Genomic DNA, 72,089 nt, shown 5'->3' with positions numbered 1-72,089 from the left:
CAAGTAATAAAGTTAGAAGCATTAATAGTATGGCAAGCATAATACAACTAACTACATAACAACTTTCTAGAAGTGGAAAGCTAAACAATAGATAGAAAAAGATTAAGAAAGAGAAACAGAGATTTAAAGAAAAAATTTTGGTAGTTATTGGCTAAAAAATTGGTTATTAAATCTTACTCCTTTTTTCTTTTGGTGTCGAAATCTTTTCTCTCTCACGTTATAATGATCAACTTAATTGGTGAAGTCACGCATTTCAACAAGGAAATGTAACATGTTACCATGAAATAATTTTTTCATGTGTCTCCTTCCATACTTGCTCAATAAATTCAATAAAGTATACAGAACTTTAATTATATTATAGTTGTAAATATTTGTGTCACCATTAAAATTTGTTGATGATAAAATACCCTCAAAATATATTAAAAAATAACAAGTGTTTAATAGTTAAATATGTATTTTTAAAATAAATTTTAAAGATCAAATTTTGATATAGTTTTTTTCTAGCATAATAGAAAAATGAGACAATATATATATAATTTTGAAATTATTTTAAAATATTTTTTTGTTAATGTCCTGTTGAGTTAGAAAAAATAAATAACACATTGATGATGACAAACATGATTAAGTTGGGTTAAAAACTCAAGTGATTTTTGATGAATTGATTCAAGTGTGAATGCCTAAAGTTGTTGCAGCCCAAACTAATGAAACAAAGTTATCACAATGCAGCTGAATGCAAGTTGAACTCTAAACCAAGCCCAATGTCAATCAAGCAAAAGAGAAGTTACCCTAAGCTAAGCTTCAAAAATTCACTTTAGGCATGGTTCTGAAAATCGAACCGGACCGGCCGATCCGACCGGTTTAACTGTGAACCGATGATTTTTACGGTTTGGTTTAACATAAAAAACTGCCATAATCAAAATCGTTTTCAAATTGTTGAACTGGCTAAGAATCGGTCGGTCGGATCGAACCGAGACCTAGCCAATTTTCTTATTTTGCCCAAAAATGCCAAAACGCAACTGTTTAGCATTCAGTAAAACACCCCAACCCTACCAACCCTAACTCCTTCCAACTCTCCAACAGTGCAGCACACAATCCCTCTCTCGTCCCTCTCATCACCCTCGAGCTGGCCGTTCCTCCCAACACCGGCGAGCTCAATCCCTCCCTTTCGTTCAGCCGCCAGACTGCTTTTGACGCCGTCTCCGGTTGGAGCTTCGAAGCTCAGTCAGTCCCTCACTCAGCTAACGTCTCAGACTCTCAGCAGTGGAAGCATAGTCATCGGGCTCGCCTCTTACCTCCGTCATGTAGCTCTGTTCCTCCGTCGCCAGTTCTGTTCATGCCTCCGTCGCCAGCTCTGTTCTTCTAGGTATTTTACTATTTTTTTTAACAATAATTGTTGAATAATCTCTGAACTTGTTATGGTCTTATTGTTTGAATAATTGTTAATTAATCTATGAATTCCTAGGTTGAATAATAGGTTGAATAATGGTTGAATATTATTAATTAATAATTTTGAATTTGTGATTTACTAATTTTTCATTTTTCTTCTTCAATTATTGTTGTCTGTGGTTTAGGATTGATAATTTGTAGTTCTATTGTCTTTAATTTCTATTTTGAATTTTAGTGTTTACATTCATTGACTGATTTTGTTTGATTCTGTTATGGTTCTGCTTCTGTATACCTGTTGCTGTCCTTGAGAGTTGAGAACTTGAGATTATTGAGTTGTTGTATTTGGATATTTGGATACTGTAAAGTGCATTTGCGCATATTCCAGATGAATTAGAAGAGAAGCTGGTGAATAAAGTTTTAAATTGTGAAATCATGTGTTTTTGCTTGAATTTTAGAAGAAAGAGCAATGTAATGTATTCCTATTTATGATTCCATAAGACCAAGGTTAAATTAACAATTCAGGTAGAGTTGAGTTTTGTTCATGAGTAATTAAATGCACAAAACAAGAATAGGATTGCTAATTAAATTTGAAATTTCTAATTAGTGACTTGTTAAGTTACTGTTGTTGTTGTGCTGCTGTTTTGTTATGGCACTGTTGTTATTATGCTCCTGTTTTGTAATGGTTGTTGTTGAATGCTAAAAATGGAAATCAAATCAAATGCTGGTTGTTGCTGAATGAGTAAGGTAGCTACCTGCCAATGCCATATATAAATAAACTGATGAATGATGATGACGGTAGTGGAAGGAGAGTCAAAGTGTATAGGTAGTTGGTGATATGTTATGCTTTCTTATTCAATGACTACTTGTTATGTTGATACCTCAACTTAGAAACAACACTAGATCCCGTTTATGGCTTGCTCAACAAGAAGAATCTGTTGCTAAGAGAGCTCTCTTACAACAGATGAACGCAACGCTGCCTAAGATTAAACCGAAAAGGTCATCTTGCAAGGTTCAGGTTCATGTTCAGTTAGCATAATACCACAGAATGATCAACATTTTCTAACTGAACTAGCTAAACATTCTTTTGAAATTGATAATCCTTTGTCTCCTGACATTTCTAAATTAGAATCTAAGGTGTTAAGTGATCCTGCTAACCCTCAAAGTCAAAATTTAATATTTAAATATTTCTTTTTACTATTTAACTTTTGAGTTTGTATTTTGATAAGATCATATGAATTTGGTTGATTATTTTTTGTGTAGTGTTTTAAATTTAGAAGATATTTTAGGATGTTTATTTATTATTTTATTCTAAAATAGTTTTTTCAGTTGAACCATCGGTTGGACTAGTAAACTAGTGAACCAGTGACGAGCTATTTGATGACCGGTCTGGTTTTCAGAACCTTGACTTCAGGTAAACACCAGAGAGAGAAAGCTTTACTTTCAAAGTCAAACACCAAAGAAGAAGGAAAGAGAAAGCAAATCAAGAAAGTTAATGTCAAATCAAGTTAATTAAAAGCATGTTAAGCAAGTTCAAAGGTTAAAGGTAATTTATTTTCTTTTGCATGTAAGTTAATTGCTTCACATCTTTTCTTACACTCTGCAACAACATTTTGGAAAAAATGAAGAAAGTAGTGGTTGAACATCTCTACTGAGAATCAATGGTTGAAAGTGTTTCTTGGAGCCAAAACACAAATCTAATGGTTTGGATTTTGCTAAGCTTATTGAAAAAGTTGAATGGTGCTACTGCTGTGTCTGCTACGGTGCTAAGGCCTAATTCAAAATCCCTAATTTTTTGGGATGATTGAAGAAAGAGAAGGAATGATCTCAGTTAGCCCAAGGACCGAGAAGTTGACTTTGAAAAAACTCTAACAATGGCTCAGAGAAAGATACAAAAGAAAAAATGAATCTCATTGGAGACCAAGGAGAGAGAACTCAAGAAAGAGAAAAGTGAAAACCTCACAACAGAGTTTGAAGTTTTGAAAACATTGCACCTATACTAAAAGGAGCACCCCGCCAAGATGAAGAACAAGGTTTTGAGTTCAGATATTGGGTTCTGCATATAGAATTAAGGCTGCGAATCATCATCTCCTTCATGTTTTACTGTTTATATTTCTTTTTCAATGTATATCTTTCTTTGTTTCATTTTGAAGTAAAAGGCAAAAGAGAGAGACATTGATAAAAACCATTGAGAGAAAAGGTTGAGTGATACACTTGAGAGAAAAGTCAAAAGTTATTTTAGATTTTTTTTGGTTGTATTTCTATTTTGTATCAAGTACCTGAGAGATATCCCTTACTAAGTTGGATAAGCACTTAGTGTGTCTGGTTTATGTATGTACATAACCAAATCAAGTTTATGTTGAAGTTTGATGTGCCTCAGATAGGATTATGTTGAGTCCTAAAAAATTTGTGCATGTAATACTTAAAAGATAGTGAAAACTCTACCAACGTTGTAGTGGAGACTGAATGTAGGTTGCATTGCACAAGGCAATTAAACCAAGATATATGGCTGTGTCACCTTCTTCTTCTTCTCTGCATTAATTCTATTTTTTGGTTTTATGAGACAAAACAGAATTGTCTCCTACATAATCTACTGCGTAGACTAAATAGAAGCCCAATTATAATTTCTGATTTTAGGGCTTAATTAATCAAAATTAAAGAAGACCATAAATTCAACATCTCCCTTCTCTAAGCCTTCTAGAATCTTCCTGTCGCAAAAATATTTTTAAAATGAAAAGAATCTAAAGACCTAATTTTAGTTTTTTTATATAAATAATTATTTAAATATTTATATAAAATACTTTGAATTAAATCTAGAAACAATTTGTCATATTTTAAAATAATTTAGTATCTTCTTATTGTTATCATGTTTTAAAATAATTTAAGGGTATTTGTTAACAAATTTAAGGGCAATTTACATAAATAAAATGAACGAAAGAAACTGTTATGCAAATACAACATTCTGAAAAACTAGAGTCAAATGCAACAAACCCAATTGTATGTAATCTGCGATACCCTAACGCGGAACCTAAATACACGTAATCCGCTACACTCTGTCGCAGATTACGTTGAGAAGTTAAATACTCATAAACCGCTACACCCTTTAGCGGATTATGAAGAGAGTGGAAGCAAAGAAGATGCCTATATATACCCAACAAGTTGTGTAGAGTGTCATTTTCTTTCATTCATAACTTGAAGAATGGAGAGTGAAGAAAGCTTTTTGGTGTTAGTGCACTCTTTTGGAAAAATAAAAAAGAGTAAGAGGCACGGTGTGAAGTTTACAGATAGAGAACCACTGAGTGTTTTCATGAGGTCGTCTAATACACTGTTGGATCTAAAGACCAGTATATTGCAGAAGTTGGGCGCGGGTGGCACAAAGTGGGTGAAGAAGCTGTTTTACAAGATTCCTATTGTGGTTGTGTCAACCGGCGTGCAATATGAAACATTCGTGTTACGATCAGATAAAGATATCCTGGTGTTGTTTCATTGTAGTCGGAGTTTAACAGAAGTGAGGATACATGAGTTGTTTGCGAAGCTGGAACATGGGATCGATAGTTCTGGGGCATCCGCGCCAAACCCTCAGTCCACCACGATGGAGGGTGCCTCTACCTCGATGCCCGTCGTTGCACCTAAGTGTTTGTTGGAGTATCGGCCAGCTGGTCCAGTTGGGGTATTCACTTCAACTCATCCATCTCCAAATGTAGGACGTGAGGGGGAACCGGATCGGGTTGAAAATGCGATGCTAGAGGATGATTCTGACGAAGAGCCTGCTGATATTGGAGGGGACAGCGATGATGAAATTCCGACAAACCCAGCAACATGTTAACCATGGAGGAAGACGTGGTTGGCAAAATAGAAAGTAGTAGCACAGATACTGGGAAGAGTCCTATGCCGAGCTACCTCGTTGGATCCTTGGTGTGTAGTCTACCATGGAGGGGACGGTTGCCTTGTTGAAGACGTCTCCGGTTCAAGTCGGTGATGACGTTGACGACTCAACCGTGTACTTTCATCGTCTTTTCTAGACGTTTCCTCCTTGTGTTGAAGCTTTCCGATATTGCAAGCCATTGGTCAGAATAGACGGTACTCATCTGTATGGCAAGTATTGCGGGACTTTGCTCCTGGCCATCGCCCAAGATGGGAACTCCAACATCTTGCCTATTGCTTTCAGTCTCGTGGAGGGGAAAAATGCCGAGTCGTGGTCTTTCTTCCTGACCAACCTGCGCCAACATGTGACTCCACAATAGGGGATAGAATAGAATTAACACACTCATATAGGCACAACGGCATCAAGGCTGCACTAGAGAACCCTAACAGTGGGTGGTTACCCCCTCATGCGTATCGAGCATTTTGTATTCGGCATGTTGCAGCTAACTTCGCACTCAGTTTCAAGGGCACGGATACAAAGCGTTTTCTTGTGAACGCTGCTTATGCGAAGACTGAGGCAGAGTTTCACTATTGGTTTGATATAATGTGGACTAAGAATCCGACAATGTGTGATTGGGCGAATAGAATAGAATACGATAAGTGGCCTCAGCACCAGGATGGTGGCAGACAATTTGATCACATGAAGACCAAATATCTGAGTGTGTTAATTCTGTTCTGAAGGGTACGCGGAATCTTCCGGTTACTGCCCTGGTGAAGTCCACATATGGTCGGCTAGCGGAGTTGTTTGTGATTCGTAGTCAGACGGCAGAGGCTCAGTTGGCCAACGATGCCAAGTTTTTCCAGTCTTTTATGAAGGCAATGGAGCGCAATTTGAAAGACTCCAAGTGCTTCACTGTCACCCTATTTGATAGACACCAGTCTGAGTATATCGTTGCCAAGACAACACCGACCGGGTTCTTTTCACTAGGGACGTACCGAGTTTCCCTTCAGGATCGTACATGTGACTGTGGATACTTTCAGGCTTTCCATTATCCATGTTGCCATGCAATTGCATGTTGTGCCCAGTCACGGCTTGACTGGTCTATCTATGTCGACGAAGTCTACACCATGCAGAAGGTGTTTAGGGTGTACCAGATGGGTTTTGTGCCGCCAATACCAGAGGAACTTTGTCCACCTTATGATGGTCCGACCGTTATTCCGGATCCTAGCTTGAGGTGTTGTCGTGATGGGCGACCGAGGTCTACCAGAATCCGGAACAACATGGATGAGGCCGACCCTAACCGACCGAAGTGATGCGGGCTTTGGGCGTAGATCTTGCCCCCGGAGAGGCTCCACCGTTGCTGGTAGTTCGTAGGACTTGTAGTGTTTGTGCTTCTAGTTTTTTAATTTTATTTTCTCATGTAGCGATTTAAGTTTTTGGGTGTTAGTGTTAGTGCCTTTGGTGTGTTAGTGTTAGTGTTACTTCCGACCTATTTGTATGACTTATGACATTTTTATTTCCTTTAAGTGTTAATCGTTTGTGACTATTACATTTGTATAACTTATGTAGTAATTTATTCTATATTAGTGCTAATGCCTGGTGGCTATTATATTTCTACGGCTTATTGCTTATGACGAGTATATTTGTATAACTTTGTACATCTTGCATCACCAGTTGTTACTATTAGACTGGTATTCATGAATATGTCACCAAGCATCCACTCTCTTCATAATCCGCTAGAGGGTGTTGCGGAATAGGCTTCGGGACCATATGATCATAAACCGCTACAGGTGTAGCGATTTATGAGTATTTAACTTCTCAACGTAATCTGCGACAGGGTATAGCGGATTACGTATATTTAGATTCCGCGTTAAAGTGTTGTAAATTACATACAATTATGTTTATTGCACTTACGGCTGATTTTTCAGAATGTTATATTTGTATAACAGTTTCTTTCATTGATTTTATTTGTGTAAATTGCCCCAAATTTAATAATTTTTTTAAACACAATTTAATAGTTCATAATTATTTTTGTAATTTATCCTAAAAGTTTTCAAATAAAATTATATACTATTATTTTATCATGTTCTCGGTTTTATTGTACGAGTAAAGTAGTATATATATAATCCCAATTTACTAGAGTAACGTTAGAAAAATAATAATTAAAATTATTTTATTTAATTGAACACTTATAATTTTATATATTTAATATTGATAATTATATATTTATCAAATCTAAAATTATTTATTTATTTTAACAATAATTAAAAAGAAAAATAAGGATTATTGGATGGTTGATTTTTATAAAGTGGAAACTCAGGTGCAGTCGACTTCACTCGAAGTTGATAGCTGAGAGCCGTTAAATAAAAATTTAGTCAAATAAGTCAAACCATTTAACAGTTCTCAACTATCAACTTTACGTGAAGTCGGCTGCACCTTGTCACCTTTTTATAATTTAATGGTCTCTCAAATATTTTCCATATTTATATATAAGAAGGGACGAAAAAAAAGGAAACGGACCTGCATGTTATATCATTGCAGCCATCTGTCTTCTCAACGTAGCGCTTGCAATTAGGGCACTGTTTCCACTTCCTTCTCTTGGCTAAATCCAGCATCAGATCATTGCTTTTGTTATTCTTTTTCTGAAATTTCTCACAGCTCAATTCTGTATGCCAAGGTGCCTGACACTTGACACAAATGCTTCTCTTGCAATGAGGACAATCCGATCCCAGCATCCTACTTTTTCCATCATCATTGTTGTTGATTAACAAGGCAGAGCAATCACTGAAAGGACAATAGAATTTGACATTTTCAGGGATCGCCGATTCGCTTAGAACGCGCTCCCACCATTCGAAAACATTGCTCGGTAGAATTGATTTGCAGTGGTTAGGGTTCAAGATTCCAGAGCATGTTGGCTCAGGGCACACGACATTGAACACATTGTCTTTGAGCTTCGCCACGATGTATTGGGCTACGCATCTTGTGCAGTAGAAGTGCGTGCAACCCTCCAAGTCGAAGGACTGGTTTAGAGGCTTCGATTCAAAGCAGATTTGGCAAAGAAAAGATGGGACGTCAAGATGAATAGGAGTTTGTTCTTCAATGGCGTCCAGAAAATTTTCAAGGCTCAAATCACTGATGGAAGGAAAATTAGCAGCAACTCTTGTTTCCTTTCTTTTCATTCTTTTTATGGGAATGCACACGCATGGCGTTCCAACCTTGTTGCCCATTTTACTACTTGTTCTACAAACACCATTAAGTGTGGAAAGAAGGTTGATTTGTATATATTTTGTAACCAGTAGTAGTGTAGTGACTAACTAGCCTATAGGATCAGAAAAGCGAATCTCATGGTAGACTGGTATATACACATTTGAAGTGGCATAAATTGTGGAGTTACAAGAGAACTAGCTAATCAATTAAATAGTTATATTAATTAAGCTGTTCATAATAATAGAATTTGGGATATAAAATAAATATATACACACCCTACAAATATTTGGTGCACAACTTTTTTTTCTTAAAATATTTTTATTTTATTTAATTCTTAAAATAATATGTTTTGTTATTTCTTATATATAGTGTAAATAATAAAATATTTAGACCTGGTTTGGTAAAATTTTTTGAAAAAATATTTGTGTTTTTCATCTTGTTTGTATTTAGTAAATTAAAAAGTTCATATGCTTGTACTTATAGCTTTTTAAAAGTTAGGAGTATTTTTAAAAACACCTAATAAAGAGCTTTTTAAAATTGGTTTGTACTTTTTAAAATTCAAAAGTCTAACATAACCTCATATATTAATTAATATCCAAATTTAATTCTTATATTAATGTCTATTATAGTATTTTTACCAAACACACTTATTGTTACTTGTGTTTATTAAAGAGAATGTGAACCTGAGAGAGCTAGAGAGTTGTTGCCGTCCTCCAGTCGCAAGTCGTCCGTCGTCTAGCCGCAATCTTTAGGCCGTCGTCTAGTCCATGCCGTCATCCAGTCCACGCCGTCGCAGCAAAGCCTAAACTTAGTCATTCTTCTCTGTCACCGAGCAGCAATCACTGTCGCCGAGCAACAACCTTAGTCCGAGCCCTCTCCTGCAACTCACGATGTCTTCTTCTGAGGTGAGTAACTTGGTATATTCACAATTTGTTGCAAGTTATTAGATGTTGTTGCTGGTCTGTTGGAAGGAAAGTATAGTCACAACTTGTTTATTTTGTTTCATAAACTATGTTGTTATTGCTTTAAGGGTTAAGTATGATTTTGGTCCCAACGTAGTGGTCGAAAATCGATTTCGTCTCCAATTTTTTTTTGTTACAAAATGATCCCCAAAATTTCAGTTTATTTTAAAATCATCATTTTTACCAATTTTATTTTTTTATTACTAAATTACCCCTCATTAAAAAATTATAAAATAAAATAAATAAATAAATAAAAAGAAAAAAGAAAGGGATACAGAATGGGGCGAGAAAAGGGGGGAGGAGGGGGGAGAGAAGGGGGACCGCCATATCGCTGCACCATCGCACCATCGCACCGCTGCTCTGCCGCCTTGCTGCCCTGCCGTCCTACCGGACCGCACCGCACCACCACCAGCTTCTTCTTCTTCTTCTTCTTCTTCTTCTTCTTCTTCTTCTTCTTCTTCTTCTTCTTCTTCTTCTTCGCCGCCCTGCCGCCCTATCGTCCTGCCGCACTGCACCGCACCACCACCAGCTTCTATGAATTGAATTTTTTGTGAATTTTTTATTTTTTTGTGAAATTTGTTGTGGAATATTGTTGTTGCTGAAATTTGAATTTGGAATATTGTTGTTGCTGAATTTGTTGATTATTGTTCAAAGTGCATGTTGCTTGAATTTTCTGATGATGATGATGATGATGACCATGATGATAATGGTGGTGGTGGTGGGTTCTTGTTCAGCTTGGACTTCTGGTTGATTTTGGTTGATTTTGGAGAAAGTTCTGATGAAGATGATGATGATCATGATGATACTGGCGGTGGTGGTGGTGGTTCTGGTTGGGCGTAGGCTTCTGTTCTGGTGGGGGTAGTGGTGGTGGTTGATTTTGGGGTGAAGGAAGAAGGGTATTTTCGTCCGAAGGACAATTTTAAAACAAGCTGAAATTTTGGAGACCATTTTGTAGCAAAAAAAAAAGTTAGGGATGAAATCGATTTTCGACCTCTACGTTGGAACCAAAATCATACTTAACCCTTGCTTTAATAACTTAGTATGTTTTATAAACTATGTTGCTGTTGCTGGATTAATTTGCTGTTACTGTTGCTTTATTATTAGGTGAATTATTATGATTTTGAGTTCTTGTTTGGTACTGATAACGACTAGCTGGGGCGAGCCTCTGTGGCTCTATCATGCGAGCCTGAAAGGAAATTTTCCTATTGTGTATAAGTTTGATCTTTATATGGCTCTATCTATGACTTGTTTACCGTCATGAACTTCCTCTTCCTTATGAGGACTTGACCTCTCCTTTGTCATCGTTTGGGAGAGGGAAAAAAAGAAGAAAAAAAGACAAGAAAAATAGTAATCAAGAAACATTGGTGGGTGACTTATAATAGTTTCGTTTATACTGTCGTAATGGATTATTTTTATGTCATTTATGATAGCAACAAGCACTTGAATTTTATTTAATTTCAACATAAATTTAAGACTGTTGGCTCCCAAGAGTATTATTATTAAGTGATTAGTGATTGCCTTTAATTGCTTGCAAAATATTTGTTACAATACCTGATAAGTCTATTCTGTTAGTTTCACCTAATGCTTGTTTGAACTGACTCAATGGAGATTAGTTACGAAGTGAAGAGCTAGTACTTTTGGATTAATGTTTCAATTGTGTGTAGGTCTTTACTAAAATGCTCTAAAGTTGATTAGTTTTTTACTTTTTCGTTCTCTTTGGGTCAAGACTTTTTCATTTTAAGATTTTATAGCTATCTTTATTTTCAAAGATCCTCAATTTTATTATGGTTTAATACTTTGTTATTTTATTATGGCTTAATAATTTATTATAATTTATAATCTATATTATGTTTATGTTTATAATCTATATTGATTTCTTTATTTTATTTTTCTAGAAATTGCACCAACCCGAAAAATATGATGATGAATTTGGTGTGGATTCAGATTAAGTATGGTCGCACTTTTGGTATTTATTTGGTTTAAAGTGGCTGTTTCGGTTTTTAGTATGTTTTAAAGTGTGTTTGTTTTTGTTGTTTGCTAGACATTTTTAATTGTCTTTGTTTTTATATTTAATTGTTGGGACAAGTTGAAATTGTATTGAATTTAGATGTGATATACTCTTATTATTCTAGTTTATTGACGATTTTAAACTTCATTTTATGGTAATTTAAATTTTGATTATTAGGTTTAAAAAAACCAAAAAAATCGACTGAACCAAACTGCTGTTGGTTCAATTCGGTTGTCCAGAAAGCAACAAACTGAACGGTTGGCATCACTGTAGAACTGAACGGATCGGTTCGGTTGGTTTTTGGTCTAAAACCGAACCGATTACATCCCTAGAAGAGAAGGTGGGGTTGAGGGTGAGTGAGGCACGAGTTGAATGAGAGTGAAAGGGATGGGGTTCTTCACCGGGTATACAAGCAGGGGCTGGGCATGCATTCATGTTTGATGCATGGCATGCAATACGCAAATCAGACGGTCCGATTTGTGTACTTGCGATGCCTGTAATCGGACCGTCCGATTACTCTCCTCCCAATCGGATCGTCCGATTTGTTAATCACAGCCGTCACACCCTAGTAAAACACCCTGGACTCCCATAACCGCGCTACACACCACTCCTATCCTAATATCAAAATTAAAAAATGCCGGATCAATTGGTTTGGGAGAAAAAATTCAATAAATATCACTTATGATATTTTTTGGCTATTTGAGTGCCAAAATAAAACGACGTCGTTTTACAGATTCTAACGTGGTATCTGGCTATCCACGTCAGCATTCTGTTAACGTTTGTGCGTTAAAAATTATTTCAGTGACTAACATAAGTTATATTCGCAAAGTTTAAAGACTAAATAGAAGCAACTGAAACTTCAGAAACTAAATTAAGACTCGTGTAAGTAGAGGAACCAAGCTGAATATTATTTCTTGTTTATTTTCTTTTAATTTAGGTGATTTGTTATGCCTTTTGGTGTCTAGATTCGATGACAGAGATTTTCATATTTATTTTGAAAACTCATAATCTATTTTTAATTTTACAGTACTTATTCAATTGGTCATAAATATTGAAAGTATTCGGGCATAGAGTAAAGCTGTAAATCACAGTAGTTGCAAAATCCATCACACACAATCAACAAGTATGGACAAACAAAAGTAAAGATAGAGGTAGAACCATGAACTAAGAAATAATACAGGAAAAGATAGAGACGATAGCTCAAATCAAAATTAAATCTTCCTCGACCACGAAAAACACCTTCACAATGCTAACAAAATTCATGATTGCTTATAAGAACTTCTGACAAGAAAGACAAAAAGAACTTGAAAATAAAAAAGAATGTAAAGTATTTGATGGAACTCTGATTGAAAGTTTCATTTGATGGAGTTCTTAAAAATGTTTATAGAATTATCCCAATTTTTTTCTCTATTTATTAATGCATAACCATATTTTAAAAATTAATTTTAAACCCCAATCTAATTGAATCGTTTAATCGAAACTTTTAATAGAAACCTTTATCAAATCTGCCTCAAATTAACAAAGAAAAATAGTTCACTGTCTCCACCGCCATCGTTAGTGGCAACAATATAATGGCATTGATAGTATAAAGTTCTAATAGGATTAATGTTCAAGTTCTAAGTATTCTCTTGTTTCTGTGTCTTTTTTGTTCAAGTTGTGGAGCTTGGTTTTGATGAAGTTTTATTTTTGGGGGGGTGTCAAACAGAGCAACACACTGCAACCTGTCAATTCAAACAGAAGTAGTGCTCAATTACGCACACACACACACACACACTCTCTCTCTCTCTCTCTCTCTCTCTCTCTCTCTCTCTCTCTCTCTCTCTCTCTCTCTCTCTCTCTCTAGCGATCTTGCAGCCGAGTTGAACAAAGCCTTCATAACCTTTGACTGCGGTTGTGATTCTCCATAACCTTCATACCTACAAGAGTTTACCCGACCCAGCACTCACCCAAACCCATCTACAGCATCTCTGATCCCCCTACGACCTATCCTAAGTCAGGATCCCCCAACATCCTCGTCTGCTCATCATTACGGAACGGAAGTGCGTGCTCTACCCCTCCCGTTGGTAGCAACTCCAACCTTCTTTCTGTCCATCTGCCTCGGTCGCTGATGCTCAATCTCTTGCTGCAACACGACAATCTCTTATTGCGTGCTCAACCGTCCCACTTCTACACTCGTGCTCTTCTTACTGATAGTTCAACCATCACCGATTATGAAGAGCCGAGAATTCCTTCATCCTTGCCATGGTATGTTCTTCATTCACTTGTCTGCATCGTTTTTGGTGCAGTTGGCATGAAGCTTCTTGGGTGTAATATGGCAATGCTAGATTTTTGTCTCAACCCTGCCTCTACGATTGATTGATTCAGAGGTTCTCTTTGTTTTCAAATGGGGCTAATGGAAAGCATGTGAACTATTTCTTTCTGTATACCAACTGCACAGGCTTTGATTTGGTTTGTGTTTAGATTTTCATCATTACAATGCAAGCTCAAGGTTTCCCAGAAGTTTTTTTTATGTTGTGATTCAAAGTAAAATTAAATGACATTTAATTGGATTTAGAATTTAAAACTGATCTCCAAAATTATTGTTGCTTTTTAGTAAATAAAACAAAATAAACATTAGCAACTTTTATAAATATTTTTTTACAGCAAAATATAGGTAAACAACTTTTAAGTTCTAACCAGTCAATTTTAAACAACTGCAATTAATAATCACTAATTTTGTATTTAAAAAAATAAATTTTAAATAATCACTAATTGATGATAATTGATTAATATGAAATACAGTTTAAAAATATTTATTGACTTGGTGTTGGTTAGATCCTTGTTGGTTATCTAGCAGGATTGATATCCAAATTGATTGATAATTTTGAGATATTAATTAATCTTATTTCTATTGATGCTTATAAGAACCGTAATTAACTAACCACTTAATTAAAATAATTTAATTACCCGAAATAGGTTCAAAAATTTAAAATATTTTTTAAAAAATTTAAATATGATATTTGGACTCAATAGATTTTTCTGAGTTGGAAAATATAATTTTTTGTAGAAAATTGCGTAAAACGCGTACTGGTAAATTAGCCGGCAGTACCGGCTTAAGTCTGTCTGACACTATGTGAAAATGATAAAAAACAGTAGAAAAAACTTAGGAAGACTTTTAGAACTGAAAACCAGTCACTAATTCTACAGGTTTGGCCCAAAATTGGGCCAAACGGACCAAAAATACTAACAGGTTAGACCAGACCCAAATTGGACCTGATCCCAATATATATAATACACATTAATGAACCCTTTCAGCCACAAACACACACACACACATTAGGATTTGAGTGGCTGAAGTGAGTTAAGAGAAGAAAGGGAAAGTTATTATTCACAATCACATTAATTGATCATAACTTGAGTTACGATGCTCCGATTCGCGTCTCGTTTGCGACTACGTGAAGCTCTCACCGAGCCCGTTAGTTCTATCTAACTTGTTGGCAAGATTTCAAAACTTCCTCCCTATTCTGCTGCTCTATAAATTTTGAAAATTAAGGTTTGAGTTTTAAGTAAATATTTGTGTTTTGGTTGTTTAGGTACTAAGCATTTGTGAGAAATTGTTGGGTTTCATCCCCAATTTTAATGGATAAGGTAAAGTTTCTTAAAAACCCTTGTAATTTGGTATATTATAAATATTAGGTATTGATTTTTATTAAATATATTATATTAGTTTGAGCATTGGTGCTTATTAGAGTTGTCTTGACTATTTGAAAGCTTTTGGATTGTGTGTGGTAACTTGTTGAACTTGAAAACTTGTGAAAGCTTGGTTGAGGTCAAATTTTAGTATTTGGTACATATTAAAAATTGGCTAAGGTATGATTTTGGTTTTCTCTATGTAATATGTAATGTTTCTAGACACTTAGGCTAGTTGACCATAGGATAGGATTGAATTGGTTGTTGATAATTGTTGAATTGATAATGCATGATGGTATTGATGATTGTGATTAATTATGATATTGATTTTGATGATGGGGTTGGATTGTGGTAACTATGGTTTATGATGAGGTATGGTGAATGATGCTTGTGAATAATGAGAATGTGCCAAATTGCTAATGTTGGAATCTTGATGTAGAAATTGTGGAGTTTGTTGAATTATAGTGAATTGAATGATAAATTAGGTGTAGAAATGATAGAGAAAATAGAATGGTAAGTGATGAAATATAAGGATGTGAATGTGGGTGTTGAATGGTAAATTTTGACATGATGTAGAATGTATAGAACTGGTTTGGTTTTGGGAGTTTTAGAAACTAGAGAATTTGCAAAACTTTGTTTTTACTGAAATTTGACAGATCATAACTTGAGTCTTGAACCTTGAAATTGAGTGATCTTTGTTTTAAATTAAAGATTCTTTCAAGAGCTTTAAAATGATATAAAGTTTGAGGAAAATGAATTTATGTAAAGGAAGTTATGAACGTTTGAAGTTTGGTGCAAAAATCTAAATTCTGCAGCTTTTAAATTTTTCTAAGTCTGGTGAGGTTTGCGTACGCAACATAGTGCACGTGACGCGGGCATTCTTCACTTCCTGGGAGTCTCACGTACGCGAACAAGGAGCTTGCGTACGTGAGACCCCTATTTTGATGAAAAATGCCTTTTCTTCACTTTTTAAGGCTTCTTTAGTCTTCCAAACTCCTTTAACTACTGTTTAAGACTGTTAACTAGTAATTGATACTTGAGAGCTAATGAGAAAGAGTTAGAGGGCTTAAATTAGATAAAGTTAGTTAAATCTTAGAAGACGGAGACTTAGGCGTACTATGAATTGCAGATGAATTAGTCTGAGTGAGTTGGTGGGGAGTTCTTTGATATTGAATGGGGGACACATGATGTGATGATGACCTTATTTTGAGATTGAGAACATTGAGGCATAAATGCCGAGCATGATGAGACTCTGAATGAGCTGAGAGATTTTACTATGAATCATTAAACTGTTTTTGAATAATATCAATGAAATGTAGGCTTAAGGGCAATGGTTCGTCCTGCTTATGCTGAGTTGTAGGCATAGGGCGTGGGATTCGTTCCACTTACGCTGAGGTGTAAGGGCTGTGGTAGAAGTCCTGCTCACATACTTTCGGTCATAAGAGTGGCCAAGTATTATATCTCAAGAAAAGTGAGGCAGACACTATATCCCAGGAGGTTTTCATTTATAAACGTGACTGAAAGCGACATTCCCATGGGAATGTGTCGAGTTGGCAGTTGAACCGACAATGTGACACAGCCAATAGGACAGGCATTCATCATGTGCATTTTCTATATGTTTGCTTGCTTTGTCTACTTGCATTGTTTTGCCTAATTGTATAACATGTTTATATGCTTCCTGAATATCTTGTTGTATATGTCATATTACTTGTGAATTATTTATTTGTATCTATTTGTGTTTGTCACTGAGGTTGAGGAGGTTTGGTAGGTGGTGGCGATAGGGTCGTGTAGAGGTTACGCTGGCTAGAGCTGTGGGACAGCGGTGTTAGTTTAGTTAGAAATTCCTTAAGTTAGATTTTCCTTGTTTCATTATGGTTTTAAGTTATGATTCTTAACTTTAACGTTGCTTTAATCTTGAATCTTAATTTTGATGTGAAGTTCTAGGATTGTATTTGGCGTTCCGAAACCTTATATCTTACATATTAGGCACTGTTACCATACTAAGAACCTCTGGTTCTCATACCATATTTTGTTATCATTTTTCAGATGTAGGTCATGACCCACCTCAGTGAGTTGTGAGATGGTGATAGAGCGGAAGATCTAGTGACATCTCTTTTGTATATTTTGAATATTTTGTTGTAGTTCTCTCTATCTTTTGTATTTTAGTTGCCTTAGAGGCTAAACTTGAGAGGCAGGTTGTTTATGTTTGTGCCTTTATAAAAACTCTGTCATGTCTGTATATAAGTAGTCGGCCTAAACTCCGCGGGTTGCGGCTAGTACTATATGACTATTGTGCTTATATATCTACATATGCTTTATTATCTTGTGCCTTTACACTTTTAGTTATCATGTGAATGCTTCGCGCTTTTCTGATTCTGTTTTGGGCTGTATCTTTTCATCGGGCTTCTAGAATATTATTTCATTCTATACATACATATATATATATATATATTATCGTATAAGCCTTAAAAATTGTCGTGGCACTTATTTATCATTTGCTTTACGGCATGAGGTAAGGCTTAGGGTGTTACAATGCTAACCTTTTATTTAAGTTCAACTAGTAAGTTAGTTAGAACTTGTGGATTAGGTTTAATTAAGCTTAATTGATTTTTTTTCTCAATTCGTAGTGATTGACGAATTGGGTTTACTATTTATAATTATCATGTAGTGGTTAGTGACAAGAATAGTGATCTTTAACCCTCAATCCTTACCAAGATCTTTTTAGCATTTTAATTTACTTTCTTTTTACTAGTTAATTGCCTTAATTGCTCTTAGTTTAAATTTTCTTGATATTTATTATTTGTCTTCTCTTTTAATTTCTTGCTATTTAAATTCTCGTCAATTGTAAATAAATCTCCGATCTCTCATAACCAATGATCATACACAATATTGTGATTTCTAGGAAGCACGATCTAGGCCTAAACTCTCGATTATTGATTTTTGAATTTGTGACATTTTTAACTAAACTTTGAGAATATTAATTGTCGATTTATCGCTACAACAAATCTTAAACTTTTAAATTTGTGAATTTCTAAATCGATATTTAACAATCATCAATAAAATACTCAAAAATTTTCATCACGCTCCCTCACCGTGCCTCACGCTCCCGTGGCTTTCATTGCGCTTCCTCTGCTATGCTCATAGTAAATGGAGGTTGGTTTTTGGAAATATAGCCAATTTAGTTCCTGAATATGATTATGAACTTCTAGTACCTGCTTAACAATGTGCGATAATTTGAGGACTAAATTATAAGCAATGTTAATTTTTAGTGACTAAAGTTGTTTTTTATGTAATCTTACTTGACTCTTTTCTATGGTAGGGTTACATTGTCCTTAATAGGCCAGGGGCATTTGTGCAATGGCTACAGCAAGCAGATATCAAAGAAGAGTATAGAATTATTTTCAACTTCAAATTTCTAACTGCTATACTTTGATGGCTTTTTTTAAATAAATATTTAAAAATTATTAATTCTCAAAATACGAATAATTGAAAAGGAAGACAAAAATACACATGACCATCTTAATAGTACCGGCTGTGAAATGAAATTCACCTTCAATTCAGCCTAGGCGCCCAAGAAATAGAGGCGAAAGTGTTAAGACCAACTCAGCTGCATCATACGCAAAATGGAAGCCCAATTCAACTGTATCCCCCGCGAAATAGAGAACGTACAGGTCTGCATGAATGTTGTTTCTAGTGCCTACGAAATGAGCGTATTTTTCAACTTCTGCTTTGGATTTTTCTCTTGAAATTCATATTAGCTGGATATGAAAAAATAATTTTTTCTTGTATTCCTAGTTCAAGAAATATTTTTATTTTTCAACTTTTTTCTGCTGAATTTGTGTTTAACTCTATATTTTACAGCCAGTAAAGAAAAAGAGTCCATGCTTTTAGTGAAGATCAAGAAACTCAAATTAGAGTTTTATATGAACAGTAAATGCACTATTAGAAGATTACATTTGAACTATATTATCTTTGTGTTCTAAATGCTGAATGGATAATTAAATAAGAATGTTCTGATTTTGTTAATTTTCTAATCTTATTCTGCATATTTTGATAAGTAAAAATAATTACTTTTGATTTTGCTCATAGGATTTAGACTTTTTTATTGTTGCAGATGTAAAGATCACAGAAGATGTAGTATCATGATTTTGTTCATGTTTGTATTATAATTTTGCTCATATTTGTATCATATATCTAGTTTTAGCTATTCATTCTTCTGGGACATGCCTCTATGTGCTCTGACTTGAAAATAGGATTGACTTGTCTCACATGTCTAAAATTTATTCTGTTATGAATTAATGAATTATTGTTTAAGAAAAAAAATGAAGATTAGTCAGGAATCAAATGTTAAGTTTCACGAAAATATGTTAAGATACATTGTCAAGAGACGATCTTGATAATGAAATGCTCAGCCATGGTCCATTTCGTGGATGCCACCCAGAGATGCTCCATTTCGCTGGTGCAACCCATAAATTGCCCCAATTCGCAAGCGCCTCATCGATGATTGGGCGTGCCGGCTTCAACTCGCAGGCGACCGCGGAGTTAAAGGGGAAACCCATTTCACAACCGGTACCAGTGAAATGACCATACGTATTTCTGTTTCCCTTTTCAACCGTGCACATTTTGGAAATTAGTAATTTTTAGATATTTATTTAAATAAAAAAATCATACTTTGATCATTATTTTGTTAAAGAAATTTTGAATTTTGACTTTTGTTAGTACCATTTGTACCGCATATTTTCAATTATATATTAATTCAGAACCAGATCATATAATTGTTAAGCATATACTAAAGTTAGCTAGAGATGATCTTAGAGCTACATTCTCTTTCTTTTTTATTGGGCCAAAAAAATATGAAAAGGTGTTAAGGAAGTACTTTTTTGAGGAGAAAGGACCAATAACTAATATCGACCTAAATGACAATTTATCTATTATTATTATTGCTAAGGTACCTTTCAACTAAATATCTTTTAGGTTGTGTTTGATAAATGTATAGAAATAGATTAGAAAGATAAAACAAAAATGTATTGAGATAAGAAAGAAAAATTGTGTTGAATACAATTTATATTTTCTTTTTAAATTTTAATAAAAAATAAAAAAAACATTCTTAGATGAAAATAATAGTACTTATGGATAGTCTCTTGATTTTAAACCCCCTTTAACTATATATGTAATATATGTCTAGAATCCTGAACAAAATTGCTTCCATTTAGAGGAATGTTTCCCTTTAATGGATTTTCCCCGTCATATGTCATGAATTAATAAAGTTCCTCTAGTAATAATACCTAATCTCTCAATAATGAATAAATATATATATATATATATATATATATATATATATATATAGTTTTTAGATTTCAAATTTCAATAACATAAAGTATATAATCTTGTGATTTTTGATAGTGTACCATGATATAATAAAAGACACAAATTATATTTTATAAATCTACACAAATATAAAATATTATATGATCATAATAAATATTTAAATGATGTAAATTGATTTTTATATATACTTATTACTATTATTTCTGTTTCATTTTATTCTTTTTTTATGTTCTTAAAATAAGATATTTTAAAAGTAAAAAAAAAGAAAATATTTTTGGTATAATTTGTATATAAATAAACAAAAGAATAATAGTGACAAAATAAAAGGGATTATAGGAATATCTTTCATGTCGTAGAATCATTGAATAGGGATTATAGGAATATCTTTCATTGAATATTTATAGCTATTGAGCCTAGTTTGATTTTGGGTTAAGTTATGATGACAAACATTGTTTTGGGTGGAAAGCCCAATATAGTTTAATGTGAGTGTTTAGTGATGCAGGCCCATATGTCCAAGTCCAACAAGTGCTTCAGCAATGTAAAAGAGCCAAAACTCATTCTTGTTGCACCGTTCAGCAAGAATAAAATGGTATACATTTGGCAAAAAGAAAAGAAAGAAAAGGACATCTGTCAACATCAAGGATAGCTGGGGCTCTAGCAAAGCAACAAGACACAAGGACTCTCACCTCTCCAAGGACAAATAGTAAAGCAAACTTCAGCAAAGAAAAAGCAAAACACAAACTTGCCAAACAGCAGAGGTAGTGGGTGAAGCTTCTCGTATGGCAGAGATCATGGAGCAGGAAGAAAAAGGAGAGCATGCCAAGGAAGAAAAACAAAGCCAAGGACCACAGAGGTGGTGAACGAACTCCTCCAGCAGCAGGAGTCGTGGAGCAGGATGAAGAAGGACAGCTTGCTAGCTGTGCCAGCTCCAACGGGCAGCAAGGACAAGCAAAAGGATGAAGCTACAATGAAGCCAAGATGAAGATATATAGCAAGCTTCACTCCAACATTTGAAAAAAAAAGAGAGATCACACACTCAGAGCACCATCTCTAACATAGAGCTGGAATCTCTTTCTTCTACTCAAGCTTAATTCTGATTTTATATTATGGCTGTCTTGCGTTATTTTCTGTTTTGAAAAAGGTAATTATGTGAGGTTCAAAAGCCAAGAGAGAAAAGGCAAGAGTGATGTAAAATAGCCACTGATTTCTGATGTAATTTGGGTGTATGAACTAGGATTAGTTCCCCTTGCCAAGTTGGGTTAGCACTTAGTGAGAATTGAATCTGTGTAGATTCCCCTTCCAAGTTGGGATAGCACTTTGGGGTTGCTAAGCTTTAGTGGAGAGAGCTTAGGGGAGATACTAGTTGGATTAGGAATTAATTCAATAGTATTGGTGTATGTAATCTGAGAATTATAATGAAAATTCCACCATGGTTTGTGGTGGAGACTGGATGTAGGATTCATGGCACTGAAAATTCGAACCAGGATACATGCTGGCCTCATTCTCCTCTTTTCTCCTCTTTTAATGTTCTGCGTATGAGACTATTTCAAATAATCTCCTGCAACTCGAGCAACAGTAAAACAGAGTTTGAAACTTTAAGTTTTAAACCAACTTGATTCAACCCCCCTTCTCAAGTTCAACTAGAACCATCAATTGGTATCAAGAGCAAGGTCTCAAGAAGGCAAGCTTCACAGCTTGGAGTAAAGATCCATGGCCAACAACATGAATCCCAACATCGTGGCTTTCACTCTCACTGAAGGGCAGTCCAATAATAGACCTCCCTACTTCAATGACAGCAACTACTCTTACTAGAAAGAGAGAATGAGAATCTTCGTGCAGTCGATCGACTACAACATCTGGAAGATCATTCTCAACGGCCTAGACGTTCCTACCAAACAGAATGCTGATGGAAAAGTTGTGGCAAAGGAGGACAACGAATGGACAGATGAAGAAAAGAAGAAGGTTGAACTCAATGCTAAGGCAATCAACCTGATGCACTGTGCAATCAGCTTTGAAGAGTTCAGAAAAGTGTCAAGGTGTAAAACAACGAAAGAAATCTGGGATAAGCTCAGACTCACTCATGAAGGCACTAAGCAAGTGAGGGAGACCAGAATTGACATGCTGATGAAGGAGTATGAAATATTCAGTATGAAAGAAGATGAGAGCATTGATCAAATGTTCGAAAGGTTCTCAATAATCATCAACAATCTGGACGCCATAGGAAGAAGCTACTCTGAAGAAACCTTAGTAAGAAAGATTCTGAGGAGTCTTACTAAGAAATGGGAAGTAAAAAGCACAGCCATCTCTGAAAGGAATGATTTGATCAAAATCACCTATGATGAGCTGAGAGGCAAGCTACTGGCTTATGAAACCACTCACATGTCTCAAGACAAAGATGACAAAAAGAAAAGTATAGCACTAAAATCAAGAATGACAACCCAAGGAGAAGAATCTGATGACAGTTTCTCAGATGAAGAAATGGTGCTCTTTGCAAGAAAAATGAGAAGACTACTGAGATACAAAAACAAAGGCAAAGGAAGCTCTTCATCCAAAGATGTCAAGAAAGATCAAGTTAAGTTCACATGCCATCACTGCAAGGAACCTGGTCACTTCAAGTCAGATTGCCCTCAACTTAAGAAAGGTGAAAAATCCAAGAAAGACAAAAAGAAGGTGATGATGGCAACATGGGAAGACTTGGAGAACGGCACCAGCTCAGAAAGCTCAGATCAAGAAGCTCAACTATGTCTAATGGCAGATCATAATGATGAAGATGAGGTAGATCTCTCTGACTTATCTATTGATGAACTGCACTACATTATCAAAGACATTTCTGTGAACTCTAAGAAACTTTTGGATAAGTATGGTAAATGTAAGAAAGAAAATGAGGCTTTGAGGACAAAAAATGATCTTCTTTTGAAAAAGGTTAAGGTAAATGAAACTAATAATGAAAAGTTTTTAAAAGAAGAAAACATTGCCTTGCGAACTGAATTAGAAAAATTCAAACTCAAGCATGAAGTTACTGCCTCCACTGATTTGATTTCTGAAAACAAAAAGCTGAATGAACAAATAAAAAGTTTAAATGAAGTCTTAGCAAAGTTTGTTCAAGGTTCTCAAAATCTGAACAAACTGCTTGCTTGTCAAAGGTTTGGGTCTGAAAAATATGGACTTGGTTTCATAGAGGGAAATAAATCAGTTTTCAAATCAAACTTTCAAAAATCTGAATCTTCCTCTTCCAAGCTATTCAAACCAAAAGGATTCAGCAAACCCCAGAAATCAGTGGGCAAAAGTCAGTGCTACAAGTGCAATAGAAATGGTCATGATCCTCCTCAATGTTTCATCTTTCTTAGGTCTTTTGGTAATGATAGTAAGTTATATAAATTTGTTCATGATTTTAATGCTCTTGGGCAACCAAGAAGATTTCACATCAAAGGATCCAAATGGATTTGGATACCTAAGGTTAGTTGAAGAACATGCAGGTTTGCCTTACATCCAAAAAGAAAAGGGACATGTGGTATCTTGATAGTGGATGTTCAAGGCATATGACCAGAAGGGATGCTTTCTTCATTAAACTCAACAAGTATGATGGAGGATTTGTCACTTTTGGAGATAATGGTAAAGGTAAAATAATTGCCATTGGTAAGATTGGTAAAGATTTTTCAACTTGCATAGATAGTGTCTTTTAAGTTGATGGGTTAAAGCATAATCTATTGAGCATAAGTCAATTGTGTGACCTTGGATATGTTGTAACCTTTAGGAAATCTGATTGTAGAGTCATAAATGAGAAAACAGAGGCTGTTTTATTTGTTGCCAAAAGAAGTGATAATGTTTATGGTATCACTCTAGATGATCTAAAAGTTCAAAATGTAACCTGTTTCTCTTCAATGGAATCTGAAAAATGGATGTGGCATAAGAGGTTAGGACATGCTAGCATGTTCTAAATCTCCAAGCTTGTAAAGAGAGGCTTAGTTAGAGGTCTTCCTAATATAAAGTTTGATAAGGACATCATTTGTGATGCTTGTCAAATGGGTAAACAAATTAAAACCTCTTTTAAACCCAAGGAAGATGTCTCTACTAAGAAACCATTGGAGTTGTTGCATCTTGATCTGTTTGGACCAACTAGGACTCAAAGTCTTGGAGGAAAGAGTTATGGCATGGTAATTGTGGATGACTATACTAGATTCGGCTGGGTGTTCTTTCTTGCTCATAAATATGAGGCCTTTTCTGTTTTTGAAAAATTCAGCAAAAAGATTCAAAATGAAAAAGGTTTTAGAATTGTTTCAATTAGAAGTGATCATGGTAAGGAATTTGAAAATCAATTCTTTGAATCTTTTTGTGATGAACAAGGCATATCACATAACTTCTCTTGTCCAAGAATACCTCAACAAAATGGTGTTGTGGAAAGAAGAAATAGAAGTTTACAAGAAATGGCTAGAGCTATGTTATGTGAATATGAAATTCCCAAGTTCTTATTGGCTGAAGCTGTAAATACAGCTTGCTATGTTTTAAATAGAACCCTCATTAGGAAGTTTTTAAAGAAAACACCATATGAACTTTGGAAAGGGCATCCTCCCAATCTTAGCTATTTTCATGTGTTTGGATGCAAGTTTTTCATTCTGAATATCAAAGAAAATTTAGGAAAATTTGATCCTAAAACACATGAAGGCATTTTTCTAGGTTATTCCACAAATAGCAAGGCCTATAGGGTTTACAACAAGAACTCCAAAACAGTTGAGGAGACCATGCATGTCACTTTCTGTGAATCTGACAATGTTCCCAGTGTTTGTATTGATGATAGTTCAGGTTTTGAAGCTGAGGTTCCAAGGATTACTGAACCAGTTCCACAAAATCCAATTTCTTATGAAGTTGCATCTGTTAGCAGCGATAATCCCAATTCTGCAGGAGACAATCTGGAATTATCTCCTGTCGCTGCAGAAAACACTGATGCAGAGGAAAATATTGATCAAGAGGAACCTGAATCCTCAAACCATTCAAAGAGACCAAGAGAATGGAGGTTTCTGAAAAACTATCCTGAAGAGTTCATAATTGGAAATCCTTCCACTGGTAGAACCACTCGTTCATCTTTGAAAAGAGCCGAATCCAACAACATTGCTCTCTTATCAAAGATTGAACCTCAAAACATCCAAGAAGCTCTTGCTGATCCTTCATGGGTGCTAGCTATGAAGGAAGAATTGCAGCAATTTGAGAAGAACCAGGTCTGGTCATTAGTGCCTTATCTAAATGGAAAGAAAGTCACCGGCACAAAATGGATTTTCAGAAACAAATTGGGTGAAGATGGATCCATAGTCCAAAACAAAGCTAGATTGGTCGCTCAAGGATATGATCAAGAGGAAGGGATTGATTTCAATGAATCCTTTGCACCTGTAGCTCGAATGGAAGCCATCAGACTGCTTCTTGCATATGCTGCTCATTGTGGTTTCAAGCTATTCCAAATGGACATAAAGTGTGCTTTCCTCAATGGTATAATAGATAGAGAGGTTTATGTGGCTCAACCACCTGGGTTTGAAAACAAAATTTTTCCTAACCATGTTTTCAAACTAGCCAAAGCCTTGTATGGTTTAAGACAAGCTCCTAGAGCTTGGTATGAGAGGCTTAGCTCATTTTTATTGAAAAACAACTTTCAAAGAGGAGCCACTGACACCACTTTATTTATTAGAAATTATCATGATCATTTTATTCTTGTGCAAGTTTATGTTGATGATATCATATTTGGTTCGGCTAATGAAAATTTGTGTGCAGATTTTGCTAAGCTAATGACCAATGAATTTGATATGAGCATGATGGGAGAGCTCAATTTCTTCTCGGATTGAAAATCAAGCAAACTGCAGAAGACATATTCATCCATCAAGAAAAATATGCAAAGGAACTTGTCAAGAAGTTTGGGCTGGACTGTGCTAAGCCAATGGGAACCCCCATGCATCCTAATATCAAGCTTGATAAGGATGAACATGGTAGAGATGTTGATGAGACACGCTATAGAGGGATGATTGGATCTTTGATGTACCTTACCTCCTCTAGGCCTGATATCATCCAAAGTGTTGGAGTTTGCTCATGGTTTCAATCAAAGCCTAAGGAGTCCCATCTCTCAGTTGTCAAAAGGATCATCCGATATGTGCTTGGTACCACTAAGTATGGTTTATGGTTTCCTAAGACTGATTCTTTTCAATTAGTGGGTTTCTGTGATGCAAATTTTGCTGGGGATAGGATTGATAGAAGAAGCACAAGTGGCATGTGCTGCTTTCTTGGAAAATCTCTCATTGTTTGGTATAGCAAGAAGCAAGCTACTGTGGCACTTTCAACAGCCGAAGCTGAGTATATTGTAGCCTCCTCTTGTTGTTCTCAATTATTATGGTTGAAAACTCAACTAGCTGACTATAAACTGAGAGTATCTAATATTCCATTATTTTGTGACAACATGAGTGCTATTAACATTTCCAAAAATCCTGTTTTGCACTCAAGAACAAAGCACATTGAAGTTCGTTTTCATTCTATTAGAGAACATGTGCAAAATAGAAATTTAGATATTCAGTTTGTTAATTCTGAAGGTCAGCTAGCTGATATATTCACCAAACCATTGATAGAAGAGAGGTTCTGTAAGCTGCGAACTGAACTGGGCATTCTTGCCTCATCTTTGTTTTCTTAATGACTCTGCTAATGAGATTTTTAGTGTTTTGTCTCACAAATCGCGGTGAGATTTTCTTTGGCAGATGATGAGTAACCTTCACTATGAAGCTATTGGATTCCTATCTGAACTCAATACATGATGGACGTCTAGTTCTGAAGCAGTATCTTGAACTAAGGGTTGTTCTTTACTGAAAATTTTTGTTAATAAATAAGCCTTTGTAAAAAGTGGATTTTCAATTTTTTTTTTTTGGGCTTCATTATTTTGAGATCACTTAGTTTACTTCATTTTTTTTAGGTCTCAAATTTTTGGCATTTTTTATTCGTTTGAATTGGGCTTCATTTCAAATGCTTATATGGTTTGGGCTTCGTAAAAACTTTACCTTAAGGTTGCTTTTCATTCATATTTGTTTTCAAATTCCTTTTTGTTTATTTTTATCTGAAACGTACGAAGGTTACAGCTGTAACTTTCAATGTTTTCCAAAACTACTTTAAAGTTTTTATTTTTATCTATTTTCAAGATGCAACCTTTGCACTCTCCCACACCTATATTAACTCCCCACTACATGCATCCTCTCACACTACTCCCTCCACTCTTTCATATTCTCCAAACCAGTGTTCTATAAATATGGCTCGAAAGAAGAGAGCTGCTCGCAGAGGCTCACACAGTGGCACCCACCGTTCTGATCACACACACTCCTCTCTGTCACTATCACCTACTCATTCCTCTCCTCCATCACCACAAAATCCTTCTCCGGACATGGCCCGCACTAAGACCACCGCTCGCCGCCCTGGCGTTGCTCCTCATCCTACACCTCCTTCTCCTCCAACCAACTCTCAACCAAGTTCATCCAAACCCAGCTCTTCCAGAGGAAAGAGGCCTCTTCACGAAGACGATGAGATAACCCCCACTCAGAGTCGCCATACTCGCGGTACAGTCATTGACTTCCCTCTTCGTTCTGTGTCTGAACCTAAGCTGTCAAACCCCATTGCTTACAAGTCTTTCTATGCTGATTTTTCTCCTGAGTCTTTTGATCGTCGTCGTTATCAATCTCTCATGAACTATCTGTTCTTCTGTAAAGACATCCTTCATCGAACTATCTGCCCTCCTAAGCTTGTCAATCTTGACAAGCTCCGTAGAAAAGGTCTGAACTTTACACCTCTGTTTGCATGTCAAGGATGGATCCCCATTCTGTCCATCAAGGAGAAAGTTTATCCTGACCTGGTTCGGCAATTCTATAGTAACCTCACCTACAAAGAAGGGAGAATCGCGTCCTTTGTCAAAGCTAAGGTGATCATCATTGACAAATACCACCTAGGGAAAGCCCTAGATTATCAGGACAGGAGGGTTGATGTGTATACATCAGGTAAGTGGGACGATACCATGAATGTGTCTTACTTTGAAGCTCTGAGTGTCGTGTGCGTCAATATCCCTCTCTTAGAAGGTACCACTCCTACTCACAAGTCTCTTGGCCCTATCCGTGCCCAGCTGCACAGGATTGTTAACCAAATCATTTTGCCTCAGCGAGGCTCTCTTCAACGTGTATCCTTCTGTGACACACTGGTTCTGTTTGCTCTTCTTTCTAGAGTTCCCATTTCTTTTGCTTACTTACTTGTAAGACATATGTATGCTTGTGTCAGTACCAAAAATGTTTTACCATATGTCATGCTTCTTACAAAAATTTTTCAATATTATAATGTTGATTTTGGGGGCAAAAAATCTGAATAATGTAACTCATATATCAAAAGGGGTGGTGCAGTAAAAAAAATAGCTCCCAAGCGTCACCAAACTGATGGCAGCACTGATGTTCCCTCTATGGATGAGGATCCTCTGATTCCCCCTTCCACCTCCACTACAATCAAGGTCATGACTCGCATTATGAAAAATGTGCTTGAAGAGTTCATCAATCTGGCAGACCTTCTTCTCACTCATGGGGCCGAGCGCAAGAGGAACCAAGTTATGGAGGAAAATGCTCTCAAGAAAACCAAGGGGAGAATTCGGATTCTGAGAGACTTTGTGGAAGGCATCGAAGTTGGCCTCACAACTTCTGACAATGAGGGGGAGGACGATGGAACCTCCGATGAATCCAACTCTGATGCCTAGCTTCTTGTTATCTCATCTGCGACTATGATTTGTTTTCATTTTGGACTTGTTTAGTTTATTTTGGATGACTGTAAAGACCTTCACTACTCTGCTACTTAAACTGTATGTGCTGGCCACTAACAAATTTTGTGCAAGTTTTTCCTTTCCTCCCTTGATGACAAAAGGGGGAGTAAAGAAAAGGAATGTTAGCTTTGGCTTAGGGATTAATAGTAATAGTTAAGAACAATGTTCTGTGGTGCTATATTTTGCCCTGTGATGTGCTTAATGTAAATTGTTTTGTGCTTTCATTACTGTGATATACTACTTGGAAATATTGGTCTTGGATGTTTTTAAGTTCTTTTCCAGGTTAAGATGTAAGCCATGATCGAGGGGGAGTAATGCTGGCATTGAGGGGGAGCTACTCACAATTCAAAAGTCATCAAAGGGAAGTGTTCTTAACTCTTTTAAATTAGTCTTTAATTTCCCTATTTTATCATGTTTGTCATCAAGGGGGAGATTGTTAAGCCTAGTTTGATTTTGGGTTAAGTTATGATGACAAACATTGTTTTGCGTGGAAAGCCCAATATAGTTTAATGTGAGTGTTTAGTGATGCAGGCCCATATGTCCAAGTCTAACAAGTGCTTCAACAATGTAAAAGAGCCAAAACTCATTCTTGTTGCACCGTTCAGCAAGAATAAAAGGGTATACATTTGGCAAAAAGAAAAGAAAGAAAAGGACATCTGTCAACATCAAGGACATCTGGGGCTCTAGCAAAGCAACAAGACATAAGGACTCTCACCTCTCCAAGGACAAATAGTAAAGCAAATTTCAGCAAAGAAAAAGCAAAACACAAACTTGCCAAACAGCAGAGGTAGTGGGTGAAGCTCCTCGTATGGCAGAGATCATGGAGCAGGAAGAAAAAGGAGAGCATGCCAAGGAAGAAAAACAAAGTCAAGGACCACAGAAGTGGTCGACGAACTCCTCCAGCAGCAGGAGTAGTGGAGCAGGATGAAGAAGGACAGCTTGCTAGCTGTGCCAGCTCCAACGGGCTGCAAGGACAAGTAAAAGGATGAAGCTACAATGAAGCCAAGATGAAGATATATAGCAAGCTTCACTCCAACATTTGAAAAAAAAAAGAGAGATCACACACTCAGAGCACCATCTCTAACACAGAGCTGGAATCTCTTTCTTCTACTCAAGCTTAATTCTGATTTTATGTTATGGCTGTCTTGCTATTTTCTGTTTTGAAAAAGGCAATTATGTGAGGTTCAAAAGCCAAGAGTGATGCAAAATAGCCACTGATTTCTGATGTAATTTGGGTGTATGAACTAGGATTAGTTTCCCTTACCAAGTTGAGTTAGCACTTGGTGAGAATTGAATCTGTGTAGATTCTCCTTCCAAGTTGGGATAGTACTTTAGGGTTGCTAAGCTTTAGTGAAGAGAGCTTAGGGGAGATACTAGTTGGATTAGGAATTAATTCAATAGTATTAGTGTATGTAATCTGAGAATTATAGTGGAAATTCCACCATGGTTTGTGGTGGAGACTGGATGTAGGATTCATGACACTGAGAATCCGAACCAGGATACATGCTGGCCTCATTTTCCTCTTCTCTCCTCTTTTAATGTTCTGCGTATGAGACTATTTCAAATAATCTCCTGCAACTCGAGCAACAGTAAAACAGAATTTGAAACTTTAAGTTTTAAACCAACTTGATTCAACCCCCCTTCTCAAGTTCAACTAGAACCATCAATAGCTTCATCAAATTTTTAATTAGATTCGTATACTTTTTTTTTCTTTTTAATTAGATCCCTAAAGGTATACAAATAATTTTACAATTCACTAACATTTTTTAAAGTTTAACATTAATAGGAACTAAATTAAAAAAATAATGTCTAAAAACCGAATTAAAAATATTTAAAAGCTTAATTAAAATTTTGATAAAACTATAAAAATATATAGAATAATTAAACTTTAGTTTTACTTTAAAAGTCCATATGCTATAACGAAACAACAACATTGACGAATATCACAAAGCAATTAATTATTATACTAAACATTTCTTTTCTCGGGAATAAGAACTGCATTTTATATGTGTATATTATTAAAAATATTCGTGTATATAAAAAAATCAATAACCAACTTAGCTATTATATATTTATATATAAATATATATAATATTTAATATATTTTAATATATATTTTATATTTTAATATATATTTAATATAAATAACTAAATTAATAATTAAATATTTATATACACATTATAACACACTCTATATATATATATATATATATATATATATATATATATATATATATATATATATATATATATATATATATATATATATATATATATCTTATTAGACACTATTTTTTATGAATTTTGTAATACACTTTTTTTATATTAAAAAAATAAATAAATATCTATAAGTAGTCTATCTGTGATATTTGATTGGATAAATTCTAATATCATATTATAATCGAATAGGTCTAATTCAATTAAAAATTTCAAAAAATAAAAATTTTTCACATTTATAAATTTTTTAAAAATAATGTGAATAACGTGGGATTGTATTGTTTGTAATAATAGACTCTATATTGTACAGATATATCAACACATAATCGATGGTGACAAATTATACGTTTTCATATATGTTGATTTTGGACATAACTCTTAAATACTAAATAACTAGTAATAAAAGAGTTATTTAATTTCTTTTATGGAACAAATTAGAATTTATTTTTTATCTTTAGATGATATTGTAAAAAAAATTACATGGTCTTCTAAAATAATTTATATATTTATATGACTTTTTAAAAGATAAATTTAAAATTAGTCACTTTTATTAATATAACAATATATGATTAGACGTATGCATAAAATTATTTTATGCCGTAATTTTATAAAATTAAATCCATAAATTGAATAAATCTCAAATGTTTAAACAAATTGTCGTTATCAGAAGTTTAGAAGGATAAATATGGCCCTAAAAATATTTATAAAAAACAGGACCACAACCCCCACGAGGCCACAATGTTACTAAGCGCTTCGGTTTCATCGCAACAGAAAATTCCATAGCAAAATTGCTTCATAAAACCAAAGCCTGATTAAAGTGGATGACAACTACTAGAACTCTTTCAAGATGGCATCACCATCAAAGCCTAGTTCTCCATTTCGTTGCTTTGTTATTTCCATAACCCTGGTTCATTTCATTGCTTCAATAATGAGTTTAGGCACATGCCAAAGTCTCGTAGAAGAGAATAGTACTAGTGATGACACTACTACTAAAGCCTTTTTCATCTTTGGAGACTCTACAGTGGATTCAGGGAACAACAACTACATAGATACTGTTCCGGAGAACAGAGCTAATTACAAACCATATGGGCAAAACGGGTATTTTAAAGAACCCACAGGACGTTTCTCAGATGGCCGTGTTATTGTGGATTTTATAGGTACGATTACGGTCATGGAATGCATCTATTACCATTGTTCTGTTATTTTCTTTTCTCACGCATGTTTAAATCTAAGAATTCAGTTACGACGTATTTATTTATTTATTTTGGATGAAGCTACAAGAATAGGATTGGTCTAGTGACGAAGAGAGTGTTAGTATATATTATATATATATATAATATTTTTATTATTAAAATATCATGTTTAAATCATAAATTCATAATATCGCTAATAGTAAAAATATTATTTATATATCCTGTATTATTTACTTATATATATAAAAAATTTTAAGACAAAACTTAAAATTAAAGACATTTTTTTTATATATGCATACACATACATACATTCTATATGTCTAAAAATAATAGGAAATTAACAGAACATATAACTCAAAAAATAGCATTTCTTATCATGATTAAAAAATACACCAAATATATTTTTATATACACATATATATACATACAATAAAATACAATTTTCTATCTATCATAAAATAATAAATTCTAAAATAACAACGAGGAAAAAAATAACTAAATTTAAATTCATTTTAAAAAAAATACTGTACGTCCAATGTTTAGTAAACTCTTTAAAAACTTTTTCATCAGTTTTTCAAAAAATATTAAAATGTAAGAGGTGAGAAGCAAATCACACGGTCTTAGTAGAGGATTTTAGAATTATCATAAAAGAATATAAAACATAATTCATCTTAAGAAGTTAATCCATATTTATCTTATGTATCTTTCTCTTATAAACTTTTCTTGTCTTTCCAATTTTTAGGATTTAATTATCACTGTTTTCTAACTCATTTTTCAATATCATTTTCCTCTCTAAATTATTTTTTTATAATTAACCAATTTAATTCTACCGCCGTTTACTTTTCTTAATTTCGATCATGGGACATATTACTCACTTTCCATTCCTTTCAAGATTTACCGTCCAGTCAATCTCTTTCCTTAAAAACTACTATACTACAATTCCTTACCAACAATCTCAATCACAAACAAGCAAACAATAACACATTCTTCAATTTCACAAATACAGACAAACAATTTCAAACAATATACAAACAAATATAATATGATGCATACCTGTTTTACTGGCTGTGAGCTTATATGTCGGTTAAACTACCAGACCTGGCACATCTGGTAGCTAACCTGGACATCATCTCTTTATTGTGCATCCTAAGAGAAAAATATCTCATGCATGTATAAACTGGTCTCGTAGGGAGAGTGTCCTATCACCTTCTTTTGGAGAGACAATGCTATTCAGGAGAGTGCCCGTCCACCCTTACATCAGAGAAAATGTTATGCAACAAGAAAAGAAATCATCAATCTAACTCGTCCATACCATAGTTGAAAATTGAATCGAAGGGAATCATCAACCTTCTATCTAATTATCCAACGCAACAAGAGAGAAAATTATCAACTCCGCTTGTCCACCGCAACACAAGAGAAAGAATAATCAACCTCACTTGTCCACCGCAACACTGAGCAAGCAGGACAAAACTATCATCTTTACCAGGTGCAGGTATCTCATCAGTCACGCAAGCGGGACAAAATCTCCGTCCTTGTCAATTCAGTTATTATATAACAATCACAATCAAAATCAAACATAGCCATAGTCATAACAAGGATCATAAATCATAATTATTTATAATCACATTTATCATAAAAATAATCATTCTCAAGCTGTGAGCAGGACAAAATCACCATCCTCATTATAGGAGGGACGAAACCACCATCCCCACATCTACGCCGCAACATTGCACAAGTGAAATAAAATCACCATCCTTAGTAGATACAGGTGTCTCATATCACAATTATAATCACAATCAACTACAGTCATAGTTGTAATAAATTTCATAAGTCTTAATTCCACATATCTCTAACTGTTACTAAAACATTTAACTTCATTGTCAATCTGTGAACGGAACAAAGCCACCGTCCTCACCATGGATAAGACGAACCACCATCCCACAACATTAATATTTTCTTAACAATTTTTATAGGAAAATATTTCAATTTAAATTTATTAATTCCATCCCGATGCATTCGAGGTCTTTAGGATGGTTCTTAGATTCCATACGGAAGTCACTGGGAGTACAAACTTGCTAGAAAAAGTTTAACAACTCGAAACAAATTTCATCAATAATATATCATCATCATTAATTATAATATCTTGCATATATCTCAATTTAATCATAATTCTCATCGTGAGTCTCATATCAATTTCACTTTTTACTGTGAGCCTCTATTCAAATCTTATTTTTCATATTAATTTCAGAATCAGCAACACAATTCCACTTTTTATTCTGCACACTTTAAACTCTGTCGAGTTAAATTTAGGCCGTTACATACGACTTGCGGATATGTAATGTCGAATACAATACTCTAAACTCATGGTTAAGATTATAAACTAATTCAAACACATCATCTTTATTTCATTCAATCTCAATGAATCACTTTAAAGGCTAATAAACTAAATTTTCATGATACTCAAGTTCAAGTTAAATTATAGCTAAAGTTTCTCAACTCTTATCTCACAATTCTTTGAAATTACGACTTTATTATCATATTTCTCAATTATCTCTTTTTCTTTCAACTCTTATATTTAGCTCCATTAAAACCTCATATTTATATTTCTTATTCCCAAGTCCTTTGGTTGATAAAATAATGAACTTTTAAATATATAATTAGTTAAATCTTTTTTTAAGTTAATTTTAATTATTTATTTATTCTTTTCATTGTTAATCAAATCAAACAAGTTAATTCACCAATAAATTTCACAATTAACACAACCATAAGTGCATTTTGTTTAACTAAGTTCCCAAACTAACTCCAACTTAATTTTAAATTCAAAATTTTTCTAAAAGATTAATGAATCATTTTATTTCCCAATCATAATCTTAATTGAAACATAATCATTTATCCTTAAACAATTACGTTCATTACTTTAAGGCTTGGTTTGGTAAAACTTTTCGAAGAGGTGCTTATGCTTTTTAAAAGCTCAAACTCCTCATTTTGTATTTAATAAATAAAAAAGATTATGTGCTTGTACTTGCAGCTTTTAAAAGATCGGAATACTTTTGAAAGCATTTAAGATAGAGCATTTCAAAGTTGACTTGTGCTTTTCAAAAATTTAAAAGTCTAATATAACTTTATATGTTAACTAATTTTCAAATTTAATGCTTGCATTTATGAATATTATAGTATTTTTAAATTTTAAAAATTATTTTACCAAATGCAATTGTTGTTGTTTGTATTTATTGAAAGCAATTTTTAATTTGATTTACCAAACATAAATGCTACAACTTTTAAAAATCTATCTTTTAAAAATTAGCTTTTATAAACTTCTTTTGAAAAGTAAAAACTTTATCAAACTAAGCCTAAATTCGCTAAAGCCCCTAAAACATAATCCTATAATATGGATTAATAAACTTAAACTCTAAGACAAAATCTCTAATATTTATAAAAACAACAATAATTCTTATCATTTTTATTATTTAGTTTCATTCAATTCTTATAAAAATTTTGGTAGAACCTCTGCTAAAAGTTGGACTTTTTCACCCTTCAAAGGTTCTATCCAAACCAAACATCTCTCAAACCTTTCTCAATCTTTTCAATACCAAACAATTTTTCAACATATACAAATCAAATTTTTAATGCCAATGTATTTTTTTATCTTAACTTATCTTTAAGTTATTAAATTTTCACCGCATTAGGACAACAAACAATTTATCTAAATTCTAATCTACTTACCAAGAGACTTCAACCATTGTTTCTAATCCATTTTATTACTTTAATATCCATCCTCATTTAACCAATTTTATTTCTCCAAAACAGTCTAATTTAATTCATAAGACTCATATAATCACAAAAAAATTATATTTTTTTACATCGATATCGATTTATAACAATTCCTTGAAGTAAAATAAATTTTAAAAAAAGTCACTACATCAAATTAACTCAACAACATAGAAACACCAGCGGCAGTACTAGCAGTTCCGATGACTCCCCCAGCAATGACAGCTACAATCACAGTATGCAATTATGGTAATTCAACCCTGCGACATTAACACCTCAAAATCATTAACAAACTAATAACAAGACATTAGCGGTGAGGATTCCAGAACAAGAATACTTAGTGTAACTAAGAAGGAACAAGAGAATGGAGCAGCAGCAGCTCTGGTGGTGACTTTTGACGACGTCCATGCTATTTTTCGGCGACAGAGAGCTTCGGCAACCTTGCAAGAATCAGAGGCAGAGGTGAAACTAGGTTAGCCTTTATTTCGGATCTCCAACGGCAGCGCCAGTTCCAACAGTGGTGCATAGCTCGACAGCGGCTCCACCCACAGCAATGATGGCAGCGGCGGTAAGGGAAACACCTACCACCATCTCGTTCCTATCCCCTTCTCTTTGGTCGTTGCTTTTCTCTCTCTTTGCAAGCTCTTTCTCTCTATTCGAAGTCCCAAGCCTGCAACTGCGATAACGACGACGATCTCGGCGACGACGACTTCTTCCCTCATTCACTGGCTTGCGTCTCTCTCTCTCTCTCTCTCTCTCTCTCTCTTCTTCATGCTCGATGACGACGGCAGCTTCCAGCCCCACCGGCACCGTCCCTCCCCCTCTCTTCTTTTTTCTTCTTCTTCTCCTTCCTTCCTTCCTGTCTGATTTCTCACCTCTCCCCCTCTGTTTTCTTCTTCGTTTCTGGGTGTGTAGGTGGCGACTGAGTGTGTTAGGGTTAGGGTGAGAGTAGTGAAGGAGTATGCGGGTAGTTTTAGGGTTAGGGTTAGTGTAACAACCCAGACCATCTGCTAGCACGATATTGTCCATTTTGGCACACAAGGCCTCACGGTTTTTCCTTTGACGATAGGGATGATAGTCGAAGCCCCCCACACTCACTCATCAAAACGCGTCATGCTAGGGAGAGGTATCCACACCCTTATAAGGCATGCTTCGTTGCTTCGTTCCCCTCTCCAACCGATGTAGGTCTTACAATCCACCCCCTAAAGGATCCCAACGCCCTCGCTGGCACATCGATCTGGGTTCTGGCTCTGATACCATCTGTAACAGCCCAGACCACCCGTTAGCACGATATTGTCTACTTTGGCACACAAGGCCTCACGGTTTTGCCTTTGACGATAGGGATGATAGCCGAAACTCCTCACACTCACTCGTCAAAACGCGCCATGCTAAAGAGATGTATTCACACCCTTATAAGGCATGCTTCGTTCCCCTCTCCAACCGATGTGGGCCTTACAGTTAGAAAAATGGAGTAAGGATAACATTAGTATTTTGATAAAATTAGAGGGTAAAGTAGTAATTTAAAAACCAAATTTAACCCAATAAAATTATCTAAAAAATAAGTACTCTAATTTAAAATTAGAGATATTCTAATCAATTTTCTTAGTTTATTAAACTAAACTAAAAATTCTAATTATTCAAATTAAATTAACAAATCTTCATTATTTTTTAATTACTAAAACTTTAAATTTTAAATAAGAAAATATCCAATTATTATGAAAATTATGAGTCCTAATTAATTTAAAACTCAATTTATCAAAACTTGATTTAATTATATTAAATAAAAAATAATTTATAATAGAACTTCTGAAAATTCAGAGTCTTTTATATATATATATATATACTTTTATTCATTTTTGTTCTTAATGTTTTTAATTTGTGTGTAAAATTATTCCTAAATGTTAATTCTATCTAAAATGTTAAAGGTCAAAATTGAAGACACATAGAAATAACTTTGACATAAATAAAAAATGTTGAAGAAAAAATTGAATAAATCGAACATATTAGGGGCAAACTTAAATGAAATTAAATGATAAGTGTATTTTTTAAAAAATCGTAAATAATAGATTATATATTTTTTAAGCCCAACTCGAAGTGACTCAAGATAGGCCATAGATTCGGAAAACGATTACTAGACACCAAACATGGCTGAGCCAGTCACGAACATGTTTGGACTAAACTAAGATATGACACGGGATGGTCAAAGGCAGGCCAGACTTAGGCAATAATGACCTTGCACCGAGCACGGCTGAGTCACTGAAATGCTCAAACGACTAGACTAAGACTCAGGCAATAGTAAGTAGTAACCAGACACCATACACAATCGAGAGACTCATGTGTTGGACTAGGCTAAGACTAGCCTTAGAAGATGACCACTTATGAATAAAAAACTCAATTACAAATTTTTAAATTAGAAAATTCCTATTTGAATTGTCTTCAAAATTTCAACTAAAATGTTAACATTTTCATTTTTTTTTGGTTGTTTTTAATGTTGTAGAAGCCAATTTGCTTCTGTCCTAATTATAGTATGTGCTGAGGTTTTATTGCTTTGGTGGTACAGGTGAGTATGAAAAGCTGCCACTAGTCCCTGCATTTTTACAGCCAAATGCTGATTATACCAATGGTGTCAACTTTGCTTCTGGTGGGGCTGGTGTTCTTGCTGAAACCAATCAGGGAGTGGTAAATTCGTAATTATAAAGGATAACCATGCATGTGATATTTGATTTAATTGGTATCTTAGGATATATGTGAACTTGTTTGCATGCAGAGTTCTATTTCATGTAGGTGACTGATCTTTTAAATCTCCATAAGAAAATTGTTTAATGTAGGTGATTGATCTTCCAACACAACTAAGGAACTTTGAAGAGGTGAGAGTGTCACTATCAGAAAAGCTTGGGGAGAAGAAGGCAAAGGAGTTAATCTCAGAAGCAATTTATTTCATTAGCATAGGTAGCAACGATTACATGGGTGGTTATTTGGGTAACCCAAAAATGCAAGAAAGCTACAACCCTGAACAATATGTGGGGATGGTCATTGGAAACTTGACACAAGCAATCCAAGTAAGAATAATCTGTTGCAAGATCTAGTTAATTAAATTATCCCAATTGACTAACAAATTTGTCTAAATTTGTTACCCTTTCTTTTTTATCTAAACTTTGAAAAAAAAAAAGTTGTTAAAAGAGACTGTCATATAATTCTTAAAACACTAAATTAATCGAAATATTGGTAATAGCATTAGATAACGGTTTAAAAAAACTGAAAAATAATGATATATTACTCTTAAGTAATAACGTTTTGCTATCGAAAAAACATTAATTTTTATTGATCTTTATAGTTTATAAATTCATAAAATTTTAATTAAGTTCTCACTCATTAAAAGCATTTATAATTGGATCTCTACGTTAGATAAAAAATTTATCCAGGTCCTAAAAAAGCAATAATCCTTGGATGCTTGTTTCTAAAATATTCTACAATTTATACATCAAACACATAAATAAATATTTCAATGATATTTCATATTCTTTTACCAAAACATTTAGCATTATTAGTAGCAAAATCCTAATTAAAAACTTTTATCTAGTACAAAAATTTAATTACAAACTTTTAAATTGAAAAATCTAATTGATGTTAAAATGTAAGAACTACCAATGTAGTTAAACACTTAAACTTATTAAAAACACAAAAAGTTATTTATCATTTCTTGTATTCAGGTACTATATGAGAAAGGGGCTAGAAAATTTGGATTTTTAAGTTTGTCTCCATTGGGATGCTTACCAGCCCTCAGAGCTCTAAACTCAAAATCCGACAAAGGTGGCTGCTTTGAAGCAGCTTCTGCTCTTGCTCAAGCTCATAATCATGCTTTGAGTAGTGTTCTCAAAAGCCTTGAGCAAATCCTTGAAGGGTTTAAGTATTCTAACTCCAATTTCTACGATTGGCTTCAAGAGAGAATAAGTAACCCCACCAATCATGGTATGTATGTATACTATCCACTATTCATTTTCATTACTATCTCCTGTTTATGCTTTTCTTTTTATGATCTTGGAAAAGGTAATTTTATAATTTAGCTTCTTTTATATAGTTAAAAAATTAAAACTGATTTCTTTTCTAAAAGACCTAGCTATTCTATTTAGTATTTTCCAAAAATGTGAAAACTATTTTTTCTTTCATTTTAATTATTTTATAAAACAAAAATTTGAGAGACTCAACAACTTCGGTCTCATGGATAACCAACATAACATATATCAAGTTTTAAAGGTTAAGTATGATTTTGGTCTCTAAGGTAGAGGTCGAAAATCGATTTTGTCTCTGACCTTTTTTCGCTACAAAATGATCTCCCAAGGTTTCAGCTTGTTTTAAAATCGTCATTCGGACGAAAATACCCTTCCCCCTTTATCTCCAAAATCAACCAAACTTAACAGAAGCAGAACAAAAACCCAAGCCGAACCAGAACCAACCACCACCACTACCACCATTATCATCATGGTCATCATCATCATCACCCCAAAATCAACCAAAATCAACTAGAAGTCCAAGTTGAACGAGAACCCACCACCATTATCATCACGGTCATCATCATCATCTTCATCAGAACAACAAAATCAACCAAAATAAACCAGAAGCAAGTTAAACAAGAACCCACCATCACCACCACTGTTATCATCATGGTCATCATCATCAGAAGAAGAAGAAGAACAACAACAAAACTCAAAACCCACCACCACCACTCCCACCTCAGAAAATCAGAACAATCAAAACTAAGAACCATCAACAAAATTCAAAACTAAAATTCTTCCTCTTTTATTAACAAAACTCAGATGCAATTACAATAATAAAAAATTCCCAAATTCATCTTCAATTACAAGAACCAAAAATTCATAAATATAATTACCAAAACAAACGAGGAGACGAGATGCGACGGCAATGAAGAGGTGCGGCGAGACGAGGTGCAACGGCGAGGAGGAGGTGCGGCGAGACGAGGGCGACAGTGAAGGCGAGGCAATGACGTCAGCGAGGGCGAGGAGGAGGAGCAGAAGCGGCTCGCAGCGCACGGTGAGATCCAGCGGCGAGGACTGAATGACGAGGAGCAGGAGTGGCAGCGGCGACGGGGAGGAGCAGCGGCGGCGGCCCTTAACTTTCTCCCTTCCGATCTCTCTCTTCTCCCTTAGCTTTCTCCTCTCTTGCTCTCTATTTCTCCTTCCGATCACAGGCGACGATGCGGCCTTCCCTCCCCTCTTTCCCTCTCTCCCGATTCTCTTTCTCCCTCTATTACCTTTCTTTCTTTTTTTTCTTTTTTATTTTATTTTATAATTTTTTTAATGAAAGATAATTTAGTAATAAAAAATAAAATTAATAAAAAAGACGATTTTAAAATAAACTGAAATTTTAGAGACTATTTTGTAACAAAAAAAATCGAAAACAAAATCAATTTTTGGCTTTTACGTTGGAACCAAAATCATACTTAACTCCAAGTTTTAATTTTGATATTTTATTAGTTTCTATACATATACAAATTAATGTATAAATTAATATACAGTGTAACACGAGTCATTTATATGTTATACTGAATAATGCTATAGTGGAAAATAAAATTTTAGTGAAGACCAAAGACTACTTTTTTTAGTACAAAAAATTCGATAAAAATATTATTATATATAATGTACATATTTTTTATAAATTTAATTAAGCTCTTTATTTTTCATTCAAGTTTATTCTTCAATAAAAAATCCTCCAGTTGAAATATATTTGCTAATCCAAATTTTGTTTCAATTTTTGAAGGTTTTAAGGATGGAATCAATGCTTGCTGCGGAAGTGGGCCATATGGGGGTGTTTTCAGTTGTGGAGGCACCAAAGAAGTTGAAGATTACGAATTGTGTGAAAATGTTGGTGACTACGTATGGTGGGATTCATTCCACCCAACAGAGAAGATCCATCAGCAATTTGCCAAAACTTTATGGAATGGACCACATTCTTCTGTTAGACCCTATAATTTAAAGAGACTCTTCTCTAACATTAAGGTAATCAAGGCCCACACTATAGCTGATGTAGTTGACAGACGAGAGACCGGTGGAGAGGGAATATTTCAGTAGTAAATTATCTACTCACATAAAGATATTTAAAATAATTTTTTTAAATATTTTTTAATAATTAAAATTTAATATACATAATTGATTAAATTATATTTTTTTATTAAAATTAAATCAAACAAATTAATTTTATCAAAAAAATAATAAATTAAATTTTGAACGGTTTAAATTAATATTATTTTTTATAAAAAATAATTAAAATACTTTTATTATATATATATATATATAAAAGAATATTATAGTTATTTTCTATAATAAGAGTATTTTAGTAATTTTTTTAAAAAATAATATTAATTTAGACTAATTTAAAATTTAATTTACTATTTTTCGGTTAAATAAATTTGTCTAACCTAATTTTGATAAAAATAATATAGTTTAATCGATTTTATATGTTAAATTTTAATTATTAAAAATATTTAAAAAAAGATATTTTAGACTTCTTTATATAAGTAGCTCTTAATAAATAAATAATAACAACAAAAAGATCTCACAATAACACTTTCACTTTCACTTTGAACTTTTGAGTTTATGATATGTAATTAGTATATATTGAATTTTTCACATTCTTGTGAATAAAATCTGAGACCCGTCCCAGACTCTCTGTCGTTTGCAAAATATGGCTTGAACGACAATTTCAGAAATAATGTCTGTTCATGGAATGCCAGGTAAAATAAGGTTTTACTGGGAAAAAACAAAGTCTATATAGTATATGCTTGATCAAATTAATATGAGAAATTGACACTTTTGTTTTTTCTGACATTCCTCACTCTTTTATTTTTAACGTATATTTTTTCTCTTATAAAAATTAAATAATATATATTTTAATCCAATTGATTAAAATACTCTCTAATAACCTTTTTATATATAAATTAGTGAAGCAATACAAGAACATACCGTCGGGTAATCCAGACTAACAAAATAGTTCCAGTATAATCAAATGAGCCGACCGTGGAGAGCTCTCGACAACCCGGGAGACTTCAGGGAGAAATCAAGTGAGAGAACATAAGATGAGAAGACACCACATCCAACTCAAAACCTTAAGGTGTCAATTTAATGGGTCTCTCATCTTATAAACTCCTCACTCTTCCATGTTTTCTTTGATGTGGGACTAACTTCAACACTTCTCACACTTGCAATACTAACAATCTCCCCCTCAAGTGTGAGTCTCCACATCAAGCATCAACTCCCCTCTAACTCCTCCACCACTACGAGTATTCGTCCATCACACTGCCGCAAAACACCGCGGGACACGCCGCCCGGACCACCTTTGCCGGGAAGACTTTCGATACTTCACCTTGAATACCCCTTAAAACCACCAGACCGATTAACCATCGGCTCTGATACCACTTTGTTGGGCCGACCGTGGAGACCTCTCGACAACCGCGGAGACTTCGGGGAGGAATCAAGTGAGAGAACATAAGATGAGAAGACACCACATCCAACTCAAAACCTTAAGGTGTCAAGTTAATGGGTCTCTCATCTTATAAACTCCTCACTCTTCCATACTTTCTTTGATGTGGGACTAACTTCAACACTCCTCACACTTGCAATACTAACAAAAACATCAAAGCACCAAAGCTTATAAATGAAAAGCAAGAAGATGAAAAGTACCCAAAAAACAGAGCTGTTGTCGAAGCCAATTTCTCTTTCTGTAAACTTCCAATCAAAATCTCCACCGTTCAGAATGAAGAACAAAATGTGAAAAATCTATAGTTCAAATTTCACGTTGATCCAATGGTGAAAGAATGAGAAACTGCCGTTCAAAGATTACTGCTCTGTGTAAAAATGAAAACCCTAATTTCTCTCTTGTGAAACTAATTTCTCTCACTACAGACTTCTAATCAACATCTCCACCGTTAAGAATGAAGAAAAAGATGAGAGAAACATGCAGTTAAAATTTTAAGCCGATCCAACGGTCACTAATGAGAAACTGCCATTTGAAGTTTACTGCTTTGGATAAAAACGAAGATTATGTTTTTCCTCTTCTCTCTCTTTTGGTGGCTATACTTTCTCGCTCTCAATAACCCCAAAAATCTGATTAGGGTTGTGGCACAATGGGTATAAAAAGACACCCTCAAAATGTTGCCTGGGCCTCACAAAGAAAAGAAAAAACTTAACAAATCTCCCCCTTCTCGATTAGATGGAGGCTCTTGCCATTCAAAAGTATGTTGATATAAATCTCTCCCTTATTGACCAGATTAATTCTCACAATCTTACAAATAATATACACTTTAGTCTATTTAATTAAAATACTCTTCAATAATTATTGTTATAATTATATATATTAGTAATAATCATGTAAAAAATATATTTATTATTAATATAATAAATTTAATTTATTTCTAATATTTTCACTTGTTACGAAATTATTTAATTTAAGACTTTAAAAATATTTCTTGATTAATAATAAAATATTAAGAGTAATTTTCACAAATATATTTAATATAATCTAAAATTTTTATATATCATGATTATATATATATACGCGCTCACATGCATGCACATTTGTTGATTGTAAAAATGATATTAAAGGTATAAATTGGTATATTTATGTATCTTGATTTAAATTGGTAAAATCTTATGATATTTTAATTCTTTAATTTTATTTATTAGTTTTTTAGTCTTTGAACTTACAATTTATAAAACAAATCATTTTTTTTTTAGTTTTGGTAGTTTAAATTAAAAACTAAAATATCATTTTATAGATTTAGACATTAGTCGTTTAATAATTTGAAAACTAACAAACTAATTAATAAACAAATATCAAAATTAAAGTGATAGACTTCTCCCAAAATTTTGAGAGTAACTAGAATTTTATGCACGGTCATATATACACAAACACACACAAAAGCAACATTATTAGAGGCCATCATTAGATATCATTTGCATTTTTCACAAAACAAACTATTCAAACAATCAATCAATTAAATCTAATTATTCTATAATACATTCTTTTATTATTTTGCAATTTCCTGAAAATAAAGGATTGAAAAGGTACTGTCATTAGACAATTTTCTTCCACTTCTATCCTACAAATTTATTCTAAAAAAATTATATATAACATACAATTTTATAAAGAGTTAAATATAATTGGAGAAGACCAACTTTAACTCCAAGCTATGATAACGAATTGCACGAACAATCCATGAAAAAAACTCCAATTGCTACATTTTTTTTCATGGTATTTTTTAATCCGACAAACCAAAGACTAATACGTTGTGGATCAGAGCTCCATTTAAGAATTTATCGTTAGCCAATAAATTACTACATGTACAAAATGAAATTCGAACTCCCAACAAAACAGACGAGTGAACTAACTGCTTAACCAATCCAAATTGGTTTGCTCCATTATTAGTTTGTAACAAGTATAATTACCTGTGCCAATGCACGTGATAAGATTGAAATTATAATTTTAAATTATTTTTTAAAATTAATTTGAATTATAATAATTTTATTAATAAAAAGTAATATGTTATGCATTATTTTTTTTTAATTTAGTGTTAATTGGATTAACTCTAAAATAGTTATTAATCGGTTTTAGTAATCTACTTTATTCAATAAATCAGACATATATACTGAATGTGATTATAAATAATATAGTAATAGTTAAATCCACCAACAAACATATTGGCTATTATCACACTCTAAAACAAATTAAATATAAAGGCTATTAGTACGTCCTTATAAATCTATAAAATCGCACTGTTTTTTATTCGTGCAAGGATTTACTTATCAAATAAACTTAAAATATAAACAAAAAATATTTATAAAATGGACCTAGTATCACTTGAAAGAATCATGGAAAATAATCAACTTACCTTATCATCCATAAGAATCATTTCTATGTAAGTCGTGTTGTTCTTGTCAAATTTGGATGTGACTTTCCACAACCTTATAAATCTTGATTTTATTTTTCAAATTTTTCATTACATAATCTACCATAGGTAATACTGTTGATAGAATCATAGTTAGTATCCCTTAGGTATGAAAAATAATAAACAGAAGAAATTCTATGTCCGAGGTACGAATTTTCTAGATGATAAATAATTGTAACAATTCACTATTAATCCTTATATATATATATCGGAGATACTTACTCAATGTATATGTTATCAACATTAATTATATGCCAATATTTTTAGGAAAGAGCTAAAAGAGGAGATATATAAATATATATAATATTATTGATATATAGGAAGCATACATAAATTACTATATTTTTTTATTATATTATACAACTTAAAATTATACTATTATGTTATTATTAATTCTAGATACTTGCTATAATTATATCAAATTTAATTATTGTAACACCTTAACTACCAAAGCTCACGCTTCCGGCTGCGCAACTCTGATAGCTCGGACATTACGACGACACTTATACTATTTAATACTAAAATATGAGCCTGTTTAAAAACTTTAAACCGCAATACCATTCCCAAAAATACTTTCGCCATACAACGTACGTCCATACATACCATACAACTTACAGAAACTCATAAAGAGTATATCCATATATATATACATACATATATATAAATAATATTACAAACATTATCCAGTACAATTCCTATCCCTCTCACAGAATATATCAAGATAAAGGCGAGGGTACAAAAATAATAATCTAAAGCAATACAGAGCATCTCAATAACAAATAATTAAACTCTTCATAACTTCTGCGCCCAAATCCTAAAAGGGGAAAAATGTAGGGGGTGAGAACATCATCCTCGAAAGGGTTCTCAGTAGAGGATTTTTGGGAATTACTGTAATAGGATACATGAAGATAAATCGTACCAGTGATTAATAACCATCTTATGCCTCTTTTCAAAAACAACAGTTTACAATAAAAGTAAAGTCATAAATCTTTTCTGAAAGAGGAACTGTTCAATTCTCAAAACATCAAAGCATTTCAAAAAGGTTTATCTATACTGAACCAAAATAACCTTTCATATCTTATTCCAAACCAGAACCACAAAACTGAAATCAACCATCGGTCCATCTCATTCAACTACGTCCCTAGGCCCAAACAATCCAACCACAACCAATCCACCACAATCCAATAGAGTTCCAGATGCAAACACAAGTAGGAAAATGCAAACACAAACAGTTATTGCAAGTAGAACAATTAGCAGTTAATCACATAGGCAAACCAAGTACAATATGCATACCCAAACAATGTCACATAGATGCATATGATGCATGCCTGTCCCTAGTGGCTGATGATATCATCTATCGGTTATAGAGCCAACCCGACAAGTCCTGGTAGCTAACCATTGGACTGTCCCTCTGTCGCGCATCCCCAACTCGAGTTATACTCATCATAAACTTGATCATAAACATGATCCATATCCATCACCCTCACTGGTGAATATTTCGGGGGCGAGCTCATCCGGGACTTTCACAGTGCCAGGCCACACTTACGACATAGGGTCAACAGAGTATCAAGTCTCAACCTGGAGCACGTGGTGGCTAGCCACTGCTACTACCCAGGGAAACTCGTATCTCAGATAGTGGAAGTGCAAATCACAATTATCAATAATTCAGCATATACATGCATTCATTCTCATCCGTGGATCAACATCCATCTCAGCCATCCGGCTCACGGTTTAGTCCAGAACCAGCCAATATTCATAGCATACACAGCCATTCCGGCTCACGGTTCAATCCAGAACCAGCCAATATTCATAATCATACACAGCCATTCTGGCTCACAACAAAACAGCACTTCCACATTCAAAATCATCAAATTCATGAAATCGGCATTTAAGCCATAAATCATTTTCTCTATTCATTTCACTTTGAAATCAAGTTTCAACTCTTTTCAGCCTTGGCTTTAGAAATCTCATTTCTCAAATCATCTCAGGCTCATAAGCCAAATTTACTCAAAATGAGTTTCCCTTTTAAAACAGAGCCACTCTCGGCATTCTCTTTCCAAACTTCCAAACCATGGTAAGTTAAGGATTTATTTCAAAGCATTCAAAATCACCCATCCAACAATGGGATTTTATAACAAAAGTTTCTCGGCAGAGTCCCAAGTCTTTAGGGAAGGTCAACTTACATCAATTCCTTAAAATTCATTGAAACTCTTAAAATCATAGATTCTCAGTTCAAGTAAATAAAACTGAATTTACTCTAAAACCGGCCATACAAAATCACAAGTTCCAACCTGGTCCAAAAATCAACTCATTTGAAACGGAACCGGTTCATTTGAATCAAACCACTTTCATGTTTCTTTTTGGATAAAATAGTTCACTAAATAATTTAAGCTTGAAAACATCAATATTCTCTTAATAAATCAAATAATACAACTTCTCAAATCCAACCCTTTTCAAATAACTTTTCAAACAAGGCTAGGATTTTGTAGAAATTTCGGCAGCACCTCCCCTAAAACTTGGACTTTTGCCACCCGGTTCGGGTCCCAACTAAACCATTTCTCATTCCTTTTCAACAGCTCAAAACCAGAAATCAATTTAAAGCAAGCCAAATCCAACAATCGCCTCATTGGCGTATCTCAAGGATACCATTTAAAAATTAACTCAATATTAATCGATATAACTCATTTCCAAAGCTTTAAAGAAACGGTTCAATAACAAATCATTTGTCCAAAACCAAATCAATTAAAATAAACCAGGCTGAATTCAAAAGTGCATTCGACTTTTCACATCATTGAAATAATTGACTCAATTCAAACCAATCCTCAACGGTTTAAACTCAAATTTCAAATCTTTAAAGAATCAACTTCAAAATATTATATTTCACAAATCCGCACAACAATTCAGCCAAAACAACAATCCATAATCATTCGAGTCAATCAAATAATACATAAGGCAGATACAATCACCAAATACACAATATCTCACATTGGTATCCATATGTAATAATTCCAATATACAAAACATAGTTTTTGGAAAGCGCCCCTACCTCAAAACGCAAATCCATAACCCAAACATCTCACAGAGTCCTTTCTGCCTCATCCCGAAATCACCGGCAGCTTGAACCACAGCTTTGCTCACTTTTGCAGTAACCACATCAACTCTAATCGCAATACGTAACAAACGGGATTAACTCTCATAACAACGAATGCTACAACACCTCAATGTTTAATAGGACAGCGACTAAAGGGGTTACAGAAACGTAAACGCTTACCACAAATAAGAAGGAACAGTTGAACCGGAACAGCGACAGTTTTCGGACCGGTTCGACAGCCACCTCAAGTAGTAGCGGTAACCGGACTCCGGCAATGGCGCCTGGAACCCACATACAGAGACGTTAAAGCTTCCAAAATCTTAAACGAATGAAGACCGAATTCAAAAACCCTTACCGGCAGAGTTTTCCGGTGACTGCAGCGGGTTTTTCCGGCGGCCAGGCACGGCGGCGCGACTCAACACAACCAGGCAGAGCGGCGGCAGCCTCCAGCAACTCCGGTGAGCTTCCTCAACGATGGTGATGGCCAGAGCTTCGGCGGTGCTAACCGAGGCTTACCGGCGGCAGGAGCGGTGGCGATAGCTTCGTGCAGCACGGCGGCGCCTGTCTTTTCCCCCACCGCGAGCTCTCTGTCTCTCTCTCGCCCTCTGTTCCGATGACGGCGACCATGGCTTCACCGACGAGGCCAGGCGCGGCGGTTTAAGGCCCTCAGACCCTCCTCACTCGCGTACCCTCTCTCTCCATGTCTCAGCTTCGATGGCGACCCTCGGTGGACCAACAGCGACGACGATAGCACGGGCAGCCGCGGCGCCCAGGTGCGACGGCGACGGCGCAAGACAGCGCCCTCTCCTCCTCTTCTCTTGCGCCAGCTTCGATGGATCAACAGTGGCGGAGGCGGTGCGAGTTCTCCCTTTTCTCCATGGCACAGTGGCGGCGGCGACGTGGTGGCGCAACGGTGGTGGTCCCAGGCCGACAGAAACGCGTGATGGAGGTGGTGGCAAAGGCCCCCTCCCCTCCTTCTCCTCCGATCTCCTATACTCCCCCTCAGATCTCTTTCTTTCTTTCTTTGTTTTTTCTGTTTCTTTCAGGGAGCACAAGGGAAACTCAGCTTGTGTTGCCGCTACTGAGAGAAGGGAAAGGTTGGGGGTGTGGCTAAAGGGAACCGGGTCATGGGTTAGGGTTTTATTTTGAAAATTAGGGTTAAGGGTATTATGGTAATTTCACATAAAATTGGGAATAATATAGTAATTGAAACCCAAATTAAATCAAACACTATTTGTACATTGAAAATACTATTTGCTCATCAATTTCACAAATTATTTTCAATAAAATGTCCAAATCCAAAAATTAGAAATAATATACTTAATTTCTTCATTTTCCAAAATAGTAGTAATAATATTTAAAATATTACTTATCTAATCCAAATCATATAAAATCCTTATTATTTCATAACTATCAACTTTATACTTTAAATATAGAAAATAATCCAATAATTATAAAATTGGATAATAATCATAACTTATCTCAAATCCAATAAATCAAAACTTGCCTTAATTATCTATAATAAAATAATCTCTGAAATTAAGGCTATAAATAACTGTAGGATTTGAGACTTGCTCATAATAAGACTTTTCAAAGATTCTGGGTCTTACATTCTACCCACCTTATAAAAATTTTCGCCCTCGAAAATTGATACAAAAATGAAAGAAATTCCATAACAGTTCACCCTTGAACACATTTAAGGAAGAAGCAAAAATATCTCAAAATATAATCATATATACGATTTTCAAATACTTTGATTGTCATGAGCTTAAGGATGTAAAGGTAGGAGTGTGATTGCAAAGCAAACGTTACAAGGTAGGCTCAATGCAAAAGTTAGCATGGGTCAATCATGTGATAGAAGGGCAAAGCATCAAAGGCTATAAAACAGGATGGAGTTAAAACGACGTGCTTAACCTCCGCACACTAATCTCATATCAACCTCAAAGTTTCAACTTTCCAACTCCATCAAGCACTTTACAAACCCCAATTTTGATCATTAGCCTGACAACCACAAATCCGTTCGCAAGGAACAAAACGCCCACAACTCATACGTTGCACACCTACCGCTTCAACTTCCGTATACACATCACGTCTTAAAGAACTAACGTATCACGTTACTACATCTACAAGTCGCACGTGATATCAAAACAATTCTCGAGTCTACTCAGAAGGATACAAGATTTAAAAAGGAGAGTCAAATGTCAAGGATAGTACTCAAAGATTTGAGAGAATGTATCCAATTCCAAATAAACAAGGACACTCAAGCAATGAAGTTTGCTAGACTCAATTCAATTGACAACTTCAAGATAACCATTGGATCAAGGAAATTCAATAGGATCAATAGGAAGGAGAATCAGCGCATTAGTTTGAAACAATTTCAAGATGAGTCGAAGAAATAAGAGGTTACAGAAAAGAATATCTCAGACCCAAGCCAAGCTCACAGAACTCAAGAGCATAATTACTGTACTTTCGAATACATTGTTCTTAAAAGAATCGGAAACTTATAAAAATATCAATTCGCAGTCTGAAAGAGAAGTTAAACAACAAACATCCTTCAAGAGAGTAACAAAAGCATAAACGTGGCTTTACTTCAATACAATTTCATGTTGAAGTAGATTATGTAGAGTTCCAAAAATAAAATGCACACAAATTTGGCTAAGAGCTAAAATATTTCCTTAAATATTTTAGAAAGATAATTAGATGCACAACTTAACCAAAAGCAGTTCATAAAAACTTGGAAGTAATCAAATGCTTGTTCATAATTCTCAAAATTTCATATTCAAACAAGCGTGTATAACATTTATAGCAAGTACAAAAGAGGAAGTTAAACTCTTTTTAGAAAAGAAACTCCGAAGTAAAAATTTGTTTACAATTTGGTAAAGGAAATAAGTGGTGCGTTACAAACAAATCGGTTTCCACTAAACAAGGAAACTTTTCAAAACCTCATTTAAAATAGCGCATGCCAACTTTAAGAACAATTTCGTCAAAATCGAATAATGGTTTCACTCTCAATCAAGTAACAGGGAATAGATTCAGCTTAAAATTTCTTCAAAGAGAATTCAAAACTTCTTTAGAAATTCAAAACAAGACTCCAAAAGTATAGTTGAAATCACCATTTCAAAAGGATATTCAAGGATATTAGGATGTACTTGAAAAGGAGTCAAGCCATACAAGAAAGGATCTTAAACCAAAGTAGTTCAAACAAGATTCACTAGGCATGAGTCATCAAACAAGCTTTCAATTGATCCAAAAGAATATAAAAGTCATAAGGAAAAGACAACTCAATCATTAGTAATTTCTCAAGGATAAATCTTTAACTAAAAACTCTTGTAGAGAAAATGAGAGAATAAACAATGCACTAATTTGAAACAATTCAAACTGATTCACATACGGATGAGATTCACAAGAAAGGACAAACCAAGATAAATGATAATTTCACAAGATGTAAAAGATTAGTTAAAAACAGAATCACGTATGACATTCATAGAGGTGAAAAGCTTAAGAAGAAACGAGTCCGTTCATAAGAAGAAAGCTATGAGTCCAACATTTTCAAAAGAACAATAATGGCATAAACCCTATAGCATGCTGAATCAAGCTCAATTCAAAATGAATTAAGTAAAGTTTATCAAACGAAACTCAACGGGGATAAAAATGAAAAATTCTTTCTTTCCAAAATTTTGAAAAATATCCAAATACATAATCAAATGAAAATGTGCATTGGAACTATAGTAAAATTACTAGAAAGTCAAATTGTAATTTTAAAGTAAATGCAGTTCCGTAAACCAGTAAAAGTACAGGCGAGGTATTAGAAATAAATAGTTTTCAAACTGTGTAAGAAATCTTCAAAGTTTCGTATATAGATAAGTATACATCTATTCAACAGCAATTTTCATAAAGGTCTCAAAACTGACTGTGATCACTGTCAAGTAAGAAAAAAACTGAATCAACAATTTCTCTAAAAATGGACTCGGACTCGGGAGTCAAAATGTACAACGCAATAGGATAAGTTCAAAGCTGTATCAAAGAACACGTGAATCAAGAAGAACTCAAACAGAGAAAGACAGATACAACAAGGATTTCAAACAAGCGTATGCACTTAGGATCAAACAAGAGTACATATGAATAGAGGAATAGAGTGGAGCATCAAACTACTTTTCAAGAGGAGTAGCAAACGAGAACTTCAAGTTAGGACATCAAAGAACAGGTCGACTCAAACAAAATTCAAGACAGACAACTGAATAGCCTCGAGAAATAGTTCCCAACGTTTCCAAAACTCGCGATTCACTTTACTCAAAACTCGTATATCATCTATGATAACTCATTAGTGCTTTCATATACAAAATTCACTAGTATTAAGCTGGCCAAACTTAATACCAAGAATTATGCAATGCAAGACTAACAGCGTTAATCAATAGATCGTCATGTGCACAAAGCTCTAATTCTCGTCATTCGACAAGACCTAATACATGACTGGTGCACGAAATTGTGATCAATACTTTTCACAAATCAAATAATCCCCGGTAATGAATCCAAAAACTTGGTGTTCAATACCATGGCATAAACACAACTTCGCACAACTAACCAACAAGTGTACTGGGTCGTCCAAGTAATAAACCTTACGCGAGTAAGGGTCGATCCCACAGAGATTGTTGGTATGAAGCAAGCTATGGTCACCTTGTAAATCTTAGTCAGGAAAACTCAAATGGATATGGGTGATATACGAATAAAACATAAAGATAAAGATAGAGATACTTATGTAATTCATTGGTGAGAATTTCAGATAAGCGTTTGGAGATGCTGTGTTCCTTCCGTCTCTCTGCTTTCCTACTGTCTTCATCCAATCCTTCTTACTCCTTTCCATGGCAAGCTTATGCAAGGGTTTCACCGTTGTCAGTGGCTACCTCCCATCCTCTCAGTGGAAATGTTCAACGCACCCTGTCACGGCACGGCTATCCATCTGTCGGTTCTCAATCAGGCCGGAATAGAATCCAGTGATTCTTTTGCGTCTGTCACTAACGCCCCGCCCTCAGGAGTTTGAAGCTCGTCACAGTCATTCAATCATTGAATCCTACTCAGAATACCACAGACAAGGTTAGACCTTCCGGATTCTCTTGAATGCCGCTATCAGTTCTAGCCTATACCACGAAGACTCTGATCTCACGGAATGGCTGGCTCGGTTGTCAGGCGAGCGCTCGGTTGTCAGGCGATCAACCATGCTCGTGTATCAGGAATCCAAGAGATATCCACCCAATCTAAGGTAGAATGGAGGTGGTTGTCAGGCACACGTTCATAGGTGAGAATGATGATGAGTGTCACGGATCATCACATTCATCAAGTTGAAGAACAAGTGATATCTTAGAACGAGAACAAGCGGAATTGAATAGAGGAACAATAGTAATTGCATTAATACTCGAGGTACAGCAGAGCTCCACACCTTAATCTATGGTGTGTAGAAACTCCACCGTTGAAAATACATAAGAACAAGGTCTAGGCATGGCCGTGAGGCCAGCCTCCCAAAGTGATCAAAAGATCTAAAGATCAAAAGATTCCAAAGATCAGAAGATGAAAATACAATAGTAAAAGGTCCTATATATAGAGAACTGGTAGCCTAGGGTTTACAGAGATGAGTAAATGACATAAAAATCTACTTCCGGGACCACTTGGTGTGTGCTTGGGCTGAGCATTGAAGCATTTTCGTGTAGAGACTCTTCTTAGAGTTAAACGCCAGCTTTGGTGCCAGTTTGGGCGTTTAACTCCCATCCTTGTGCCAGTTCCGGCGTTTAACGCTGGGAATTCTGAAGGTGACTTTGAACGCCGGTTTGGGCCATCAAATCTTGGGCAAAGTATGGACTATCATATATTGCTGGAAAGCCCAGGATGTCTACTTTCCAACTCCATTGAGAGCACGCCAATTGGGCTTCTGTAGCTCCAGAAAATCCACTTCGAGTGTAGGGAGGTCAGAATCCAACAGCATCTGCAGTCCTTTTTAGTCTCTGAATCAGATTTTTGCTCAGGTCCCTCAATTTCAGCCAGAAAATACCTGAAATCACAGAAAAACACACAAACTCATAGTAAAGTCCAGAAAAGTGAATTTTAACTAAAAACTAATAAAAATATACTAAAAACTAACTAGATCATACTAAAAACATACTAAAAACAATGCCAAAAAGCGTACAAATTATCCGCTCATCACAACACCAAACTTAAATTGTTGCTTGTCCTCAAGCAACTGAAAATCAAATAAGATAAAAAGGAGAGAATATGTAATGAATTCCAAAAACATCTATGAAGATCAGTATTAATTAGATGAGCGGGGCTTTTAGCTTTTTGCCTCTGAACAGTTTTGGCATCTCACTTTATCCTTTGGAATTCAGAATGATTGGCTTCTTTAGGAACTCAGAATCCAGATAGTGTCATTGATTCTCCTAGTTAAGTATGATGATTCTTGAACACAGCTACTTATTGAGTCTTGGCCGTGGCCCAAAGCACTCTGTCTTCCAGTATTACCACCGGATACATACATGCCACAGACACATAATTGGGTGAACCTTTTCAGATTGTGACTCAGCTTTGCTAGAGTCCCCAATTAGAGGTGTCCAGGGTTCTTAGGCACACTCTTTTTGCCTTGGATCACAACTTTATTTCTTTCTTTTTCTTTCTTTTTCTTTTTTCTTTTTCTTTCTCTCTTTTTTTTCGATTTTTTCTTCTTCTTTTTTTTCTTCTTTTTTTTTGTATTCACTGCTTTTTCTTGCTTCAAGAATCATTTTTATGATTTTTCAGATCCTCAGTAACATGTCTCCTTTTTCATGATTCTTTCAAGAGCCAACATTCATGAACCACAAATTCAAAAGACATATACACTGTTTAAGCATACATTCAGAGAACAAAAGTATTGCCACCACATCAAAATAATTAAACTGTTATAAAATTCAAAATTCATGCAATTCTTTTCTTTTTCAATAAGAACATTTTTCATTTAAGAAAGGTGATGGATTCATAGGACATTCATAACTTTAAGGCATAGACACTAAGACACTAATGATCACAAGACACAAATATAGATAAACATAAGCATAATTTTCGAAAAACAGAAAAATAAAGAACAAGGAAATTAAAGAACGGGTCCACCTTAGTGATGGCAGCTTGTTCTTCCTCTTGAAGATCCTATGGAGTGCTTGAGCTCCTCAATGTCTCTTCCTTGTCTTTGTTGCTCCTCTCTCATGATTCTTTGATCTTTTCTAATTTCATGGAGGAGGACGGAGTGTTCTTGGTGCTCCACCCTTAGTTGTCCCATGTTGGAACTCAATTCTCCTAGGGAGGTGTTTAGTTGCTCCCAATAGTTTTGTGGAGGAAAGTGCATCCCTTGAGGCATCTCAGGGATTTGATGATGAGAGGGGTCTCTTGTTTGCTCCATCCTCTTCTTAGTGATGGGCTTGTCCTCATCAATGGGGATGTCTCCCTCTATGTTAACTCCAACTGAATAACAGAGGTGACAAATGAGATGAGGAAAGGCTAATCTTGCCAAGGTAGAGGACTTGTCCGCCACCTTATAAAGTTCTTGGGATATAACCTCATGAACTTCTATTTCTTCTCCAATCATGATGCTATGAATCATGATAGCCCGGTCTAGAGTAACTTCGGACCGGTTGCTAGTGGGAATGATTGAGCGTTGGATAAACTCCAACCATCCCCTAGCCACAGGCTTGAGGTCATGCCTTCTCAATTGAACCGGCTTTCCTCTTGAATCTCTCTTCCATTGGGCGCCCTCTTAACAAATGACTGTGAGGACTTGGTCCAACCTTTGATCAAAGTTGACCCTTCTAGTGTAAGGATGTTCATCTCCTTGCATCATGGGCAAGTTGAATGCCAACCTTACATTTTCCGGACTAAAATCCAAGTATTTCTCCCGAACCATAGTAAGCCAATTCTTTGGGTCCGGGTTCACACTTTGATCATGGTTTTCGGTGATCCATGCATTGGCATAAAACTCTTGAACCATTAAGATTCCGACTTGTTGAATGGGGTTGGTAAGAACTTCCCAACCTCTCCTTCGGATCTCATGTCGGATCTCCGGATATTCACTCTTTTTGAGTTTAAAAGAGACCTCGGGGATCACCTTCTTCAAGGCCACAACTTCATAGAAGTGGTCTTGATGCACCCTTGAGATGAATCTCTCCATCTCCCATGACTCGGAGGTGGAAGCTTTTGCCTTCCCTTTCCTCTTTCTAGAGGTTTCTCCGGCCTTGGATGCCATAAATGGTTATGGAAAAACAAAAAGCAATGCTTTTACCACACCAAACTTAAAAGGTTTGCTCGTCCTCGAGCAAAAGAAGAAAGAAGAGAGTAGCAGAAGAAGAAATGAAGGAGATGGAGGGGGCTTTGTGGTTCGGCCAAAAGGGGAAGAAGTAGTGTTTATGATGTGTGAAAATGAAGGAGTGAAGATGGGTTTATATAGGAGTGGGGGGGCTCATGGTTCGGTCATGTATAGGTGGGTTTGGGATGGAAAGTGGTTTGAATTTGAAGGGTGAAGTAGATGGGGTTTTATGAAGGATAGATGTGAGTGGTGAAGAGAAAGATGGGATTTGATAGGTGAAGGGTTTTTGGGGAAGAGGTGTTGAGGTGATTGGTGAATGGGTGAAGAAGAGAGAGAGTGGTAGGGTAGGTGGGGATCCTGTGGGGTCCACAGATCCTGAGGTGTCAAGGAAAAGTCATCCCTGCACCAAATGGCATGCAAAAATGCGTTTTGAGCCAATTCTGGCGTTAAACGCCGGGCTGGTGCCCATTTCTGGCGTTTAACGCCAAGTGCTTGCCCTTTTCTGGCGTTTAACGCCAGTCTGGTGCCCCTTTCTGGCGTTAAACGCCCAGAATGGTGCCAGACTGGGCGTTAAACGCCCAACTGCTAGCCTTACTGGCGTTTAAACGCCAATAGGTTCTTCCTCCAGGGTGTGCTGTTTTTCTTCCTGTTTTTCTTTCTGTTTTTGCTTTTTCAATTGATTTTGTGACTTCTCATGATCATCAACCTACAAAAAACATAAAATAACAAAAGAGAATAGATAAAATATAACATTGGGTTGCCTCCCAACAAGCGCTTCTTTAATGTCAATAGCTTGACAGTGGGCTCTCATGGAGCCTCAGAGATGCTCAGAGCAATGTTGGAACCTCCCAACACCAAACTTAGAGTTTGAATGTGGGGGTTCAACACCAAACTTAGAAGTTGGTTGTGGCCTCCCAACACCAAACTTAGAGTTTGACTGTGAGGGCTCTGTTTGGCTCTGTTTTGAGAGAAGCTCTTCATGCTTCCTCTCCATGATGATAGAGGGATATCCTTGAGCCTCAAACACAAAGGATTCCTCATTCACTTGAATGATCAATTCTCCTCTATCAACATCAATCACAGCCTTTGCTGTGGCTAGGAAGGGTCTGCCAAGGATGATGGATTCATCCATGCACTTCCCAGTCTCTAGGACTATGAAATCAGCAGGGATGTAATGGTCTTCAACCTTTACCAGAACATCCTCCACAAGTCCATAAGCTTGTTTTCTTGAGTTGTCTGCCATCTCTAGTGAGATTTTTGCAGCTTGCACCTCAAAGATCCCTAGCTTCTCCATTACAGAGAGAGGCATGAGGTTTACACTTGACCCTAAGTCACACAAGGCCTTCTTGAAGGTCATGGTGCCTATGGTACAAGGTATTGAGAACTTCCCAGGATCCTGTCTCTTTTGAGGTAATTTCTGCCTAGACAAGTCATCCAGTTCTTTGGTGAGCAAAGGGGGTTCATCTTCCCAAGTCTCATTTCCAAATAACTTGTCATTTAGCTTCATGATTGCTCCATGGTATTTAGCAACTTGGCTCTTCAGTGACATACTCATCCTCTTCAGAGGAAGAATACTCATCAGAGCTCATGAATGGCAGAAGTAAGTTCAATGGAATCTCTATGGTCTCATTTTGAGCCTCAGATTCCCATGGTTCCTCATTGGGGAACTCATTGGAGGCCAGTGGACGTCCATTGAGGTCTTCCTCAGTGGCGTTCACTACCTCTTCCTCCTCTCCAAATTCGGCCATGTTGATGACCTTGCACTCTCCTTTTGGATTTTCTTCTATATTGCTTGGAAGAGTACTAGGAGGGAGTTCAGTAATTTTCTTGCTCAGCTGACCCACTTGTCCCTCCAAGTTTCTAATGGAGGACCTTGTTTCAGTCATGAAACTTTGAGTGGTTTTGATTAGATCAGAGACCATGGTTGCTAAGTCAGAGTGGTTCTGCTTAGAACTCTCTGTCTGTTGCTGAGAAGATGATGGAAAAGGCTTGCCATTGCTAAACCTGTTTCTTCTACCATTATTATTGTTGAAACCTTGTTGAGGTCTCTGTTGATCCTTCCACGAGAGATTTGGATGATTTCTCCATGAAGGATTATAGGTGTTTCCATAGGGTTCTCCCATGTAATTCACCTCTTCCATTGAAGGGTTCTCAGGATCATAAGCTTCTTCTTCAGATGAAGCTTCCTTAGTACTGCTTGGTGCATTTTGCATTCCTGACAGACTTTGAGAAATCATATTGACCTGTTGAGTCAATGTTTTGTTCTGAGCCAACATGGCATTCAGAGTGTCAATCTCAAGAACTCCTTTCTTCTGACTAGTCCCATTGTTCACAGGATTCCTTTCAGAAGTGTACATGAATTGGTTATTTGCAACCATTTCAATCAACTCTTGAGCTTTTGTAGGCGTCTTCTTCAGATGAAGAGATCCTTCAGCAGAGCTATCCAAAGACATCTTGGACAGTTCAGACAGACCATCATAGAAAATACTTATGATGCTCCATTCAGAAAGCATGTCAGAGGGACACTTTCAGATTAATTGTTTGTATCTTTCCCAAGCTTCATAGAGGGATTCTCCTTCCTTCTGTCTGAAGGTTTGGACTTCCACTCTAAGCTTACTCAATTTTTGAGGTGGAAAGAACTTTGCCAAGAAGGCATTGACTAGCTTTTCCCAAGAGTTCAGGCTTTCTTTAGGTTGTGAGTCCAACCATGTCCTAACTCTGTCCCTTACAGCATAAGGGAATAGCATAAGTCTGTAGACCTCAGGGTCAACCCCATTAGTCTTGACAGTGTCACAGATTTGCAAGAATTCAGCTAAAAACTGATGAGGATCTTCCAATGGAAGTCCATGGAACTTGCAATTTTGTTGCATTAGAGAAACTAATTGAGGCTTAAGCTCAAAGTTGTTTGCTCCAATGGCAGGGATAGAGATGCTTCTCCCATAGAAATCGGGAGTAGGTGCAGTAAAGTCACCCAGCACCTTCCTTGCATTGTTGGCATTGTTGTTGTTTTCGGCTGCCATGTGTTCTTCTTCTTTGAAGATTTCTGTTAGGTCCTCTACAGAGAATTGTGCCTTAGCTTCTCTTAGCTTTCGCTTCAAGGTCCTTTCAGGTTCAGGATCAGCCTCAACAAGAATGCTTTTGTCCTTGCTCCTGCTCATAAGAAAGAGAAGAGAACAAGAAAATATGGAATCCTCTATGTCACAGTATAGAGATTCCTTGAGGTGTCAGAGGAAAAGAAAAATAGAAGGCAGAAGTAGAAAATTCGAACTTATCAAAGAAGATGGAGTTCGAATTGTGCATTAAGGAATAGTGTTAGTCCATAAATAGAAGGATGTGAGAAGGGGAGAAGTAATTTTCGAAAATTAAGTAAAAGATTTTGAAAACATTTTGAAAAACTTTAATTGATTTTCGAAAACCATGATTGAGAAAGAAGTGAAGTGATTTTTGAAAAATATTTTGAAATTAGAAATCAAAAAGATTTGATTGAAAACTATTTTGAAAAAGATGTGATTAAGAAGATGTGATTGGTTTTAAAAAGATGTGATTGAGAAGATATGATTTGAAAAACATTTTAAAAAGATTTTATTTTAAAAAATAATGAGTTGGCTATCAAGAAAAGATATGATTCAAACATTAAACCTTTCTCAACAGAAAAGGCAACATACTTGAAATGTTGAATCAAATCATTAATTGATAGCAAGTATAGAAAGAAATTGATTTTGAAAAAGATTTGATTGAAAAGATTTGATTTGAAAAAGATTTGATTTTGAAAAGATTTTGAAAACTTAAAAAAAATTTGATTTGAAAACAAAATCTTCCCTCTTGTGCCATCCTGGCGTTAAACGCCCAGAATGGTGCACATTCTGGCATTTAACGTCTAAACTATTACCCTTTTGGGCGTTAAACGCCCAGCCAGGCACCCTGGCTGGCGTTTAAACGCCAGTTTGCCCTTCTTCACTGGGCGTTTTGAACGCCCAGCTTTTTCTGTATAATTCCTCTGCTGAATGTTCTGAAAAGACACAAATAAAAAATATTTTTGGATTTTTAATAATGAGGAATAATCAAAATGCAACTAAAATCAAATAACAATGCATGCAAGACACCAAACTTAGCAGTTTGTATACTACCGACACTAATGAGAATGCATATGAGACACATAAACACTCAAGTCAAGAGAATTCAAAGATCAGAGTAATGAAATCATCAAGAACAACTTGAAGATTAATGAGGACACATGCATGAATGCAAGAAGAACAGAAACATGCAATTGACACCAAACTTAATATGAAACACTAGACTCAAACAAGAAACATAAAATATTTTTGGTTTTTTTTTATTTTGTAAATTTTTTTGTGTTTTTCGAAAATTAAGTGGAAAAGAAAATAAAGGTTTCAAAATTCTTAATGAGAATCCCAGGAATCATGCAATGTTAGTTTAAAGCTTCAGCCTAAAGGAATTAGACATGGCTAGCCAAGCTTCAGCAGAACATTGCATTCAAGAGCTAAATTGATGAAGATCAATCAGCTTTGGTGATGATAAGAACATCACCTTGAAACACTAGAATTCATTCTTAAGAACTCTGAAGAAAAATACCTAATCTAAGCAACAAGATGAACCGTCAGTTGTCCAAACTCAACAATCCCCGGCAACGGCGCCAAAAACTTGGTGCACGAAATTGTGATCAATACTTTTCACAAATCAAATAATCCCCGGTAATGAATCCAAAAACTTGGTATTCAATACCATGGCATAAACACAACTTCGCACAACTAACCAGCAAGTGTACTGGGTCGTCCAAGTAATAAACCTTATGCGAGTAAGGGTCGATCCCACAGAGATTGTTGGTATGAAGCAAGCTATGATCACCTTGTAAATCTTAGTCAGGCAAACTCAAATGGATATGGGTGATATACGAATAAAACATAAAGATAAAGATAGAGATACTTATGTAATTCATTGGTGGGAATTTCAGATAAGCGTATGGAGATGCTGTGTTCCTTCCGTCTCTCTGCTTTCCTACTGTCTTCATCCAATTCTTCTTACTCCTTTCCATGGCAAGCTGATGAGCGGATAATTTATACGCTTTTTGGCATTGTTTTTATATAGTTTTTAGTAAGTTTGAGCTACTTTTAGGGATGTTTTCACTAGTTTTTATGTTAAATTCACATTTCTGGACTTTACTATGAGTTTGTGTGTTTTTCTGTGATTTCAGGTAAATTCTGACTGAAATTGAGGGATTTGAGCAAAACTCTGAAGAAGGCTGACAAAAGGACTGCTGATGCTGTTGGAATCTGACCTCCCTGCACTCGAAATGGATTTTCTGGAGCTACAGAACTCCAATTGGCGCGCTCTCAACGGCGTTGGAAAGTAGACATCTAGGGCTTTCCAGAAATATATAATAGTCCATACTTTATTCGAAGAATGACGACGTAACTTGGCGTTAAACGCCAAGTACACGCTGCTGTCTGGAGTTAAACGCCAGAAAAACGTCATGATCCGGAGTTAAACGCCCAAAACACGTCATAACTCAAAGTTTAACGCCAAGAAATGCCTTAGCTCGTGGAATGATCAAGCTCAGCCCAAGCATACACCAAGTGGGCCCCGGAAGTGGATTTATGCATCAATTACTTACTCATGTAAACCCTAGTAGCTAGTCTAAGTATATATAGAACATTTATCTATTGTATTAGATATCTTTTGACCACTTTAAGTCTTTTTCATTCGGTCACTTGATCATGGAGAGGGCTGGCCATTCGGCCATGCCTGAACCTTTTGCTTATGTATTTTCAACGGTGGAGTTTCTGCACACCATAGATTAAGGGTGTGGAGCTCTGCTGTACCTCAAGTATTAATGAAATTCTATTTTCTTTTATTCAAATCTCTCTTATTCTTATTCCAAGATATTCATTCGTACCCAAGAACATGATGAATGTAATGAGTCAGATTACCCTCATTATCATTCTCACTTATGAATGTACGTGATTGACAACCACTTCCGTTCTACATGAAACAGAGCTTGAACGTGTATCTCTTAGATTCCCCAACAGAATCTTCGTGGTATAAGCTAGATGGATGGCGGCATTTATGAGGATCCGGAAAGTCTAACCTTGTCTGTGGTATTCCGAGTAGGATCCTGGGAATCCGGAAAGTCTAACCTTGTCTGTGGTATTCCGAGTAGGATTCCGGTAATGAATGACTGTGACGTGCTTCAAACTTGTAACCTGCTGGGCGTTAGTGACAGACGCAAAAGAGGGATTCTATTCCAGTAGGGGAGGGAACCAACCGGTGATTAGCCGTACTGTGACAGAGTGCGTGAGCATTAGTTTTCACTGCGAGGATGGGATGTAGCCATCAGCCATGGGTGATGCCTCCAGACGATTAGCCGTGCGACTGACAACCGCATAGGATCATTTTCCCGAGAGGATGAAAGTAGCCACAGTTGATGGTGAACCCCTATACAAAGCTTTCCATGGAAAGGAGTAAGAAGGATTGAGTAGAAGCAGTAGGAGATCAGGCGTTCTTGAGCCATACAGCATCTCCATCCTCTTATCTGAAATTCCCACCAATGAATCTGCATAAGTATTCTATCCCTTTTATTATTCCTTTTTATTTATTATTTATTCCAATAATCACAATTCCCCTTTTTTCTGCCTAACTGAGATTTGCAAGGTGACCATAGCTTGCTTCATACCAACAATCTCTGTGGGATCGACCCTTACTCACGTAAGGTTTATTACTTGGACGATCCAGTACACTTGCTGGTTAGTTGAACGGAGTTGTGTCCACTCGTGCCAATTTCTAAAATCCAATTACAATGAATAAGATCACAATTTCGTCCACCACAAGCTTATGCAAGGGTTTCACCGTTGTCAGTGGCTACCTCCCATCCTCTCAGTGGAAATGTTCAACACACCCTGTCACGGCACGGCTATCCATCTGTCAGTTCTCAATCAGGTCGGAATAGAATCCAGTGATTCTTTTGCGTCTGTCACTAACGCCCCGCCCTCAGGAGTTTGAAGCTCGTCACAGTCATTCAATCATTGAATCCTACTCAGAATACCACAGACAAGGTTAGACCTTCCGGATTCTCTTGAATACCGCTATCAATTCTAGCTTATACCACGAAGACTCTGATCTCACGGAATGGCTGGCTCGGTTGTCAGGTGATCAACCATGCATCGTGTATCAGGAATCCAAGAGATATCCACCCAATCTAAGGTAGAACGGAGGTGGTTGTCAGGCACACGTTCATAGGTGAGAATGATGATGAGTGTCACGGATCATCACATTCATCAAGTTGAAGAACAAGTGATATCTTAGAACAAGAACAAGCGGAATTGAATAGAGGAACAATAGTAATTGCATTAATACTCGAGGTACAGCAGAGCTCCACACCTTAATCTATGGTGTGTAGAAACTCCACCGTTGAAAATACATAAGAACAAGGTCTAGGCATGGCCGTGAGGCCAGCCTCCCAAAGTGATCAAAAGATCTAAAGATCAAAAGATTCCAAAGATCAGAAGATGAAAATACAATAGTAAAAGGTCCTATATATAGAGAACTGGTAGCCTAGGGTTTACAGAGATGAGTAAATGACATAAAAATCCACTTCCGGGCCCACTTGGTGTGTGCTTGGGCTGAGCATTGAAGCATTTTCGTGTAAAGACTCTTCTTGGAGTTAAACGCCAGCTTTGGTGCCAGTTTGGGCGTTTAACTCCCATCCTTGTGCCAGTTCCGGCGTTTAACGCTGGGAATTCTGAAGGTGACTTTGAACGCCGGTTTGGGCCATCAAATCTTGGGCAAAGTATGGACTATCATATATTGCTGGAAAGCCCAGGATGTCGACTTTCCAACTCCGTTGAGAGCGCGCCAATTGGGCTTCTGTAGCTCCAGAAAATCCACTTTGAGTGTAGGGAGGTCAGAATCCAACAGCATCTGCAGTCCTTTTTAGTCTCTGAATCAGATTTTTGCTCAAGTCCCTCAATTTCAGCCAGAAAATACCTGAAATCACAGAAAAACACACAAACTCATAGTAAAGTCCAGAAAAGTTAATTTTAACTAAAAACTAATAAAAATATACTAAAAACTAACTAGATCATACTAAAAACATACTAAAAACAATGCCAAAAAGCGTACAAATTATCCGCTCATCAATGACAAACGCTCAGAGTATGCAATTGAAGCATAGTCGGTCCATTCCTCAGGCTCTACAGGAAGGACTGCTCTGATACCATAATGTAACACCCTAACTACCAAAGCTCATGCTTCCGGCTGCGCAACTCTGATAGCTCGGACATTACGACGACACTTATACTCTTTAATACTAAAATATGAGCCTGTTTAAAAACTTTAAACCGCAATACCATTCCCAAAAATACTTTCACCATACAACGTACGTCCATACATACCATACAACTTACAGAAACTCATAAAGAGTACATCCATATATATATATATACATACATATATATAAATAATATTACAAACATTATCCAGTACAATTCCTATCCCTCTCACAGAATATATCAAGATAAAGGCGAGGGTACAAAAATAATAATCTAAAGCAATACAGAGCATCTCAATAACAAATAATTAAACTCTTCATAACTTCTGCGCCCAAATCCTGAAAGGGGAAAAATGTAGGGGGTGAGAACATCATCCTCGAAAGGGTTCTCAGTAGAGGGTTTTTGGGAATTACTGTAATAGGATACATGAAGATAAATCGTACCAGTGATTAATAACCATCTTATGCCTCTTTTCAAAAACAACAGTTTACAATAAAAGTAAAGTCAGAAATCTTTTCTGAAAGAGGAACTGTTCAATTCTCAAAACATCAAAGCATTTCAAAAAGGTTTATCTATACTGAACCAAAATAACCTTTCATATCTTATTCCAAACCAGAACCACAAAACTGAAATCAACCATCGGTCCATCTCATTCAACCACGGCCCTAGGCCCAAACAATCTAACCACAACCAATCCACCACAATCCAACAGAGTTCCAGATGCAAACACAAACAGTTATTGCAAGTAGAACAATTAGCAGTTAATCACATAGGCAAACCAAGTACAATATGCATACCCAAACAATGTCACATAGATGCATATGATGCATGCCTGTCCCTAGTGGCTGATGATATCATCTGTCAGTTATAGAGTCAACCCGACAAGTCCTGGTAGCTAACCATTGGACTGTCCCTCTGTCGCGCATCCCCAACTTGAGTTATACTCATCATAAACTTGATCATAAACATCATCCATATCCATCACCCTCACTGGTGAATATTTCGGGAGCGAGCTCATCCGGGACTTTCACAGTGCCCGGCCACACTTACGACATAGGGTCAACAGAGTATCAAGTCTCAACCTGGAGCACGTGGTGGCTAGCCACTGCTACTACCCAGGGAAACTCGTATCTCAGATAGTGGAAGTGCAAATCACAATTATCAATAATTCAGCATATACATGCATTCATTCTCATCCGTGGATCAACATCCATCTCAGCCATCCGGCTCACGGTTCAGTCCAGAACCAGCCAATATTCATAGCATACACAGCCATTCCGGCTCACGGTTCAATCCATAACCAGCCAATATTCATAATCATACACAACCATTCTGGCTCACAACAAAACAGCACTTCCACATTCAAAATCATCAAATTCATGAAATCGGCATTTAAGCCATAAATCATTTTCTCTATTCATTTCACTTTGAAATCAAGTTTCAACTCTTTTTAGCCTTGGCTTTAGAAATCTCGTTTCTCAAATCATCTCAGGCTCATAAGCCAAATTTACTCAAAGTGAGTTCCCCTTTTAAAACAGAGCCACTCTCGGCATTCTCTTTCTAAACTTCCAAACCATGGCAAGTTAAGGATTTATTTCAAAGCATTCAAAATCACCCATCCAACAATGGGATTTTATAACAAAAGTTTCTCGGCAGAGTCCCAAGTCTTTAGGGAAGGTCAACTTACATCAATTCCTTAAAATTCATTGAAACTCTTAAAATCATAGATTCTCGGTTCAAGTAAATAAAACTGAATTTACTATAAAATCGGCCATACAAAATCACAAGTTCCAACCCGGTCCAAAAATCAACTCATTTGAAACGGAACCGGTTCATTTGAATCAAACCACTTTCATGTTTCTTTTTGGAACCCCTTTTTTTTAATTCTTCCAAAATGCCTCAAACTTAATTACTCAATCAAAAGTCTAGATTCCTTTGAAATCACTAAAAGCTCATTTTTATATTAAAATCAATACTAGAGCATCATTCTTTCCTTCAGTGATTCAAACGGTTAAAATAGTTCATTTCTAAATAAGTCGAACTCAAGGCATAAAGTTCACTAAATAATTTAAGCATGAAAACATCAATATTCTCTTAATAAATCAAATAATACAACTTCTCAAATCCAACCCTTTTCAAATAACTTTTCAAACAAGGCTAGGATTTTGTAGAAATTTCGGCAGCACCTCCCCTAAAACTTGGACTTTTGCCACCCGGTTCGAGTCCCAACTAAACCATTTCTCATTCCTTTTCAACAGCTCAAAACCAGAAATCAATTTAAAGCAAGCCAAATCCAACAATCGCCTCAGTGGTGTATCTCAAGGATACCATTTAAAAATCAACTCAATATCAATTGATATAACTCATTTCCAAAGCTTTAAAGAAACGGTTCAATAACAAATCATTTGTCCAAAACCAAATCAATTAAAATAAACCAGGCTGAATTCAAAAGTGCATTCGACTTTTCACATCATTGAAATAATTGACTCAATTCAAACCAATCCTCAACGGTTTAAACTCAAATTTCAAATCTTTAAAGAATCAACTTCAAAATATTATATTTCACAAATTCGCACAACAATTCAGCCAAACCAACAATCCATAATCATTCGAGTCAATCAAATAATACATAAGGCAGATACAATCACCAAATACACAATATCTCACATTGGTATCCATATGTAATAATTCTAATATACAAAACATAGTTTTTGGAAAGCGCCCCTACCTCAAAACGCAAATCCATAACCCAAACATCTCACAGAGTCCTTTCCACCTCATCCCGAAATCACCGGCAGCTTGAACCACAGCTTTGCTCACTTTTGCAGTAACCACATCAACTCTAATCGCAATACGTAACAAACGGGATTAACTCTCATAACAACGAATGCTACAACACCTCAACGTTTAACAGGACAGCGACTAAAGGGGTTACTGGAACGTAAACGCTTACCGCAAATAAGAAGGAACAGCTGAACCGGAACAGCGGCGATTTCCGGACCGGTTCGGCAGCCACCTCAAGTAGTAGCGGTGACCGGACTCCGGCAATGGCGCCTGGAACCCACATACAGAGACGTTAAAGCTTCCAAAATCTTAAACGAATGAAGACCGAATTCAAAAACCCTTACCGGCAGAGTTTTCCGGTGACTGCAGCGGGTTTTCCGGCGGCCAGGCACGGCGGTCTTTTAATTAATTTCCTCACTTTCTTCCATAAGATCTTGTATTATATCTCTTGGGAAGGAATTTGCTTGTTCCTCTTCTTGGGGCTTGATAATCAACTGCACATATTTCTCTACATTTTTGACATTCATCCTTATATCATGTATGAATTCTTTCATGAGAAGCTCAAAAGATGATGGTTCTTGACATGAATAAGGAGATGGCGGCTCTTGACATAAATAAGAAGATGATGATTCTTGATAAGAGTAAAAAGAGGATGGTTCTTGGTATGAATAAGGAGATGGTAGCTCTTGATATGGGTAGAAAGATTATGGTTCTTAATATGGATAGAGAAGTGGTGGTTCTTGGTATGAATAGGGAGATGCTGGCTCTTGATAGTTGGAACATGGAGCACTGAAGTTTCTTTGGTTTTGACTTTGTCAACCAAAATTCGGGTAGTTCCCCCATCCACAATAATGAGAATCACTCATTGGGTGTGAGTAGTAACCCATGTGATCTCTCTCCATTATTTTTCCTTAGCACAAAACACCAAAAAAATTAAACGCACCATGTGGTAAATAGAAAATTAAAGAAGAAAAAATAGAATTTTTTTTGAAAAGAAATAAAATAAAGACTAATAAAATAAAAGAAGAATTCGAAAATAAATAAAAAGAGGTCAACTAAAAATTCAAAAATTAAACAAAGAAAAATACTAGTATTTTAAAAAAATATTTTTAAAAAAAAACTTACTACAGGGACACCAAACTGAATTTCAGTAATTAAGGAAGAGTAAATATATAATGCAATTTTTTTATTTAAGACAAAAAATAAAATAAAAATAATAAAATATAGAAATAAAAAATAATGGAAAGAATAAAAACGAAAATAAAAAAATGAAAGTAGAAAGAAAAAAAAGAATTAATGAACGTTTGAAAAAAAATAAAAATTCAAGTTAAAGAAAAAAAATGAACGAAGACAAGGGGGGAGGGGAGGAAATACTAACGGAAAAAATTTAAAGTGCATAAAGAAATGGAAAATAAAAATTAATAATGCCAAAAGAAACTAATTAAAAAAAAAGTTATCTAATCTAAGCAATCAAACAACGAGTAGTTGTTAATTATAGTCAATCTCTGGCAATGGTGCAAAAAACATGGTGCGGAATTTACAACCACAAACTAATCGGTAAGTATACCGGGTCATACCAAGTAGTACCTCAAGTGAATGAAAGTCGATCCCATAAGGATTAATGGACTAAGCAACAATAGTTAAGTAATTTACTTAGTTAGACAAACAGAAAATGGTGTTTGAGAGTTCAAAAAGTATTAAACAGGAAACTCAGAATATCAGAAGACAGGTAATAAATAAGTTGGGAACACAATATAGAGAAAGCAGTTAAAACTTCAGAGTTATCTATTTTTTGGATTAATTTTTCTTATTAATTTATTTTAATCATGCAAGATTTAATTCCTGGCAAACTATATATGACTAAATTCCTTAGACCTTTTTAGTCTCCTCTAAAATTTAACAACCGCCAATTCCTTGGTCAATTAATTCCAATTAGAGTGTGAAGTTCAATTCTAGTTATATGCCACAGAAATTCTAATTACCCACATATAAGGGGATTATATGTTACGTATCCCGTTAAATCTAGATAAATTAGAAATTTAGGAGAATATGTTTTTAAGCTGTTGTTCAAGTAAAGAGCTTTTCCAAGTTATACAAGAACTCAATTAGAAAGAGGGTCATACTTCCGTTCCACCCAATTTCATAAAATAAAGAACGAAAATAATTCTTGAAATATAAATCAGTACATTAATTAAAATAGAAAAAATAAGAAATAAAATCAATCTATATAATAGACAAAGCTCATAACCTTAACAGTGGAGGTTTAGTTGCTCATGGAAAAGAGTGAAAACTAGGATTCTGGTAAACTATGAATTTTTGGGATGAGATGGAATAATTCTCTAGAAGAAAAGTTTCTCCTTTTTATATCTAATCCTAATTAATTTAAAATCAAAAACTCTAAAATTAAAATAATATCTTTTCCTATTTTAAAAAGAAATTTAAATTTAAATCAGAATTAATTAACAATCCGTGCGAGCCTTGTAAGCGTGGGTTTGTACTAGTGACAAACAACTTTTTGTATGAAAGGATTGAATTAGAGAAATCTTGTGAAGAGGTGGAAGTCCTTAGAAATAGAAAGATGGGAGTGGAATACGCTTTGTCAAGATTGTTGAAAGCATCTTTGCCTAGGTTGTCATCTACTCCTTCACTTGAGTGGGTAAAATTCATTTCTATTAGCTTTATTATCCCACTTGAGTATGGCTTGCTTGAAACGGATGGTCAACTTAGGATACTTTGTGGGATGAAGCGTAAGCAAAAGATGTTTCGTGGTTGGCGTTGCAAATCAAGGCTCATTATGGTTGATGCATCAAACATGAGATATAAAGGTTGGAGTAGTGCTCAAATAGATGGGTCTAGGAGGATTGTTGGCCACTATATAGAGACTTCACCTTACTCACCACCCGGTTGGACCAATAATGATGATCAACTTCAAGACGGGTGTGAAGATAAAGTGTGGGACCCCGGATTAGAAAACGATGATCAACTTTTGGAGCCCCAAGCTTGTGAAGAACTCCATCAACACTTGGCTCAATCCATGAAGAATCTTGGGGCACAATGGAGAACCAAGAATTGGTGGAAGTTCCAAGATGAGTACAAGCACAAGCCACCTTGAGAGGAGCTCCCCATAAGTCCAACTTAAGGACAATAAACAAAAGTGCTAAGTGGGAGACACCCCACCATGGTAAAATCTTTTCATTTTCTCTTTTGTACATATTGGTAGAATTAGTTTAATTTCATGTTTTTATTGGTTT

At 35.5% G+C, this 72,089-nt stretch overlaps 3 protein-coding genes and 1 long non-coding RNA gene across 4 annotated transcripts; 2 read left to right on the top strand and 2 right to left on the bottom strand.

The window, feature by feature from the left end:
• Nucleotides 1–7,731: 7,731 nt before the first annotated feature.
• Nucleotides 7,732–8,475, bottom strand: LOC112777785 (E3 ubiquitin-protein ligase RSL1-like). Its single transcript, XM_025822178.1, has one exon. The coding sequence runs from the start codon at nucleotides 8,473–8,475 to the stop codon at nucleotides 7,732–7,734; it is 744 nt and encodes a 247-aa protein (XP_025677963.1).
• Nucleotides 8,476–26,342: 17,867 nt separating this feature from the next.
• LOC140183487 (secreted RxLR effector protein 161-like) lies at nucleotides 26,343–27,083 on the top strand. The gene has a single exon (XM_072231935.1). It carries the CDS (start codon nucleotides 26,343–26,345, stop codon nucleotides 27,081–27,083), a length of 741 nt encoding a protein of 246 aa, XP_072088036.1.
• Nucleotides 27,084–32,190: 5,107 nt separating this feature from the next.
• LOC112790607 (GDSL esterase/lipase 1-like) lies at nucleotides 32,191–42,638 on the top strand. The gene is made up of 5 exons (XM_025833090.3): nucleotides 32,191–32,602; nucleotides 38,967–39,085; nucleotides 39,235–39,465; nucleotides 40,117–40,375; nucleotides 42,182–42,638. The coding sequence occupies exons 1-5, from the start codon at nucleotides 32,293–32,295 to the stop codon at nucleotides 42,490–42,492; spliced, it is 1,230 nt and encodes a 409-aa protein (XP_025688875.1). The 5' UTR covers nucleotides 32,191–32,292; the 3' UTR covers nucleotides 42,493–42,638.
• A 4,299-nt stretch (nucleotides 42,639–46,937) lies between these two features.
• On the bottom strand, nucleotides 46,938–49,496 carry LOC140182665 (uncharacterized). The gene is made up of 2 exons (XR_011878662.1): nucleotides 49,411–49,496; nucleotides 46,938–47,178 (listed from the first exon to the last, which is right to left on the bottom strand). It is a non-coding gene; the product is annotated as an uncharacterized lncRNA (long non-coding RNA).
• Nucleotides 49,497–72,089: the final 22,593 nt, after the last annotated feature.

Source organism: Arachis hypogaea, chromosome 3 (genome assembly GCF_003086295.3).
Source record: "Arachis hypogaea cultivar Tifrunner chromosome 3, arahy.Tifrunner.gnm2.J5K5, whole genome shotgun sequence".
Classification (NCBI taxonomy): domain Eukaryota; kingdom Viridiplantae; phylum Streptophyta; class Magnoliopsida; order Fabales; family Fabaceae; genus Arachis; species Arachis hypogaea.
The sequence above is the reverse complement of the archived record's forward strand: the minus strand, read 5'-3'. Positions and strand labels throughout refer to the sequence as shown.

What these genes read in the sequence shown, in the direction of transcription:
- LOC112777785 (XM_025822178.1), bottom strand. Translation starts at nt 8,475, where the DNA reads ATGGGCAACAAGGTTGGAACGCCATGCGTGTGCATTCCCATAAAAAGA.
- LOC112790607 (XM_025833090.3), top strand. Translation starts at nt 32,293, where the DNA reads ATGGCATCACCATCAAAGCCTAGTTCTCCATTTCGTTGCTTTGTTATT. An exon ending in CTGAAACCAATCAGGGAGTG is followed by an intron (nt 39,086 to 39,234) that starts GTAAATTCGTAA and finishes TGTTTAATGTAG; the next exon opens with GTGATTGATCTTCCAACACA. An exon ending in ACTTGACACAAGCAATCCAA is followed by an intron (nt 39,466 to 40,116) that starts GTAAGAATAATC and finishes TCTTGTATTCAG; the next exon opens with GTACTATATGAGAAAGGGGC.
- LOC140183487 (XM_072231935.1), top strand. Translation starts at nt 26,343, where the DNA reads ATGGGAACCCCCATGCATCCTAATATCAAGCTTGATAAGGATGAACAT.